Consider the following 72,089-nt stretch of genomic DNA (forward strand, 5'->3'; position numbering starts at 1 on the left):
ATCTCCATTACATTCAAACTTTTCCTCTCTGCTACATACTCCATGTGTCAGCCCCTATCACATTATTCTCTCTCTCTCTCTCTCTCTCTCTCTCTCTCTCTCTCTCTCTCTCTCTCTCTCTCTCTCACGCTACGTGCATCACTTCACTTCCACTACAATACTGATTTTTCTACTTCGTCTGGTGACCTTTGACCTTGACGTTGCGGACACCATGTGTGGCAGTAGCAATGACTGTCTGTTGACCGTTGCAAAAATTTACTGTCAGTTTGAGTTCCAAGATTGTACTGTTGTCTTCATCCGAGATGTAATGGCATTTGTGCTGACATTCTCTGATAATTTAACGCGTCAATGATAATATCATAATCATCGAGCTCACCTTTACTTATTCTTGCTTAACGCGTTCTTATTTTCTCATTTGATGTGTTACATTTTGAAGGACGGTAATAATGAATACCAACCTAATTCATATGACCTTTTTTTTTTCTTTTTTTTTAGTATTATGTTTGTACATTTTTCCCACAAGAACCTTCTGCGCTGCAACACAGATGGGTGCGTGATGTTACTATTTCAAGGACAACAGTGATTAGACATCAATTTACTTTATAAGTAAAGGATGTCATGAGGGACAACGCAACGATAATTATAAATAACTTTTTGATACTTAAGGTGTTGACTTACATTTATTTCATTAGTGTACTGTAACCACATTACGAGATAAGACAGTTATTATTGTACTTATATTTGACATTTTGAAACTTGTTAACAAATACGATATTTTGAAAGAACTGGCTGAAAAAAAAAAATGGTGAATCATATCTAACACTGCTGTTTTTTCATATTATTTCAACTTAACTACGCATGGATAATGCCTGATTAATTATGTATGGGAACACAGTGTGCTCAAAAATGTATGTGAGGGAAATCCTGGACAAGCTACTGGTTTGTGTTTTATGATGTAAAAGGGTTACAGTTATACAAAATATTATTACAAACTTACAAAACACTACTTTACATTAAAGAAAGATTAATATCATAAAGGGTAATAAAGCTTATTCTCTCTCTCTCTCTCTCTCTCTCTCTCTCTCTCTCTCTCTCTCTCTCTCTCTCTCTCTCTCTCTCTCTCTCGCATCCAATGGTTCTCTTCATTTCTATACCGCTTGTCCATCTTTCGTTCATTCACTTTATCTTCCCCTTTCTCTTCCTTTTCTTCCAACTTCTACCCCCATTTATCTACCTTTCTCTTCTTGCCTTCCCTGTGCTACTTTTAATGGATCTCCCTCCTCTCTTTCGCCTCTTCTACTCCCCCTCTTTCTCTCCTTATCTTTTTCGCTTCTCCTACCTGCTCCCTTCTTCCTCTTCCTTTTATCTCCCCTTCCATTCACGACCCGGCATCTCTTAAGCCTCTTCTTGTCTATCTTTTGCCCCTTCTCATTTTTCGCTTTCCTCTTTTAAATTCTCCTTCCCCTTCTCATGCTTGAGTCTTACTGGCGCTACAGTTGTCATAAAATGGACAGTAGATGATATGGTCATAGTCGAGTCTTACTGTCACTGCAGTTGTCATAAAAGTACAGTAGATAAGGTCATGGTTGGGTCTTACTGTCACAACAGTTGTCATAAAAAGTAGCATTGGGTGGGTCACGTCTCCAATAGAACAAGTGACATGGTTAGATACAATAACAAAAAGGCAGCTGCGAGATGGAGGCAAAAGAAAAGATAACAAGTAACACGAAGTAAGGCTGGAATGTTTACATATCTGGGAATTAAAAACAACAGGCTAACAAGTAACATGATGTAAAGAAGGAACATACAAATATCCAAGACTTAAACACAACAAGCTAACAAGTAACATGATGTAAAGAAGGAACATACAAATATCCAAGACTTAAACACAACAAGCTAACAAGTAACATGATGTAAAGAAGGAACATACAAATATCCAAGACTTAAACACAACAAGCTAACAAGTAACATGATGTAAAGAAGGAACATTCAAATATCCAAGACTTAAACACAACAAGCTAACAAGTAACATGATGTAAAGAAGGAACATACAAATATCCAAAACTTAAACACAACAAGCTAACAAGTAATATGATGTAAAGAAGGAACATACAAATATCCAAGACTTAAACACAACAAGCTAACAAGTAACATGATGTAAAGAAGGAACATACAAATATCCAAGACTTAAATACAACAAGCTAACAATTAACTTGATGTAAAGAAGGAACATACAAATATCCAAGACTTAAACACAACAGGCTGACAAGTAACATGATGTAAAGAAGGAACATACAAATATCCAAGACTTAAACACAATAGGCTGACAAGTAACATGATGTAAAGAAGGAACATACAAATATCCAAGACTTAAACACAATAGGCTGACAAGTAACATGATGTAAGGATGGAATATACAAATATCCAAGACTTAAACTCAACAGGCTGACAACTAACAGACCTGAGTGGAGAAGAGGCCTTTTGCCTGTAGTTCACTGGCAAAAGTTTATAATGTTAACTGTTATTTTCCTCTCCAACACCGTCACTTCAGACTACTTTCACAATATTCGATAGGGTTTCGTTCACTTTAAAGCATCTGAGAAGAGCTGGAAGTATTTCTAGGACACGACAGAAATAAACATAACTTCCAAACCATCGAATACACTGGATAGTGGTCTTGTATTCCAGGCCGGTGTGAATTTATTTTGGTGTCACAGAGTTGTAGCAGTAAAAACAAAACTGCTTCCTGACAATAAACAAATGGGAGTGAAGGGGAAAGGTGAGACAAGGACGGTGTTTAATACAATAAGGAACGAGTAGGAGAATGAATAAAAAAAAAAGTACATGATAAATACCGTATATTAAACAGTTTTACTGGTTATAAGATACAGAGTGTGATATAGATGGTGACTTTGGCCAGTTGTTAAGGTTTGGTGTGGGTATTTAGTGTGATATAGATGGTGACTTTGGCCAGTTGTTAAGGTTTGGTGTGGGTATTTAGTGTGATATAGATGGTGACTTTGGCCAGTTGTTAAGGTTTGGTGTGGGTATTTAGTGTGATATAGATGGTGACTTTGGCCAGTTGTTAAGGTTTGGTGTGGGTATTTAGTGTGATATAGATGGTGACTTTGGCCAGTTGTTAAGGTTTGGTGTGGGTATTTAGTGTGATATAGATGGTGACTTTGGCCAGTTGTTAAGGTTTGGTGTGGGTATTTATTGTGATATAGATGGTGACTTTGGCCAGTTGTTAAGGTTTGGTGTGGGTATTTAGTGTGATATAGATGGTGACTTTGGCCAGTTGTTAAGGTTTCGTGTGGGTATTTAGTGTGATATAGATGGTGACTTTGGCCAGTTGTTAAGGTTTGGTGTGGGTATTTAGTGTGATATAGATGGTGACTTTGGCCAGTTGTTAAGGTTTGGTGTGGGTATTTAGTGTGATATAGATGGTGACTTTGGCCAGTTGTTATGGTTTGGTGTGGGTATTTAGTGTGATATAGATGGTGACTTTGGCCAGTTGTTATGGTTTGGTGTGGGTATTTAGTGTGATGTAGATGGTGACTTTGGCCAGTTGTTAAGGTTTGGTGTGGGTATTTAGTGTGATATAGATGGTGACTTTGGCCAGTTGTTAAGGTTTGGTGTGGGTATTTAGTGTGATATAGATGGTGACTTTGGCCAGTTGTTATGGTTTGGTGTGGGTATTTAGTGTGATATAGATGGTGACTTTGGCCAGTTGTTAAGGTTTGGTGTGGGTATTTAGTGTGATATAGATGGTGACTTTGGCCAGTTGTTAAGGTTTGGTGTGGGTATTTAGTGTGATATAGATGGTGACTTTGGCCAGTTGTTAATGTTTGGTGTGGGTATTTAGTGTGATATAGATGGTGACTTTGGCCAGTTGTTAAGGTTTGGTGTGGGTATTTAGTGTGATATAGATGGTGACTTTGGCCAGTTGTTAAGGTTTGGTGTGGGTATTTAGTGTGATATAGATGGTGACTTTGGCCAGTTGTTAAGGTTTGGTGTGGGTATTTAGTGTGATATAGATGGTGACTTTGGCCAGTTGTTAAGGTTTGGTGTGGGTATTTAGTGTGATATAGATGGTGACTTTGGCCAGTTGTTAAGGTTTGGTGTGGGTATTTAGTGTGATATAGATGGTGACTTTGGCCAGTTGTTAAGGTTTGGTGTGGGTATTTAGTGTGATATAGATGGTGACTTTGGCCAGTTGTTAAGGTTTGGTGTGGGTATTTAGTGTGATATAGATGGTGACTTTGGCCAGTTGTTAAGGTTTGGTGTGGGTATTTAGTGTGATATAGATGGTGACTTTGGCCAGTTGTTAAGGTTTGGTGTGGGTATTTAGTGTGATATAGATGGTGACTTTGGCCAGTTGTTAAGGTTTGGTGTGGGTATTTAGTGTGATATAGATGGTGACTTTGGCCGGTTGTTAAGGTTTGGTGTGGGTATTTAGTGTGATATAGATGGTGACTTTGGCCAGTTGTTAAGGTTTGGTGTGGGTATTTAGTGTGATATAGATGGTGACTTTGGCCAGTTGTTAAGGTTTGGTGCGGGTATTTAGTGTGATATAGAGGGTGACTTTGGCCAGTTGTTAAGGTTTGGTGTGGGTATTTAGTGTGATATAGATGGTGACTTTGGCCAGTTGTTAAGGTTTGGTGTGGGTATTTAGTGTAATATAGATGGTGACTTTGGCCAGTTGTTAAGGTTTGGTGTGGGTATTTAGTGTGATATAGATGGTGACTTTGGCCAGTTGTTAAGGTTTGGTGTGGGTATTTAGTGTGATATAGATGGTGACTTTGGCCAGTTGTTAAGGTTTGGTGTGGGTATTTAGTGTGATATAGATGGTGACTTTGGCCAGTTGTTATGGTTTGGTGTGGGTATTTAGTGTGATATAGATGGTGGCTTTGGCCAGTTGTTAAGGTTTGGTGTGGGTATTTAGTGTGATATAGATGGTGACTTTGGCCAGTTGTTATGGTTTGGTGTGAGTATTTAATGTGAGTCGTCAAGGTGCCAGTGGTGGGGGAGTTTTGTGAGTGTTTGATGTTGCTTTACCTTACCCAAAAGTCAGTCCTTACGACCCCCATCATGGTGATGAGAGAGAGAGAGAGAGAGAGAGAGAGAGAGAGTAACGAAGGAAGCTTGTCAGAACGCATGTATTACTACCAGTAGTAGTTTTCCTCTCTGTTTCTAATGCCATCAAACGGATTTAATAAAGAACACTTTTCATTACAACAGATAAATGTAGACTGTTTTAACCCCTTCCCTCTGAGACGTTCCTCAAAGTAAAATAAAGTTGTTTAGACGTATCAAGAATATTAAAAGAAGTCAGTCGTCAGGTGGAAGGAGTTAGGCCTGATATCCGAGTTTGTCTTTGTACATCCAGGTATACATATTTTCGTTCACTCTTATTTACAAACGTCCAGAAATCCGACTGTATGAAAGATGACGAGTAATACTGGAAGATGAACGTGTTGGGCTGTTTGAAGGAAGGCTTACATGTTTTATATTGAGTTGGTCTTCCAGCATCATCTGCTTTATCTTACCTTTTACCTCGTACCCCCGTTTTCATTCTCACATCTCTCTCTCTCTCTCTCTCTCTCTCCCCACTGTGATAACTCACGGTAATCTCCCCGTCCCACCTCCGCCTTATATCCCATGATTAATTAATCCCCATGACTGACACAAGACACAGGAGTCAGACTAATGAGGGAAACATATTTATGGCAAAACTTTAACGCGGAGAAACAGTGTGAATATTGGAAGATGATAATATATAAAAAAAAATTATTTACCACGGAGTTTGTATATTAGATGGTTGTATAGTTGCACGACTCTGAGGTTGTCATTATCGTACACGGGTGTCATCAGTGCTTCCGATTTCGTATTATATTATATACGTATTATATTACTGTACACGAATATATTATACATGGATATTATTATACACGAATATATTGTACACATATTACAGGCGCATTATCTCTTAAACGAAACCGGACACACTGTTGACTGGCACGTTGCCAGGGCGCGATAATAACAACCTCAGAGTCGCGTACTGTGACTTTTTTTTTCAAGTATAGTACATCTCTCTGAATCCTAGGTTTTCTTCAGTCCTTTAAAGAGCAAACTCAGCACAAGACCTCTAGCCATTCCCGTCCCTCTTCTGCAACGACTTGTCCTCTTCCCTTTAACTACCATTCCTCAGATACCCTCATCTACTCCCTCCATCTCATTCTCGACTCTCCTCTTCCCTTCCATCCACCTCACCGTTACCCATCTTCCTGAACTCCTTCCCCCTTCTAGTCCATCACATACTACATTTCTTTATACATCCCCACTTACTGCCTCCATCTCTTCCCTTCCATCCACCTCACCATCAAACACCTTTCTTCCTTCCTATACTCCTTCTTCTTTCCCATCCACCACCTTCACCTTCCATATTGCCCTGCCTCTTCTCATTCCATTCACTCTCATAAACCCTCCTACATATTATACTCTACCATGTCTCCTCTCCACCTTCTTAGTCTATCCTTTCTTCCATTTAGCCCTAATAAACATTTCCTTTACTTATCACCTCGCCGCTCCACCCAGCTCTCATAAACCTTTCCCTTACTCCACACCTCCCTTCTCTATTGAGCTCTTATAAAACTTCCCTCTGCTTCCCACTTCGCTCTCCATTCAGCTCTCATAAACCTTTTCTTTACCCATCATCTCGCCTCTCCATTCATCATAAACCTTCCCTCTGCTCCCCATCTCACCTCTCCATCTCGTTCATAGTCTTCCTTGTCTTTCTTCGTCTACCTTGTCTTCCATGGGTCACGCAATCATGCACTCCTAAACGTACTCCATCACGTCATCAACTAAGTATCTCAACGTTGTCTTCTTTCTTTCATCAACAGCCACTAACCCTTCCCCTCATAATAACAATGGTGTATATACATGACATTTATCTGTAAAAAGATTACATATTGATTCAAAATGTAGGCTGGGAGACGACAAATGTACCAAACTAGAAGCTATGAATGAAAGAGAGGAAATTTATGTACTGTATTAAGGATGAATGAGAGAGAGAGAGAGAGAGAGAGAGAGAGAGAGAGAGAGAGAGAGAGAGCTAGAGAGGGACTTTTTCATACTTCTCTCTTCTCTCCCCTTCTCTTCCTTTCCTCCCATTCCACATTGCTTACCATAACTTTCCACTTCTTTATTTTTCTCTCCTTTCTCCTTGCCCTCCCTCCATCATCCCCTCTGCTTCTCCTCCTCCCTTCCCTCCCTCCCTCCTACCCCACCTTTACTCCCTCTGACGTTATTTTGCAACACATCCCAAGTTTTCGATAAACCTTTTTATTTTTGCATTTCATCAATCTGAAAAAAAAAAAAATCAACATCTTCCTTATCCTTTCTTGCTTGGATTATTAATCATAGTTTCCTTAAAGATTCTAAAATCTGACACTGGAAAGCAAAACACTTATAATCATTTGTTTATTATTACAGTATATCATGATTTTTATTTTTTCTTTTTTTTTGTGAAATCAACTTAATTACTATCTTTCTTATAAATTTGATTGTATCAGAGTTTAATGGTTTAATTTCTTAAAAGAAAATCCTGGTTCGTTATTGTGTTATCATTTTTTAAGCTATTTAAACACAAGGCAATAAACTTCTATAATCCTTGTAAACATTTTTTTTTTTCTCATGCATCGGTTACCGGTATTATTATTTACCATTCTTAGGATAAACTTGTTTATACTCATCGTGTTTAATCCTTCGTCTCTCTTTTATCAGTCGTTACTACAACATTTTGGAATGAAATCGTGTTGTCCAAGGGACAGAAAACATTCCACGAAAAACAGTTGTGTTTGACAGCTGAGTGTGGGTGGTTGCTGGAGGGTCCATGTGTGTGTGTGTGTGTGTGTGTGTGTGTGTGTGTGTGTGTGTGTGTGTGTGTGTGTGTGTGTGTGTGTGTGTGTGTGTGTCAACAGTCAGATATGAGTAACAAACAGATTTAGACAGGATTATTCAGGAGAAAAAGCATTTTTTTTTTTTTTATGGTGAGGTGGAGTGGGGGGAGGGGTGGGGGTCAGAGGTTGGTAGCGTGTCAGCTTGAAGTAAATCTTTCACTGCCTGTCGTCTGTCAGAGTGAACTTCATGGATACTGGATGGCAGGTCCTGCGCCAAAGAGAGAGAGAGAGAGAGAGAGAGAGAGAGAGAGAGAGAGAGAGAGAGAGAGATTACATCCATGCAACGTTTCTTAATTGCCGTCTCTTGTTAAAAAAAAAAAAAATAAAAAAAAGTCAGTTCAATGCCTTTCACATATATCATCCTAGTGAATTATAGCTGATAAAATGTGAGGTGGTGTGTGCGATAGAGCCATTTCCTGTCTCACAGTGGACCTTTGTCGTTACGTATGACTCCAGCCAACATCATTACTTTTATCATTACCAGGTCTGACATTTTATTAACTATACTCAACAGGTTATTGTGGTCTGTGTGTGTGTGTGTGTGTGTGTGTGTGTGTGTGTGTGTGTGTGTGTGTGTGTGTGTGTGTGTGTGTGTGTGTGTGTGTGCTTTTCCACTAAACCTTTTCATTTCAATTTCTTCTCTCACTTGTCTCCCTGCTTTTTTTTTTTTTTTTTTAGCTTACCTTCCTTCTCCCATCACTACCTTTTTCAGATTGTCGTTGATTTTCCTCTTCCTTCACCCCCACCCCCTTCATCTAGCTTCTTACTTTTCCTTGCTTCCTCCTTTTCGTCTTACTCATCAACTCTACTCCATTTACTGGCTCTCTTCAACCTTTGTCTCTTCGTCACACTGTTGCATCTTTATCCCTTTTCTATCGCCACTTCAATGGTCACTGCTTCTCTGAACTGTCTGCTTGCATCCCCCCACCACTAAGATGGGTGCATAGCACCCTTCTAGCAACAAACTCTCATCCCTATTCTGTCCAACTCTCTAATGCAAGAGTTAACCGTTACTCCCAAACCTTCTTTTATGCAATAGGTCAGCCCTGGAACTGTCTTCCTCTGTCTGTATTTCCTACTTCCTATGATCTCCAGTCTTTCAAACGGAGTGTGTCCAGGCATCTCGAAATGAAGGGATCTTGAATTTGGCTCTCTGGTTTCTTGTTTTTTATTTTTCTTTGCAGGAATGGTTTGTAGGCTCCTGGCCTTTGGTTCCATCTTCCTTGCATATAAATAAAAAAAAAGTTTCCTTCATCTTACTCCGCCTTCGCCTCTTCATCCACATCCAAGTCGAATCCATTCGTACTGTAACCCACAAACTACAACTGAGTCGGGTCGTTTTTTAGTGGTTGAAGACATTATGCTGATTGCCCACCGCATCTGTGGTTCTTCTTAATTTAACCCTCTTTAACACAGCACGAGTATTTATAATATGAAGAGAGAAATGGAGAATAGATGAAGTGGAACAGCAAAGGTTACAAGAAGTAAGGTACAGAGAATATGAAGACATTCTCAACGTCCGAGACGAAATCTGCTCAAACTGCATGTACAGTATACTCTTCCAGCCCTTCAATCCCTTTCACTATTGCCTGCCTTACTACCTTCCCTGCCTGGCTTCCTTTTTCACCATCGTGCCAACTGTTCTGTGAAAATGCACCAGCCAATTGGAATGCCAGAGTCAACCAGGCTCATTCACCATGTGAACACATGCTAGTAATGTGGCTACTGAATTTGGAAATATTTAGCTGTTGCAGTTCTAGTGTCTGAGAGAAAATGTTATCTCACAATTTCTCATAGCCAGTGGACGGTGTCTGGGTGGACTGAGCATATCTGTATGGCAAAATAGAAAGTAAACTTGACTGTGATACTGTTTCCCTAACTAATCACATTTTAAAGCGTATTGTTCACATTGTTGCATTAGGGAATGAACAACATTTTCATTTCTCTGAACGCTGTGTCAACCTCGTCAAGTCCCAGTGAGAGTGAAGGGTTGGTGTTTGATCAACAGGCTGGAGTCCTGCAGGATTATACGGCTTCACTGCTAAGCCTGTCCCGTGTTCTGTGATGCTGCCCAGTGCAATGCAGTATTTATATGTATCATTCTCCATTGCAGCGCACTGTCCATGTCCATCATACTCCAGTTCATGTATTTCATCATTTGTCAGAAATTTTACGGAGGATGTGATGTCTGTTAATTTTAGAACATAAAAGATGTGTTCGTCATTTTCCATTTTAGTCATATTATCAGGGCGTGGTTATGATAATCTTACAGTGGTATATGATTTATGGTAATGTGTTGGCTGTTTTGTCATTATTACCAGGGCGTGGTTATGATAATCTTACAGTGGTATATGATTTATGGTAATGTGTTGGTTGTTTTCCACCATTAGATACTTCCTTATGTACTTAAGAGGGACGCCTACACGTGGTGGCACTGACATAACCCGGCACATCAGCACTGCACTTATACTGACGTCTATAATATCCCTACCCATCACCACACACACACACACACACACACACACACACACACACACACACACACACACGTTAAAAATGATGCATGAGGAATGAAAAAGAAACAGATAAGGAAATTGACATGAAGAAATAGGAGATATTGGGCGAGATGAAAAGGGAGATACGGCAAGAGTTATTCGAATGGAAAAACAGATGAGAGAGAGAGAGAGAGAGAGAGAGAGAGAGAGAGAGAGAGAGAGAGAGAGAGAGAGAGAGAGAGAGAGAGAGAGAGAGAGAGAGAGAGAGAGAGAGAGAGAGAGAGAATATAAAAACATAAGTAGAGAGGATAACTGCAGTAGGCCGGTTGGCCTTAAAAGAGTAACTGAACTGCTAGAATGAGATAAGGATAGCAAAGAAGAAAGCTCTCCCCCGCCCTCCAAACCCTCAAGCAGAAGCCGGCAGGAAAAAATCAGAAAGAACACCAAACAGTATAGGAAACCTGGCTTGGACATTTTAGAGGAAAGTGTGAAAGGAGAAAATGAGACTATCATAGTGTAACCTGAAGAGGAAAGTGGTTATATGATATTTTTTTTTTTTCAGTATTTCATCCCACTGGACGTAAATCATAACGTATAACTCTAGCAAACACCATTACACATATTCTTACCAGGCCTGCTGTCCAAATTACACCAGACAAGGAGTTTCTCTCTCTCTCTCTCTCTCTCTCTCTCTCTCACACACACACACACACACACACACACACACACACACACACACACACACACACGACTTTTATAATATCCGCCACAAAATACATTGTTTTGTGTGCTGTGGCAACGTTGGCCATAAAGTTGTGATGGACTGCTCTCTCCTGTCACTATCATCATCTCGCCTCTTCCCTTCCCTTCACTCTGTTTTTATACTATTTTTTTCCGGTAGTTTTCTCCCTCTCGCTCTTCCTTTCTGTATTATCCATCAATAGCCAAACGCCTGAATCCCGTAAGTGTTGGCCACAAGCAAATCACCTCGATGTCTTCCTGTCCCCTGCCACTTCGCTGCCCTTCCCCAGGCTCACACTCCCCTTTCTCATATACCTTTCCACTCCATCCCTCCATCTCAGCCTCGGTCACTCCCTTCCTCTCCCCCCCCCCTCTACCTCACTCAAATACACTCTCCTCGTTAGTCTCTCGCTCTCCATCCTCTCCACATGCAAAAACCACCGTAGTGTATTTCATTTAACGTTTTGTATCACATCCATTTCCACACCATAAAGCTCTCTCCCCATTTGTCTGTCTCTTTATGTAACTCCACGTGCTCCTCTCAGATAATTCATTTGCACTGCTCTTACTCTTGACTTGTGTCCTTCCAACAAGATCCAAGCTTCGCTTCCATATGAGCTGGTATCATAAAACTGTCATGCAGCGTCGTTTTTACTTTCACTTCTCTATTTCTTATCATTGCTTTCAAAGAACTAGCAACCTTTCTAAACTGTTATATCCATTCAAGGACTTTATCCTTTATACTTCCATCCATACTCATCACACTACCCATGTACTTAAATGCGCTCAGTCCATTGAGTGATTTCATTTCTCTTAAAGACCACAGCTTTACTCTTCCCTACATTCACCTTTAGATTCCGTTTCTTACACATTCTTTCAAACTTATTCACCAAGCCTTGCATTTCCCCTTCGTCCTCACATAACAAAACATCATCTGCATACAACAGAACAGGAAGTTTCCAAATGCTGCCCTCTCTTATTAGGGCCGCTCCAACATCAACTGCCCTCCCTTATATTTCGTTTATAACAGCATCCATATCCAGAATGAAGAACTATGAAGACATGACACATCCTTGTTACAATCCAACATTTAGACAGCAAAATTCACCCAGTTCACGATCCACATGCACTGCAGCCATAGCGCCCTCATACATACCATTCACGGCATTCAGCAGCTTCCCTTGTACGTCGTATATTCTTAATTTTTTCCACATTCCTTGTCTGTCCAATCTGCCATATGCTTTTTCCAAATCCATGAAGACCGCATAGAACTTCTTTCTTTTCTCTAGAAACTTTCCCACTAAAAACCTTAAGATAATTACCTGATGTACACAATCACTTCCCTTCCTAAAACCTTCCTGTCCTTTTCCAACTGATTCCTCTGTTATTTCCCTAACTCTGTCAGTAAGTGTCTTAATATATACTTTTCATAATACACTATGAAGAAAAATGCCCCTATGATGACCACACCCTACTTTTTCCCCTTTTCCTTTGTACAGGAGAATAAGTATACCTGACTTCCAGTCGTCCGGGACTCTACCTTCCTCCCAGCCAATCTGCATATCTTCCATGTCCACTCCACTACTCTCTCTCTCTCTCTCTCTCTCTCTCTCTCTCTCCTGTGATGCAGCTTTACATCACACACTCCATCAATTCCTGGGGCTTTCCACATTTTGACTCTCTTCATTGCTTCCGTTACTTTTATCCTACTGATATCCTTTTCCCTTCTTATCTCTCTCTTTCTCCCAGCCATTCCCCAGCCACTTATACTCGCATTACTTTCATTCTCTACATATAACAGTTCCTTAAAATCTTCTCTCCATCTGCTCACTTTTTCTTCCTTTCTCCATTAGCAGTGTACCATTTTTATCTTCCACTTTTCAGCTACCTTCTTTATCACCTTGTCTAACTCTACCTCCATCCAAAATATTTCCTTACATTCCCTTCCCTTTACACTCAGATTCCTTCAAAATTCCTCATCGTCACTCCTCTTATTCTCTCTTCCTAATCTTTTCACATCTCATCTCTACATTTAACTCTCTACTCTGTCTCTCAACGTCCTCCATGCCTCTGCTTCCAGTCCACTCACTACAAGCTTTCTTCTTCTTCTCTTGCGCTTCTATCTCAGCCTTTCCCTTTTTACCCTTTTCTGTTCCTCCTCCTCCTCTCTCTCATCTTTCTTCTCTCTCTACTCTCTTTCTTCTCTCCAACCCCCTGTCTCTCTCTCTCCAGTTCAATTTCTCCTTTTGCCCCAGCCCCCGCGATCTTTGGCAATATTGCAGATGCCGGAAACAAGGCAAGACGACAGGGAGGAGGAAAAACGTTCAAAAATGAGAGGAGGAGGAGGAGGAGGAGGAATATGAAGATGTCGCCTACAAGGAGAAACAGGTGAAAGGGAAAATACTTTGAAAGTTAAAAGTTGACGGTAAGCGGAGTAAATTTGGAGAGAGAGAGAGAGAGAGAGAGAGAGAGAGAGAGAGAGAGAGAGAGAGAGAGAGAGAGAGGGGCATGGAGGGATGGAGGGAGTAGGAACAATGGAATACAAGATTAAGGCAAATTCTGAAACACGTGTTTCTTGTCTCAGCCTCGCAGCGGTTATTTCATGTGTACGAATATGACTTCCGGCGTCTTGCCAAGAATAAAGAGCTCTCTCTCTCTCTCTCTCTCTCTCTCTCTCTCTCTCACACACACACACACACACACACACACACACGTTTCCCCAGCACTGGTACTCTGGCTTGCTATTTCTCACTTTCGCCTGCGCTTTTCCTCGTAATTTCTGATGATCTTTCTCATATATATTTTTTTCTAATTAACAGAATTGGTGTATTATTTTCTTTAACATTGTAGTTGCTATATAACCGGATAACTCTCACTTACAATATACCGACATTTATTCTGATTCTTTTTTCATTAATTGAATTTCTTTTTCCATTCCTTCTGTCTCTATGGATGGCCTTGTTATTTTTTCTTTAAATGTTGGCATTTATTCTTTTTTATGGTTTTATTTTAATTTCTGCTTCTCTCTCCCCCACCTCTCTCTCTCTCTCTCTCTCTCTCTCTCTCTCTCTCTCTCCGTGTGTGTGTGTGTGTGTGTGTGTGTGTGTGTTTCATCCATTGTCTTTCTCTCCCCTTCGTACTCCTCATCGTCCTTTTCTTCCTTCTCTGTCCCTCTTTCCTCTCAATCTTTTCTCTCCCTGCCTCCCTTTCTCCCTCTATTCCAATCCCTCCAGCCGGTGAGAGAGAGAGAGCGAGAGAGAGAGAGAGAGAGAGAGAGAGAGAGAGAGAGAGAGAGAGAGAGAGAATCAGTAAATTCTTGATGATTCTGTGCAATACTGATGGACAGGTGATGTATCCATATCTGGACCTGCCAGTGGGCTCTCCTGACCCCAGCTCAATTGCAACAACATATAAAGACATCTTAATACTGAATGAATTAGTGGAAATTTGTTTCTGGCTGTGTCAGTATCAGCGCTGTTTCAAGAAAACCATCTGAATGGAACAATAATTATTAACACCACGTCCTTCATGGCACTGAATGGGGTCACTGATGCGTACCTAAGGTTCTTACAGAGTAAGCGAACCATAAATCCAACAGCTGTGTAAAGACTAAATAAGGTGCAATGGTGGTGGTGATGGTGGTGTGTTTTGTAAACGAGGGTGGTGGTGGTGGTGGTGGTGTGTCTTGTAAACAAGGGTAGTGGTGGTGTGTCTTGTAAACAAGGGTAGTGGTGGTGTGTCTTGTAAACAAGGGTGGTGGTGGTGGTGGTTGTGTTTTGTAAACGAGGGTGATGGTGGTGTGTTTTGTAAACGAAGTTGGTCATGATGGTGTGTTTTGTAAACGAGGACGGTGGTGGTAGTGTGTTTTGTAAACGAAGGTGGTGGTGGTGTGTTTTGTGAACGAGGGCGGTGGTGGTGGTATGTTTTGTAAACGTGGTTGTTAGTGGTGTGTTTTCTAAACGAGGTTGGTAGTGGTGTGTTTTCTAAACGAGGTTGGTAGTGGTGTGTTTTCTAAACGAGGGAGCTGCTAGTGGTATGTTTTGTAAACGAGGATGGTTGTGGTAGTGTTGGTGGTGTGTTATATAAATGGTGGTGGTGGTGGTGATGGTGAGGGTGCGTTATGTAAATGAGCGTGGTTGTGGTGATGATGTCTTTTGTATTAGTAGTAGTTGTTCCCTAGGCAGTCTGGCCGAACAGTCCCGAGTCCCTTAGGAAGACCATGGCCGAGACCGGGCTTTCCCACAGAGCTCTCAAAGAGTGTATGTTGTGTTGTTGCCGTAGGTGATTGTGTGTAATGCAGTCTTCCATAATGTGCTTAATAGTATGGGGTGTTGTGTTGCATCCTGGACGGGCATCAGCGACGGAGTCATCCAGCCTCTTCTGGTAGCTTAAGAGGGCTGGATGGTGCCCACATCTCAGCCTGGCCAGGTGGACCCTGTCCTCACGAGAGAGATAGGATTCAGAAGAGTGGATGTCAGGAGGCCGTGCATGCAGCTGTGTGTTGTCTCTGACTGAATGGAGCAGCGAGTGATCTGAGTGTGGATATGCTTCTGGAAGCTGGTCTGAGGTGGGCGAGGGGGGAGAGATGACAGTATTTGTGTATGGTATCGTGTGCTGGGTGTTGTTTTGATATTCCTTGGTGTGGGTGGATGTGCTGCCATGTATTATGGTGGATGTTGTAGGTTTGTGGAGGCTGCAGCAAGAAACTGGGTGCCTCTCACGTCTAGGTGATTCTTGACTTTGAGGACTTTGGTTTCTTGATGCAGGTGGTTTATGGGTGTAGTAGCTGTGCAGCCTGTAATTATTTTTAGGGCCTTGTTCTGTATGGTCTGTAGAGTGTTGTAGTGTGTTTTGGTGAGGTTAGGAGCCCAGGCAGGGCTTGCATAATTCATCAATGAATGTATGTATTGTCTGTATACTGTGGTGGTGGTTTCGTTGTTGTGTCCGAATGTTGTATGGACAGGTGACCTCAAGGCATTGAGTCTTGGTGTTATTTTATTTTTAATGTTTGCGATGTGTTGTTTAAATGACATTGATGTATTGTATGTTACACCAAGGATTTTGTGTGTGTGTGTGTGTGTGTGTGTGTGTGTGTGTGTGTGTGTGTGTGTGGTAGAGGAGTGTTATTTATGGTGAAATGTGGGATGTGACTGTGTTCTGCTGTCCAGTTTGTGAGAAGGGTCACTGTAGACTTGGCTGGGGCTATTTTGAGCCTGTTTGTGGTGAACCATTCGTGTAGTTGTTGAGGTAAGGTTGGATGATGTGTGCAGCTGTGTTTGCGTTTTGGTGTGTACGTGCAAGTGTTATATCATCTGCAGAGGAAGCTATGTATATCTGTGGTATGTGGGGTGTGGTTAAAGAGTGTAGGGGACAAAACAGATCCTTGTGGGACGCCGTTTGTGAAATTTCTGATGTTAGAAGACTGACCGGCAAATGGTACGTGTGCACATCTGCCTGCTAAGTAGTTTGCCAGCCATCTTTTTGTATCATTGTGCATGTTTGTGTTATTTTGTTTGTGAGGTTGTGGCAGGGGATGGTATCAAAATCTTTGTTGATGTCTAGTGTGATTAGGAGTGTTCTGTGTGGTGGCCTAGCTGAATTCATCCCATCGAAAATTCTCTGTGTAAGGTCTGTAAGAAGGGTGTTTGTGGAGTGTAGTGGCCTAAAGCCATGTTGTGATTGGGCTAGGGGAATGTGAAGTGTGACTAGTTGTAGTACAGGTCGTTCAGTGACTTTAGAGGGGGTGCAGAGGAGTGTGATGGGGCGGTGTGAGGAGTTTTTTTTTTTAATGTGAGGGAAAAGGAACCAAAAGCAACGAGCCCTCAAAACTGTTCCTTCCAAGAGAAAAACAAAATGCAAGAGAGAGCCAAATTCAAGATCCAATCATTTCGTGATGCCTGGACACACTGCGTTTGAAAGACTGGAGATCATAGGAAGCAGGAAATACAGACAGAGGGAGACAGTTCCAGAGTTGACCTGTTGCATAAATGAAGGACTGGGAGTAACGGTTAACTCTTGCATTAGAGAGTTGGACAGAAAAGGGATGAGAGTTTGCTGCTAGACGGGTGCTATGCGCCCGTCGTAGGGGTGGAGGAATGCATGCAGACAGTTCAGAGGAGCAGTGACCATTGAAGTAGCGATAGAAAAGAGATAAAGATGCAACAGTGCGGCGAAGAGACAGAGGTTGAAGGGAGTCAGTATGAGGAGGAGAGTTAATGAGGCGAAAAGCCTTGACTCCACCTTATTGAGAAGAGATGTATGTGAGGAGCCTCCCCACACATGAGAGTTGTACTCCACGCAGGGGTGGATAAAACCCCTGTATAGAGTCTACAATTGTGCAGGGGTAAAGAGGGAACGGAGTCGGTTTAGAACACCCAATCTCTTGGAAGCAGATTTCACAAGAGATTTAATATGATCTTTTCAAGATAAGTGCCGAGTAAATGAAACCCCAAGCATGTTCAAGGATGATGCAGGATTAAGCTGAATATTATTAAACATTAGTGGGTATACCTGTAGAAGATTTTATCGGGTTGATAGGTGCAAAAACTGAGTCTTTGATGCATGAAAAGCAACAAGATTATTTTTACCCCTGTCAGAGATACCAGCCAAGTCAGACATTAGGTGTGGCATAGCCACATCCCTTGTTTGTTGAAGTAACTGCTGAGATGGACGTTGGAGGAATCGAATGGAAAGGTGAAGGGTGGAGTCATTAGCATATGTGTGAATAGGGTTAGATGTACAGCTTAGAAGGTCATTGATGAATAAAAGGAAGAGAGTTGGTGACAGGACAAAGCCCTGAGGAACACTACTGTTAATAGATCTAGGAGAAGAACGATGGCTGTCTACAACAGCGGCTATAGAACGACCAGAAAGGAAGCTAGAGATGAAGGCACAGATAGAAGGACAGAAACCGTAAGAGGGCAGTTTGGAAATTAAAGATTTATGCCAGACTTGATCAAAAGCCTTTGAGACGTCAGGTGCAATGGCAAAGCTTTCGCCAAAGTCCCGAAAGGAGGATGACCAGGAGACTGAAAGGTAGGTGAGACGATCACCTGTGGAGCATCCCTGACAGAACCCATACTGACGATCAGAAAGAAGATTGTGGTAGGAAAGATGCTTTAAAATTTTTCTATTAAGAACAGACTCAACAACTTTTGAGATACAGGATGTTAAAGCAATTGGACGATAGTTAGAGGGTTGGGAATGGTCACCTTTCTTTAGGACTGGCTGAATGAGAGCAAACTTCCAGCAAGAAAGAAAGGTACAAGTCGATACACAAAGGTGAATTAGTTTGCCTAGGCAGGGTGTAAGCACAAAAGCACAGTTTTTGAGAAAAACAGGAGGGACTCCTTCAGGCCCATATGCCTTGTTAGTATTGAGGCCTGTGGTGGCAGAAAATACATCAACTGAAGAAGTTTTAATGGCAGCCATGAGGAAGTCAGAGGGAGGAAGTGATGAAGGAACAGCACCGGAATCGTCTAAGGTGGAATTGGAGGAGAAAGTCTGAGCGAAGGGATCTGCTTTATCAGTAGAAGAAATAGCTACAGAGCCATCAGAGTAGAAAAGAGGAGGGAAGGATGATGAGATAAAGTTGTTAGAAAGGTTTTTGGCAAGGTGCCAGAAGGAGCGGGAAGAATTCGAGTTAGAGAGTTGAGAGCATTTAGTATGGATGAAATTATTTTCAGCAGAGCAAAGAACAGACTTAGCATGATTCCGGGCAGAAACGTATAAAAGATGTGATTCAGGGATGGGTTGGCTCCGGTACCTTGTATAGGCTCTCTCCTTGTTGCGGACAGCATAGAACAAGCATGATTAAACCAAGGCTTTCGTGCATTAGTCAAAGGATATGAGAAAAGAATGTATGCTTCCATGCCCGAGAGAATAACCTCCGTAATGCGCAAGGCACACCCAGATGGCTCCCGGCCATGGAAGCAATAAACATTCCAGGGAAAATCAAAGAAGTACTCCCTGAGGGCCTCCCAATCCGCAGCTCCAAAGTGCCACAGATGACATTTCTTTGAAGGGTCCGCAGGGGTCTTTGTTGGGTTTAGGGACAGTGATGATAATGCCATGCTTCCAGATGTTGGGTATTATGTTGTATGTGTAGCTGTAGTTTAACATGTTCGTGAGTGCTTGTATGCCTAGTGGTCCAAGGTGTCTAAGGTGAATTTTGCTTATGTTGCCTGGTCCACAGGTAGATGAGTGCTTAAGGTTGTTAATGATGTGCTTCGTCTGGTTGTAAGTGAAAGGTGCATAGTCTGGGTCTGTGGGGAACTGTCTCTTGCATCAGATGATACGTCGGTCTTCGGGATAGGGGTTTATATGGCTTACTTGTGAAAAGTGATTTATAAGAGTGTTTGCTTGTTGTTTGTTTGAGGGTATGGTGTCTGTTGTTGTGATGGCAGCGTGTGATTGTGTGGTGTTGCTGTTGGAAAGTGTGATGCTGTTTAGTGTTTTGTAGAGTTTGTAATGTCTGTGGTGTTGGTGGTAGTGCAGCAGTATAATTATGAGGGCAATGGAAGGTGAACCAAGTGAAATACTCAATAAATCTGCATTTTAAGTTATTTTCAGCCATGTAAATTATTCTACGTGAGAAAATGAAGACTTCTCAAAAAATGCCATTACCTGCTTACTGCAAACATTCAGGCAGATTGGAATACAGTTGTATGAATTAATGGTGCATCTCCAGAACCACATTACTTCCTAACCCACCGCGTCCCAGCAGAATTTTCAGCACTGACCCCCCCCCCCCAATCCCAGCAGATTTTCGATTTTTTTTTTTTTTTTTTTTTTTTTTGCTAAAACCTCCACTTTTTATGAGAAACATCGAAAATTCAGAGGGAAAGTGCTCAGTTGAGTTTAGAAATACGGTAGAAGTAGGAGTACATTTACCTTGTTACTGTGTTCTCTCAGGCTAGGCTCAAGAGAAAACGTTTTCTATTGGAGGGGTAGCTATTCCAAACCATTCATAACTGGTTATTTATTTATTTGGTGCGAATTTATATGTAGTACAAGAGTATATTGGTATTCAGACAATAATATAGGTGAAATAAGCATTGTTCACTCACCAAAAACATCAACATATGGCACCTTCTTTTATGATGTTACTACCTCATCACTTCTGCTTGTTTCTTCCTCTGGCTTATTTCTTCCATTGTCCTCCACCTCAAGAATCACTTTCACCTTGAATTTCGTCATTGGTGAGACCATGGTGCGACATGTCTTTACTGGCCAGGTCACTGCTAACAGGTGAGTTGCCGAGAAAATGGCGTGCGAGGGGAGGGGGGGGGTCAGGTGGGGCCAGGCATTATCCCCACCTGGCGTTAGGTAGAGGATGGTCTCCCACATATATCTACCAAAAATCACGCGTGAAACTTGAAAAATGTGCAAATGACAGACCTCGCAATTGCACAATGTATGAAGACGAAGTCGGGTGTCACCATGACAACACGTGGTGACATATCCGTACGTTGTCGGGACGCCTCGGGTTAAAGGTGTTAGGACCCGACATAGGTAGAAGACTAGCTTAAGTATCAGGTGGCATTGCAGGATTGGAAAACCTCTAGTCTTCCTCTTGGGGATTTTAATCACTTCCATTTCTCAACTCTAGTGATCCAAAGCTTTCATATCCACCATAATTGCAATATATTACTAAATCCTGTTCCTCCTTCAAACCAGTTCCAGTTCAACTCAGCTATTATCCTTCATCCTCACTCTATGCCTCCAGACCACTAGTTCTCTGTGCTCTTTGTTCCTGTGAACGAATATTAAATTCTGCAGCTTCCATCCCTCTCACCCCTTGCCTCCCTCTCGTGTTCCTCCACTATTCCAGCTTTTATACTCATTACTTTATTGCTAATCACCCACAAAATCGTTCAATAGCTTCACAGTTGGCTTCCTTGATCCCACACTATTTTTGCCTCTTCTCACCTTTTCTCTCCCTCTCATTATTTTGTTTTTATTGCCTACCTTTACCAAGGTGGAGCGATAATGTTTTTGCCAGCGTCTGTGTGTGTGTGTGTGTTGTGTGTGTGTGTGTGTGTGTGTGTGTGTGTGTGTGTGTGTGTGTGTGTGTGTGTGTGTGTGTGTGTTTCAACTGTTTCTGTTTCTTAATAATTTTTCTCGTCACCTCTCTTCTTTCCTTTTTCTTGACTAATCTTGTCATTCCTGTTCCTTAACTAATATTACCTCCCGTGTTCTCACTGTGTTTGCTCTGCCACCATTCTGTGTGTCTTACTTTTTCAGTTCGCCTTCATTTCCCAGCCAGTGGTACAATGCTGGTTTCTGTTGTTTACTAAATTTCTCCACGTATCCAAACTATCTCAGTGTATTTCTCTTAATTTTCTTAGTCACATCCACATCCACCCCACAATGTTCTTTAACTTTTTCTTTCGTCAACCTGTCCCTCCATGTCACTCCACATGCTCCTCTCAGGTAACTCATTTTCACTGCTCTCACTCTTGACTTGTTCCCTTCTAGCAAGGTCCACCCCTCGCTTCCATACGTCAGGGTAGGGATCACAGTACTATCATGCAGTGACTTCTTAACTTCCATACTCACTTCCCTATTTCTCATCACCACTTTCAGTGAACCAACAACCTTCCTTCCCTGTTGTACCCTTTCGAGCACTTCATCCAAATCTTCCATCCTTACTCATCGCACTACCCAAGTACTTGAATGCACTCATATTCTCCAAATCCTCACCATCCAACCTCACTGTGTATTCTGTAACTTCATTCCTCTCAAACACCATAATTTTACTCTTCTTTACATTGACTTTCAGATTCCTCCTCTTACGCACTGTCCCAAATTCATTCACCAAACCTTGCAACTTCCTTTCATCTTCACTCAGCAATACTGTATCATCAGCAAACAGCAACACTGGAATCTTCCACAACTCACCCTCATTCATTAGAGCCACCCCCACATCCACTGCCCTACCTTGCACCTCCTTTTCAACTCCATCCATGAATACATTAAACAGCCATGGAGACATCACACATCCTTGTTTCAGTCCCACATTTAGATCAAAGAACTCACTCAGCTCACCATCCACTCGCACCATAGCCCTAGCTCCCTCGTACATACTCTTCACAGTACTCAACAATTTCCCATCCACTCCATATATTCTTAATACCTTCCACATACCTTGCCTATCCACTCTGTCATATGCATTCTTCAAGTCCATGAAGGCAGCATACACTTTCTTTCCTTTTTCTAGGTACTTCTTCACTAAAGGTCTTAGAACAAATAAATAATCTACACATCCTTTTCCCTTCCTAAATCCCACTTGTTCTTCTCCAACTAGCTCCTCTGTTACATCCCTAACCCTATCAATAACTGCTCTACCATATATTTTTCCCATCACACTAAGAAGGCAAATACCCCTCTGGTTACCACACACTTCTCTCTCCCTTTTTCCTTTGTATAAAGGAACTGTTATACCCGATTTCCAATCCTCTGGAACCCTTCCCTCTTCCCAAGCCAATCTACACAACTTCCACATCCACTCCACACCAATCTCACCCCCATACTTCAGCACACTCCATCAATTCCTGGGGCCTTTCCCATCTTGATCTTCATTGCTTCAACTCCTTCTGCCCTACTGATCTCTTCCTCCCTCGTCTCATCTCTTCTTCTCCCAGCCATTCCCCAACCATTCGTACTCGCACTGCTCTTACTCTCTACATTCAACAAATCCTCAAAGTGCTCGTTCCATCTCCTCATTTTCTCTCTCTTCTCCACCAACAATCTGTTATTCTTATCTTTCACCCTACTACTATTTCCCCTTTCACACTGCCTTACTTTCTTTATCTCCTTCCAAAACAATTTCTTACTTTTCCTCAATTTCACACTCAGATTCCTCCCAAACTCTTCATTCACTCTCTTCTTACTCTCCTTCACTAATCTCTTCACCTACCTTCTCCTGCTCACATATACCTCTATTCTCTCTCTCTCTCTCTCTCTCTATCTCTATCTTCTCCCCTACCTGTACTCGCTAGCCAGTCACTATATGTAGGTGAAGTGGAGGGAGGGAGAGGGAATGGGAGACTGAGGATGAGGTGGAGGGATGGAGTTGAGAGGTATATGAAGGAGTTGGGAGTGAGTTTGGGGGAGGGCAGTCAAATGGTGGGTGACAGAGCGACCTGGAGGAGTTTTGTCTGCGGCCACCCTTTGCGGGATTAGGGCGTCGGGCTATAGATACGAGGTAGATAGAGACTATTTATCCCACATTTATCATTTACCTTCTCTCTCTCTCTCTCTCTCTCTCTCTCTCTCTCTCTCTCTCTCTCTCTCTCTCTCTCTCTCTTTCTTCAAGATTTTAGTTTCCTCGGCTACTCGAAGCTTGTACTATGGAGATTTTTTTTTTTTCATTTTGCTCTTATATATTATCCTGGCATGTGTGTGTTTTTTTTAATTAACTCTGCATACTTTTCTTTCCTGATAATACTACAGTATATATTCTTATTATGTTTGTGTCCCTGAACAGACTTTGCCCATTCATAAAAAAGGTCTGCTAAGAGATTTCTCTTAGCAGACTTTTTTTATTATTTCCTTCAGTAATTTTAATCCAATAACTTCACTGTGCCAGATTTTCCTTGTTTGCTTTCCTATAATACAACACTATATGCTCTTATTATGTTTGTTTCCCTGAACAGACTTTGCCCATTCATTTCATTTAGTAACTTTTTTTTTATTACCTTCAGTAATTATGATCCATTATCTTTACACTGCCAGATATTCCTTGTTTGCTTAACGTATCAGTCACTTTCTCCATTTCTCATTCTTCACTCAAAATCACATTTTCACACCGCCTCAGCACGTTCCGCCTAGCTCTAAAATTTACTAAAGTTTTTGCAGCGCTGTCTGCCATTAAGATGACATATTAACATGTAGTGGACAACATCACTCATAGTCCAATTCGGCCAACTCTGCTTCAACGCTAACGATGTAATAGCAATCACATTTTCCATCCAGTCGGTATTCAGTTAATTTTGATTGAGATTTTATCGAATCATACTGCAGATGTGAGCAGTTTTATCCCACAGGCATTTTCAAGGCGTTATGAATGATTGTGGGTTTGTGATGGATGGTAGAATTTTCAATCAACGATAGGGAAGTAATTTTAGGTGCGGTCTTTTTCGCTTAGCTCTCTGTTGATCGCATCTCATATTTGAATATTTTTCTCTTTTAGGCTATGGGTCTTGCTCTCCCTATAGCCTATGCATGGGACTATGATGATGTGTCATAAACGTGATGATAATGTTACAATGATGGACGAATGATTATTGGAAATAATTGATAATGATGATACTTAAAGCACAGTCGTTTAGAAATTATGGTGAAAAAATTGTTAAACGTTTGACATCACCGGAAAGAAAAACATTCAGCAAGATTAATAACGTTTGTGGTCAGATTATATTGTGGCTTTTTCATCTTGATATGTTGTGCCTCCTTTGCGTCCTCCAGTTTACCACTTTAGTCCACCATCTCCTTTTCTTTGTTTACCATGGCGTCTCTTTATCCACCTTATCTTATCCTTGTTAGTCTCACACCCACTCATTATACCGCCTGCAAGAACATAATGCAGCACCAATAAAATATCACAGAATTATTGATAGCCTAGTGGACTCCTGGTTGATCTTGTTTACTTCAAAAGCATGATGAAACTTGGCCCTTTTTTATATATATATATATATATATATATATATATATATATATATATATATATATATATATATTTATATATATATATATATATATATTTTTTGGCGTCCTCAGTTATTACATGATAGACCTGTCTGTGTATCTTGCTAGATGGCGAAACTGACAGATGGACAGACGGAAAGACAAGCAAAGTTAACTGGAACTAGAAACACAGACTGACAGATGCCGGCCCAAGCAGGTACTCTAACGCCACCATAACCATAACCCGTCACCATTCTGACATACAAAAATGTGAAATGTAATTAATACTGACAAGGTTATACCAATAATATTAAACCTGAACCAAATTCATCCGCGTCTGATTCCCCCTTCTCAATTTTCCACCTCCCAGTCGTTGGCTGCAGGTGCTTTGATCTGTGTCAGTGAACCCAGTTAAACTGTGGGTAATCCACTGAGGCTACATTGCAGAAATCGACGATCTTTCAGTATTAGTTCACTAGCATCATTAGTATCATCAGCATCGGCCTGATTCAGTTTTCCACATTCATATTGGCAAGAGATCCAGAGAACATCTCTACCATCATACTAGAAACACGAGTCAGAAGTCAAAGAAAATGCAAGGTACAGTCTGATTAATGCTATTGTGTAAGAGGTACGAAGGTGCATGCAACACTAATGATCGTTGTTTGGGTGGCAACATCATTATGCCAACACAAAGAGCAAGAGTTTGCAGCTCATCACTTACCCGTTTACATCACGCCGGGAATACGTGGACGGTGATGATTACGGCAGTATTTTGCCCAGATTAGAGTAAATTATAGTACATTCAAGCAATACCTCTCAGGCTTGGTGAGCTTATAAACACAGAACTCTCATGCTAGCCCTTCCATCTTCATACTTTATACCAGCTCCTCCACCTCCATTCTAGTATTCCAAATGCATATTAGCTCTTTCATAATAGCGCTTACACTTTCATACCAGCTCTTTCACCTTCGTATTAGTCCTTCCACCTTCATACTAACCCTCCCACCTTCATGCCTGCTATCCCGCCTTCATACTAGCTCATCCACCTCCATACTAGCTCTTTCATTTCATACTGAGCTCATTCATACTAGACCTCCCTTCATCATACCAGCTTTTTCACCTTCATACTAGCTATTTCATATAAATTCTTCCAGTTTCATACTAGCCCTACCACCTTCATACTAGCTGGTCCGCTTTCATAGCCCTTCCACTTTCATACTAGCTCTTCCACCCTCATACCAGCTTTTCCACCTTCATACTACCTCCTCCACCTTGATACTGGACCTTCCACTATCATACTAGTTCTTCCACCTTCGTACCAGCTTTTCCACCTTCATACTAGCTTTTCAGCCTTTATACCAGCTCTTGCACTGTCATATTAGTACCGTCACCTTCATAATAGCAATTCCAGCTTTATGCTAGCTCTTCCACCTTCATTCTAGCTCTTCCAAATTCATACTAGCTTTACACCTCCATACTAGCTCTTCCACATTCATACTGGCTTCTACCTTCATGCTAGCTCTCCCACCTTCATACTGGCTTTTTTATGCTAGTTCTTCCACCATTGTACTAGCTCTTCCACCTTCGCTAGTTCTTCCACCTTCATACTAGCTCTTTCATACTAGCTTTTCCTCCTTCATATCACCTCTTCCACCTTCAGTTAAAGTCTTGATGCTGTCTCAACCGCGAGTATTTAATATGTTTACCCGGACACAAACGGGAGGTAAGGGTAAGGTGAGGTGGCGAGGCACCGGAAATTGCCACCTGGTTTGTCCTTTGTGACAGGTATTTTTGATTTGGTATTGTATAGAAGACGATTATAACAATCGAGAAGTCTGTTGAATAAGCCAGTTAAGAGAGAGAGAGAGAGAGAGAGAGAGAGAGAGAGAGAGAGAGAGAGAGAGAGAGAGAGTAGATAAAAATTAATTTGGATATAAAGTGTCTACAAATCAACAGAAGTTATGATTAAGAGTTACCTTAGGATTAAATTGCTTACACATTAACAGCAGTTTTGATAAATAATTTTGCAGCTTCATTACCTACTGTTTAACAGCTGCTTCCCAAACGAATAACACTTCCAACATTAGCCACTAGTACCATACTATGTTTTTTTCTGCTTTAACTTCATAATAATCTGTTGCCTGGCCAGTTTGACCTGCGTGTTTCGTCCTCATCTGGGTTAATTAATTTAGTATATGAGATTTATACTGGAGTGGAACAGGCTTGCCTGAGTGACAATAAGAGAGAGAGAGAGAGAGAGAGAGAGAGAGAGAGAGAGAGAGAAAGCTCCGATCATCTACCCTCACGCCAATTGACATATACCTGTAAAATCGATAAAATTCTCACCTCTGGTGTAGTTTTCACTGGTGGCCCAGTTATAGTGACAATGAATGCTCCCCTTTCTCTCTCTCTCTCTCTCTCTCTCTCTCTCTCTCTCTCTCTCAGCTAGACACACATGGTATAAGAGTGCACACACTATAGAAACTATACTTGCAAAGCAACTTACACATGCTGGGGTGAGCACTTGTATGCAGTCACGTTTGTTTATATGCTTGCCCCCCACACACACACACACACACACACACACCACAAAGCCAGTCAGGAGACAGGACGTGTGTGCTGGACAATCCCCAGGTCCTGTCCTCTCCACTTACAATTTTTAACCAACCCATACCCCACTGACCGGGCTAATGTGTGGCCCAGCCTGCACTATATGTGCAGGGAATCTTCGAACGAACCAACGAACAACACACACACACACACACACACACACACACACACACACACACACCTCTCTCTCTCTCTCTCTCTCTGCCACTACCAGTAAAACTTTACACTTTCACATGGTCAGGTAAGCACATGTATGTACTCACGTGTGTGTGTGTGTGTGTGTGTGTGTGTGTGTGTGTGTGTGTGGACAGGACAAACATATAAATGCTTGGCCTGGCACACACACACACACACACACACACACACACACACACACACACACACACACACACACACACACACACACACACACACACACACACACACACACACACACACACACACACACACACACACACACACACACACACACACACACACACACACACACACACACACACACACACACACACACACACACACACACACACACACACGCTCTGTAAACTTCAAAGAATTTGTTTATAATAGGAAAACAATTATGCCTTTGGCTGTTTTATCCAAACTTAGGTTCGAAAGTTTGAAATTAAAAGTAGGAGACTCGCCGGGTGCTGAGAGAGAGAGAGAGAGAGAGAGTACCATCATAAACCCAGTTGTTTTAAAGCCACAAGCAAAATATTCCATCCAACATCAGGGAGCGAGTATGAAAAGCAAAAAAAGGAAGAACGTGTGTGCGTGGTGGGTAGATAGCCATCCTTGGTGATCCTGACAAATTAGTTGGTATCCATTCCGTAGGTATTGATTATTTGGGGTTGCAATGGTTACTGTGAGGGTATCAGTAGGTGTTGTTTATGCTGGGTTTCCATGGTTACTGTGAAGATATCAGTAGGTATTGTTATGTGAGGTTGCCAAAGTTTCTGTGAGGGTATAAGTAGGTATTGTTAACCTGCTGCGTCCCGTTGACGTATATATATGTCCACACGTTTTGTCAGTCAGTCCGTTGATGTATATAAACGTGCATCAATGGCAAGGTCCCTAATTTGCACAATTTTGAATTTTTGCACGTGATTTTTGGTATGCTTACACGGGACACCTTCCTCTACAAGATGCCAGGCAGGGACAATGCCTTACCCCACATGACCTCCCCCCCCCTCTCCGCACGCCATTATCTCAGCAATTCACCTGTTACCAGTGACCTGGCCAGAAAAGACATGTCGTGCCATGGTACGAAATTAAGGGTCAGAGTGATTCCCTAATCGATGACAATGTGCAGGACAAACTTTGCGTAGCATTAGAGGAAGAAACAGTCAGAAATGATGATCAAGTAATGTCGTCAAAAAGATCAGGTATGTTGATGTGTTTGTTGAGTGAAACAATGCTTATATTGCTTATATTACTGTGTGAAAACCAATATACACTCATACTACATATATATTCATACCAAATAAATAAATAAATACCGTTTATGAGTAGTGTGGAATAGTTACCCTCCCACAGAACTCGTTTTCTTTGGAGCCAGCCTGATAGAAAACCCATTAAGGTAAGGGGTACTGATACCTGTATCGAGTATTTTAAATCTCAGGTGAGTGATTTCTCTATGATTTTTCGATGTTTCTCACCAAAAGTGGATATTTGAGCCAAAAATTTTTTTTTCCAAAATTGGTCGGGATTGGGGTGAGTCAGTGGTGGAAAATTGGTCAGGACGGGGCTGGTTATGTGGGGTACGCGTGGTTTTTGTAAAGGTTATTGGCAGGTATTGTTTCTGTGGGGTTGCCATGGTGATTGTGTCATCTATCATGGAGCTCAGAAGTACTTACTATCCTCCACCTCAGTCATATATGATAAACACTTTCATAATACACATAACTGTGTGTGTGTGTAATGATTTCACACACTCCAAGGTACTGAATACATTTACATATTCTGTACATGTTCCGTTTCCCATTCCTTAAATTTGCTCGAAGTCTGCTCTGCTAATTTGCAGAAATCATCACCTGTGTGTGTGTGTGTGTGTGTGTGTGTGTGTGTGTGTGTGAGTGCGCTCGCAATTACAATTTGTTTCCGAAATCATCCCACATTGTTTTCATTATTGAGTTTAAGGATTTCTTTTTCTCCTTATATATTCCTTATTCCTCTCTCCGCCAGTCTCAACAAAGGTGCGGGTATAATCCTTTTGTATATGCACAAGGCAGCACCAGAAGCCCGGCAGATGTGTGTGTATGTGCGTTTGTGACCATCTGTGTGTGTGTGTGTGTGTGTGTGTGTGTGTGTGTGTGTGTGTGTGTGTGTGTGTGTGTGTGCATGGCCACCTCTTGGGCATGACAGAGAGAGAGAGAGAGAGAGAGTACAAAGGAGTACAAAGGAAAACAAACAGCAACAGACTTTATGGTTCTTTCGAGGCTGTTTGTTACAAAGTAGACTATGACTACGAGATCTAACTACACACTGAAGGATAAGGATAGTAAAGCAAGGCTTCCCCCGCCTGCAAACCCTCCAGTTAAAACTGATAAGAAAAAGTGAGAAAAACCACCATGCAGCATGGAAAAACTGACATGGAAATTTCATAGGAAAGACTGAAAAGGAAAAGTTACATTCTGTAATACTTTATCTGTAAGCTACTAGTATGTATAACCTGAAAGAGAAAATAGTAAAGTGAATAATCAAATAAATAAATAATGCATGGCACCATGCACGGGTAAGTTGAGTTAAAGTGGGGTCTGCAAACACTGCGTGGAAATTGCACAGTGCACAGTGTGGATGTTCAGGGGTGGTGCGACAGCCTTGCCTGGCGCTATTAAGGTAGGCATCCGTCAATCAGGCCCCAGCTACGTTCATTCCACTAAGACTAGGAGTGTTCCCATGCGGGACAAGCACACAGTCACCTCCTGAAGCAGTGACCCCTGGTACATCAAAAAAATCCCGATGGTGGTCACTTGACTAACAGGGACCCCCAGTGATCCACAGCCCATCACAGGTTGAAAGTATGAGTAGTGACCGTTAACTCAGGGCTATCTGTGCATATCCTAGTTTGTGCGAGCTCAGTGTGACAGTGGTAATCTTATTTAAGACGTTGTCGTTTATATAAGCATTATTCTCTCTCTCTCTCTCTCATGCCCAACAGAGGTGGCCCCCGCCCACACACACTGAAGGCTGCAGTTAAATGAACAACAACAAAAAACTATTACGGTGATGCACTTATTAACTACAGTATGTACAGTATCTCTTATCCAAAAATAATTTATAAAACTGATGTGGTCACAGCAAATGATGAAACAAGACTTCATGTTTGCTATCTTTTTAAGTTGCGTGAATTTCTTTACTGCACTTCACAAATTCTCGCTATATTTCTCCGTTTTGGTGCTGGTGAGGTGAAGGTGAAAGTGAGAGGGGTGGGTGGTAGGGTAAGAATGAAAAAGAGAGATGGGTTGCGGAATGAGGACGAGTGATCTGGGATCAGGGGTGAGAGGAAAGGATGAGAGGTGAGGTGTGTCTGGGGAAGTAAGCAGGGTAAATGAAAGAGTACGGATGTGTGAGAGATAATGTTCGAGTTGGTGTGATAGACTGGGGATGAAGTGGTGTGAGGGCTGAGGTTAGGAATAAGAAAAGTGGGAGGAAGGATGGGGGTGAAGGAGAGAGGGAGTTGGGAAAAGCGACAATGGATGAGATAAAAGGGTGGGTAGGAGGCATGATGAAAGTGTGTGTGTGTGTGTGTGTGTGTGTGCTCTCTTGCTTTGCCTTGTGTGTTTTCGGTTTTTGGCGTGGCTTTTTGCAATTTTTTCTCGTTCGTTTCACGTTAAACTTTGTCAGTTTTTTAGTTGGTTATCCAAAAAACAGTCTTTGTATCAATATTTCATGTTTATTTAGTTTTTAGTTTTAGTGTTATTTAATTCTTTATATCTTCAATGATGTTACTGATTTTCTGTTACATTTCTTGCGGCGAATGTAAGTGAACTAGAGCAGTGTAAGTGTTAAGGAGAAACTTATGATTAACACTTCAGCTTCTTTGTGTTTCAGTTTTAAACTCTCTCTCTCTCTCTCTCTCTCTCTCTCTCTCTCTCTCTCTCTCTCTCTCTCTTCATCTGTCTATCTAATCATCTATCTATCTATCTACTGAATATCTTTCTGTCTTATAATTATGCCAGTTTACTGTAAATTCTTCTTCATTGCAGATCTTGTGACACAAGTCTTTGCATGAATTCTACGTAATTTATGGTTATTTACTCAGGATAATATTTCCTACGGTGTATTTTCAGTGACTATGAACAGTTTCCTGTAACTGTGATATGGAACAGCCTTACTATATGAAGTTTGTCACAATAGTATCTCTGTTAGGGCACAGTGGTTTAGTGAAGCCACAGTGGTACAGTAAAGTGGCACAGTAAAAGTTTGTTGTTCACAGGCTTAACAAATCATGTCCTGTAGCTGTGATATGGAACAGCCTTACTATATGAAGTCACAGTAGTAGGCCATCTCTGTTATGGCACACTTGATATAAAACAGTTTATACAGTTGTTATAGTGTACATTTGACTTGTGTCTACGTGTGTGTGTGTGTGTTGGGGGAGAGGGAGTCAGTCTCGTCCTGTCTCTTCGCTGGTGTTTTGCCGTCAAAAGTCTCTCTCTCTCTCTCTCTCTCTCTCACACACACACACACACACACACACACACACACACTCACAATGAAATGTAACAGAGTTTATTCGTTATATATTTTTTCTCATACGTACCCTGACCAAGGAAACCGTATTTTGATATTTTCTTTTAATTCTGTCTGCTTCTCTCATGTCTTTGTGCGCGTTTGTATGTTTTAAGGAAAATAGAGGAGGCGGGAAATTGTTGAATACCTGACTGGATGGTGGAATGTGAGGGAAAGGCTTTGTGTGCAGGAACGTGGGGGGAGAGAGAGAGAGAGAGAGAGAGAGAGAGAGAGAGAGAGAGAGAGAGAGAGAGAGAGAGAGAGAGAGGAGGTAATTTTCTTCGCAGTTAAAAGAAAACAAGATAAAAAGGAAAATAAGAAAATAAGCTTATATATTTGATCCAAATTTGATTCACTCATGAGAAATTGAGGTAGTGTGAGAGATAACTGCAATAACTCTGTGCACGTAAATCTTGACATATGACTCCAGCAGACACCATTACTTATATTCTTATCGAACCTGATGTCTTACTTCAGTCGTCAGGTTATTCTCTCTCTCTCTCTCTCTCTCTCTCTCTCTCTCTCTGTTTCATCAGTCACTGGTAAAGTCTAAAAGCACATACTGACACAAGCAATGTAATAGTCAAAAGTAATTTGCATACTGAGAGTGAAAAGAGTTGTTATGTTTGTGAAATGCTGAGGCAGACCACAGTTCCTTCTTGAAATGTTGGCATATTGTGTATGAGGGAGAGATGGCACAATGACAGGGTGGCCAAATTCGTTAGAGAGAGAGGAGGGGGCGGGGTTGAAGTACGTTTTAAGAGGTGTCGATGCTTATACTATAACCTGAAATAGATAACTATCTGGTATGTCAGTTTACCCCAGTATACTGAGAACAGGACAGGCAGAAGCACAAACGTTGTTGCAAATTGACCATAACAATTAGGGTTTACATAAATGACGTTAACATTTGACCCAAAATGCAGCGGAGGTGGATTTGGCGAACTGGTTAACACATGCATAACAGTGTATATATTGCAGTAGTTGTGTGTGTGTGTGTGTGTGTGTGTGTGTGTGTGTGTGTGTGTGTGTGTGTGTGTGTGTGTGTGTGTGTGTGGGTGGGTGGGTGGGTGAGTGGGTGGGTGGGTGTTACTAATGATGATAATTGTTATTAAAGTAATGAAGATAGTTGTATTAATGACAGTAGTGGATGTTGTTGTGATGATAGTGACAGTGAAAGTGTGGTGACTGACTGAATTAGGGTAGGCAATGTTGGTAGTGATTACCATAGCAAGCACTAGGATGGCTTCAGTAACAGTGGTGGTGGAGGTAGTAGTTATAATAGTAAATAAAAACAATTGTGAATATAGTGGTGTTTTTTATTTTGTAGTAATAGTAATCGTAACGATGGCGGTATAGTGAATGGTGTAAAGTAAAAATAGTATCAGCAACGACCACCACCACACCACGTATGGAAGCGACACCAACGAACGACCCAATTTAACTAAGCAAAAAGCCTGCCTAAACACTCACTCTCCAGGATGTATTATATAATTTTAAGCCAGTGCGGGGATGAAGAACTGCTCAGTTTAAACAGCTCTGACCATTTCATTTCTGCCTGTCATATCCACCTGTAACCTGGACATCTGTCCTCATCCACATCTTTAACCTTCTGACTGCAACCTCCACTACTAACCTCCTTTCACCAGGAGTTCATTCTGCCACTTGGCGTATCGTGTAATGTGTGTGTGTGTGTGTGTGTGTGTGTGTGTGTGTGTGTGTGTTAATCATATTCATGTCCTTACTGTTTGAATGTTTACTGTATATGTATAGTGACAATACAGTACGAGATTGTTTATATTTGTGAACTGAAACAACTACAATTCCATCACAAAATTCAACTTACACTTCCAGTATGCTAGTCCGTTCTCATTGCTTCTCTCTGTCCGTAATTCCATGACTAACTGGGTAAAAATGTTGAAATGTACGAGGGTAAAAATGTTTAACAAAGATAACATTACCAGGTCATTAGGCAAGGAATATTAGTCTGTGTTTTGGTTACTATTATGGGTGTTGTTGCCTCTGTATCAAATGCTGATGTACCCCTCACGCTGGTAGACATTATAAACCTGGATTTTTGTTGTAATTATTGTAGTAGTGGTAGTAGTAGTAGTAGTTGTTGTTGTTGTTGTTGTTGTTATAGTGGTGGTGGTGGCGGTGGTGGTGGCGGTAGCAGCAGCGGCAGCTTTATTTATTTATTTTTTTTTTTATGTAGTGGTTGTTGTTGTTCTTGTTCGTTACACATACAAAGACCTCTCTCTCTCTCTCTCTCTCTCTCTCTCTCTCTCTCTCCACCATGATATAATAATGCAAGTGAAGTAAAAATAAACCACCAAGCACAGTAAAAGTATCGACTCACAAATCACAGGCCTTCCTTCCATTCAGCATTTCCACCAATATATCTCAAAATATTTAACATTTATACGAAACACTGAAGGAACTGAGAACTAATGGTATACTGAAGTGTACAGTTTTGGTGGTAAGAAGTTATGATTAGAAAATAAGGTGATAATTTCCACTACTCTTGACACCTGCACAGCCTTTGTTAATCTTTTCAGTACCATGACACCTGCACAGCATTTGTTAACCCTTTCAGTACCATGACACCTGCACAGCCTTTGTTAACCCTGTCAGTACCATGACACCTGCACAGCCTTTGTTAACCCTTTCAATACCTTAACACCTGCACAGCCTTTGTTAACCCTTTCAATACCATGATACCTGCACAGTCTTTGTTAACCCTTTCAATACCATGATACCTGCACAGTCTTTGTTAACCCTTTCAGTACCTTAACACGGGCACAGACATTGCTAACCCTTTCAGTACCATGACTCTTTCATATTTGTGTTGCCTCCACACTTTGCTATTTACAGATCTGTCAAAGTGAACTGAAATGAAAACAGATTCCAGAGAAGAAAGACTATTCCAGCAAGTCCAGGGATGAATGTTAGAAGCATCAATGCCACAAAATAGTTTTTTTTTTTTTTTCTGCAGTTTATGTGTGATGTAGAAGGTCGCCTGTTAAGTGGAACAAATTACAGGTTCCTAATGCTCACCCAAGAGGCTCCTTGATATGGCAGTTAAAGCATTATGTTGCAGGTGGTGTCTCTGGAATGCATTTCAATTGTTTTATATTTGCCGTACTAAAAATATAATGTTTGTATTTGTCAGCCAAAATGTTAAGACAGAATTGTACACAGATGCCGTGCTGTGTCAGTGATGTAAAGCCAAGAGTATTCTGAGTCAGTATTCTGGGACAAAGCAAAATAATAATAATAATAATAATAATAATCTGTGTAAAAAGGGCCAATATCCACGTCGATCTTTTTATACGAGATTTTAGTCGGTAAATCCATTATTTAACTGAAGAGCCAAGTGAATTCCTTGATATAAAATTGGCGAATGTTATGCAAGTGTCAGCTGGCAGTACTAAAAGGACACATGGCAGTTGACCATTTGTTTTATTTTTCTATAAATCTGAACTTGCAGCGTAATTTTGAAGAAAGCATCAAAGAAGGACGCCTTATGTATACTTTTAACTAAAGTAAGGAACTTTGCTTGTTAGTATGGGTTGAATGTTCGCCAAATAAACCATGATCTGTTATATTCTCAAAATGCAAGATTTAGACTTTGGTCGTTCTTGCTCTCAGTTCAAGAAGTCTGGCAGGAGAATAAAAAAGCAGACGTACATTGTCCCTGAGAATTCCTGAGAACTTTCTGTGCATATCTGATACATTGATATGTGTTGTTCACTTTCTCGCTTATCTTACAGCAAAGTTTTCTGCTTTCTTCAAAACAATGAAATATTATGATCTTGGGATGAGCAGTAGGTAAGGCACAGTTTTACTGTATAAACAGATGATTTGTTGTGATGTGGAACAAACTCAAACACTTAAGCCCGTACTGGATGCAACAACCACGCCACAACACAAACCTCATGAACCAGTACATATACTGAATTAATTACTAATATCACTTCCTGATTTCCTTCCGGTATCTTCCACGCTGATGCTGTTTTGCTCTGTTCTTGTCATTATTGTGATGTCTTATTAATGTTGGTGGTGAAGATGTTGAGGAGAAAGAAAAGTGGTAATGGTGGTGGAGAGGGGAAACGGAGGTGATAGTGATAGCAGAGAGGGGAAAGGGAGTGATAGTGGTAGCTGAGAGGGGAAAGGGAGGTGATAATGGTAGCTGAGAGGGGAAAGGGAGGTGGTAGTGGTGGTGGAGAGGGAAAAGGGAGGTGGTAGTGGTGGTGGAGAGGGAAAAGGGAGGTGGTAGTGGTGGTGGAGAGGGGAAACGGAGGTGATAGTGGTGATGGAGAGGGGAGAGGGAGGTGATAGTGGTGGTGGAGAAGGAAAGGGAGGTGATAGTGGTGGTGGAGAGGGGAAAGGGGGGTGACAGTGGTGGTGGAGAGGGGAAAAGGCGATAGTGGTGATGGAGAGGGGAAAGGGAGGTGATAGTGGTGGTGGAGAAGGAAAGGGAGGTGATAGTAGTGCTGGAGAGGGGAAAGGGAGATGAAAATGGTGCTGGAGAGGGGAAAGGGAAGCGAAAGTGGTGCTGGAGAGGGGAAAGGGAGGCGACAGTGATGGTAAACAGGGGAAAGGGAGGTGACAGAGGTGGTGGAGAGGGGAAAAGGAGGTGACAGTGGTGGTGGAAAGGGAAAAGGGTGATAGTGGTGGTAGAGAGGGAAAAGGGTGATAGTGGTGGTGGAGAGGGAAAAGGGTGATAGTGGTGGTGGAGAGGGAAAAGGGTGATAGTGGTGGTGGAGAGGGAAAAGGGTGATAGTGGTGGTGGAGAGGGAAAAGGGTGATAGTGGTGGTGGAGAGGGAAAAGGGTGATAGTGGTGGTGGAGAGGGAAAAGGGTGATAGTGGTGGTGGAGAGGGAAAAGGGTGATAGTGGTGGTGGAGAGGGAAAAGGGAGGTGATAGTAGTGCTGGAGAGGGGAAAGGGAGGTGACAGTGGTGGTGGAGAGGGAAAAGGGAGGTGATAGTAGTGCTGGAGAGGGGAAAGGGAGATGAAAATGGTGCTGGAGAGGGGAAAGGGAGATGAAAATGGTGCTGGAGAGGGGAAAGGGAGGTGATAGTGGTGCTGGAGAGGGGAAAGAGAGGTGGTAGTGGTGGAGGAGAGAGGGAAGGTGATGGTGGTGATGGTGATGGAGGAGGAGAGGGGAACAGAATATTTTGGTAGTAGTCAAGGTGATGGTGATTTGTGATGGAAGTAGTGGTGGTGGTGATGGTGCTGGCGGTGGTAGTTTTGGTGATGGTGGGGTGAGGGGAAGGGGAGGTTTGAAAAGTGGTAAGGATGATCGTGATGTGTGATGGTAACTGCGGTGGTGATGGTGGTGGAAGTTTCGTGATTGTAAGGGAGAGGAGAACGGGAAGTTTAAGTAGTGATAAGGTAGTAGTGATGTGTCATGGTAGTTGTCGTGGTGATGGTGAAGGAATAATGATACTGGTATGCTGACGGCAGTGAAGTTGGAAGTTTAGGTTTGGTTTGGTTAATGTCTGACCAACATTACCATTTCCCTCACAATCATCATCATTACCCTCCTCGTATACCAGACTTTGTTTTTCCCGTCATTTAATTTCTATCTTTGACAATAATGCTTGACATTCTTCTTCATTTCTTCGTCATATTTCATGTTTTTCTTCCTTCTCCATCAGGTAACCTTATTCACTTTTTACTGCATTATTCTTCTTGTTTCTCTCTGCTTTAACATGTATCCTTTTTCCTTATTTTTTTAATGTCCTATGTGTAAGGGTGTATATGACTGATGCTACAGTGTGTGTGTGTGTGTGTGTGTGTGTGTGTGTGTGTGTGTGTGTGTGTGTGTGTGCTTATTTTTCTATGTATGCAGAACAGATAGCAAGGTAGACAAGCGAGGCGGAAGAGACAGGATGAAAGTAAAAATGCCAGTGTGCCTGTGCCCACAGGGAAAGGCAAACAGCGTGAGACACAAAAGTTGGGGAGAGCGACCTTGAAATGAGAAGGGCAGCCACTTCAGACCTGAGAGAGAGAGAGAGATTACTTGCACTAGTTGCCATCTTTCACAGTCATCCAGACCGTCAGATAACAGCTAAACTTTTTCAGTAAATCCCCCTTTCAACACAGCACTTTAGTCGGCACCCGTGAATACTGATTCATACACTCAAAGATTATTATGTCTGGCATATGTAAGAAGGTATTATCCTTCATCCATCCATATTATGTATCTCTGAAGTACCGTACTAAAGTGTCGTCCAGCCTAGTATTTTACTATATCCATTTGTCATTTTATTTTACATCTTTCTTTTTATCATAGTTATATCTTAACGTTTAAGATATTCCTTCACCCGTCTTCTTCCTGGCCTCACGTACCCAGCAATTTATTTCAGTCTCGCTATAACGAGTTCACACAGGCAGTAATATGCTCCACTAGTCTAGTCATTTATTATGCCTTCACAGTAATTTATGTCACCCAGAAATTCAGTTCAGAAGTATTACAATTCGTCTTGTTATCAGACAAATATTAATTACTAAACAGGTAGTGAGAGATACAGAAGGACTTATATATACTTGCTGCGAGAGGTAGATATATAGGTCAATTAGCCGATAGATGAACAGTTGCCTTGTCCAACCATAGGTTTTCAAAAATAGTTTTTACCTTTATAAGGAAAGTATCAGTTTTGCATATCAAAAACCTTCACTCCATCCCCTTCCTCTCACCGCCACCCTATATGTTACTCAACTTTCCATACTAACTACAGCTTCATTCCTTTCATCAAATCTTTTATCCATGCATTATTTGTCAACCTCTCTTTTTCCACCCTTCCTTTCTCTTCACCTCCATTACTCTTCATCTTTTCCCTTGACCCTCATTTCCACTTTCATCTTCTTCCGTTGTATTAACATTTCCCCCTCTTCATGTTTCTCCATTTCCTCTTTCTTCCTTCACATTCTCTCCAACATTCTTGTTTCTTATGTCTTGTTCCTCCTTCCTTTCTTAACCGGGTCTCCTTCTCATCCTCTCTATTTTTTCCCCAGTTTTCTATCGTTTAACCCACAACTCTCTTCATCTGTTCTCTCTCATTCTCTACCCTATTAAAATTTCTTCTGATCTTCTCTGCTCCCCTCTTCTATATGAAACTCCTCCCCCTCACCCCTCTTCTACTTCCCTTGTCTAGTCTTCTTGTCCATTCTTTTTATTATATATTCAGGTCCTATTTACCTTTGTCTGCTGATCTGCCTCTAAAAAATAAAAAGAAACTTATCACTAGCTGACACCCTCCGTAAATGTTTGTCTCTATCACGATCTTCTGCCCACATTATCAGTCCTTTCACCCATATGTACATTGTCTCTCCCACATTTCCTGTTATTCTTTCCTCTGCAGTTATTGTCTTCGTCTAAAGCTAACTTTACCTTCTACCTTTGCACTTCCGTAAAACCACTAACCGCCTTTATACGCTTCTCTGTGCTACTTTCTTAGTCTTACTCGTTCAGTCATTTTCATTTAATCTCAGGTTTTCTCACACAATCAGGATTTCTCTCTTTCGAGTGTTGTCACTTGTACGGAGAGAGAGAGAGAGAGAGAGAGAGAGAGAGAGAGAGAGAGAGAGAGAGAACAGCATCCATAAGTTTAAGTTAAATGAAAAAGAAACCTACATTACTCCAGAAACTTGTGACGCATACTGTAAAATAAGCAAAACTAACACTTATCTCAACCCACTCCCTACAACTTAGACAGAACAACATAAGGCCAAAGTCAAAGCACTACTTTAAATAAGAAATAAATAAATGGGTTCATCGAGGTTCATTGAATCAATCAGGTGGTGAGGAACCAGAATCCAGTTTGGGGTTCAGCGCCACCAGGCTCAACATAGCACTGCATCGATACATATTTACATTTGCATTCCGTAGCTCTTCCTAAGGCATACATTTCTTTCTTAGTAAATTAATTATAAGAATTTTTCTTTATTCTTTTTTAAAAGCTTGTGTTCTCATGCCCCATTTGCACACTAAAGGAGCGACACATTCCACCACTTGGAGTCCAAAGCCCACAATGTGTATGGTATTGTATTTCGGACGCACCTCACCCAGAACTTGTGTATATAAAAATTTATTTTCGCCAAAGGCTTTGATACGCATATACATGCATACATAATTATTCATCTAATATACATTAGCAGAAGCCGTGTGTCTGTGTGTGTATGAGTATTTTGGGCAGCCGAAACAACACATTTAAATCTCACCAAAAGTGGCACAAAAATCGCAAAAAAAATTCACTGATGTGAAAGAAAGTTGGTCCCATCACGATTGAAAAACTTTTACTATATTTAATGAGCAAAACAAATTTTGACCAAAAAACGCCGCTCCCGGCGCCCGGTCGGTTGCCGTGGCCGAGTGGTTAATATCTCGGACTTGCGTGCGGACAACCTGGGTTACATTCCTGAAGCTGCAAATAACACGATCAATTGGTTAGCTGCAAAAAATCCAAGTGACAACGTTAGACTAGAACAGTACATAAACGTGACTTGGATTACCTGAAATGATCGCAACGCGCGCGCGAAGCACAAGGAAGTGGGTGCGAAGCACAAGTAACTGAGCGCGCAGCACAAGAGCCCTCCGCAGGAGCAAGTGTGAGAGGGCCTGAAGGGCCCATGAGCTCTTGTACATATCTATATCTATGTCTCTATCTATACACATATCTGTCACTATCTATACATCTATATCTGTATCTATCTATGTATATCTATCTGTCTATCTATCTATCTATGTATCTGTCTATCTATCTATCTATCTATCTATATATATATATATATATATATATATATATATATATATATATATATATATATATATCCCATCCATCCATCCATCCATTATCCAATCCTACTTTGTCCCATGAGGAGCATAGGAGCGCAGGGCTAGGCAGTTAGTCCTGACATTTTAGATGAGAGTGGCCAGCATCACTCATCCTGAGTGGCATTACGTGAGCAATAAATCCCACCTACCCGTTGGATATAAACCTTCACCGGCTCAATCTAACTGGCACGATATAATTACCCATCAAACCACCTGACGGTAAAATTTGGTTATATGGTTACCACCCAGCGTAGTAAATTGTTTCCTGGTATACAGAAAACCAGTTGGCTTTTTACTCAGTGTGGTCACCCTCAGGCTGAAGGAAGAGGAAAGAATGAAGGAAAGAAAGGCAGAAGAGGAAGTGTAAAGTCACCGGTAGGCAGGAGGCGGAGGAAAGAATGAAGGAAAGAAAGACAGAAGAAGATGGAAGGAAAAAAAGATGGAGGAGAGGAAAGGGCAGACACCCGAAAGCAGCACTACATCGAATGAGTGGATGATGAGCACCCCCACCTACCATATATATATATATATATATATATATATATATATATATATATATATATATATATATATATATATATATATATATATATATATATATATATATATATATATATATATTGTCACTGGCGTAGTTACCCCAGTAGCGAATGGGTGAAACAGAGGATAAGGTGATAATGAAAGAGGAGAGAAGCGAGCCATTAATAACACAATATCTTTTTCTTATCAGTTTTGTTGCCTGTAAGGGTAACCCTAGTCCCCACGTTTATTTACCCAAGCGGTCACTTTTTGCCTTCTCATCTGATAACACACCAGATGCTTTTCTCACAAATTATGCAGAAAGTTCCTCCTGTCCTTGAACTGTGGGTGTGACATAATGTGGGAGGAGCAAAGTAGGGATGTTTGCCAATTAGAAGCCTAAATGGCGCTTTCGTCACGTTCTTGATGGCACGCAATTGGTTCTGTGTGGAGTGTATGAGGCCCTCATTGGTAGCAGGTGCCTCTATTGTTTCTAAATGGACAGAGATTATTTTTAAGACAGCCTAGTGGTTAATTAGCTGAGAAAGGCGGAGTAAGTCTCCTTTATAACCTCCAGGAAAATGTGAAGAGACAGATTTAGTCTCATTTTTGTACACACATCCCTGTACACATTTGTCTTATTTTGTACACACATCCCTGTACACATTTTGTCATTTGTACACATTTGTACACATTTACTGTCACGGTACACTTTTGTCACATTGTGTTGCACTTTTCCCCAACACTACTCAGTACGTGACTTTGATTACAAAACACACTGTGTACAATTTTCCATTTTTGGTTCACTACTCCATTTACACTAGTGTGTGATTTATATCTGGATTTAACCTTCGAAGTCTCCACGTTTCCTCGAGCTTTGTGAGTACTTAGCTTTCACTGAGTGTATTGTGGTTAAATAAGAAATAACTTGTTTTATATTTGTATCCTGAGGCCTATATGAATCCTCCCTTTTGTAAAATTAACCCTGGTTTCTTCTTTGGTTGTGTATGTTATAGTGTACAGTAAAGTTAAGTTAGTTTTCTTGCAAACTTTATCTTATCCCTTTTGGTGCTTAATTAAGGGCTGATAGTGCACCGTAATATACACCCCTATAACAGTTTGGCGACCTCTTGGCCAGGATAGCTCTGTGACATAATATTGGCAACCTTGGCCACGTACACAGATCTTACTCTTACCTACTTAACTATAATCAGTAATCATGGCCATAATGAGTGATAGTGATGTGAAAGCATTTTTGGATTCTAAGCCTTCCCCAACCAGAGTGAAAACACTCGCAAAACACGAGTTCATATTGCTTGCCCAGGCCTTATAGTTGAGATTTCTTGCCTCAGTCACTAAGTTACTTTATTTAATATTGGACACCATGTTTGAACAAAGTGAGTCCTCTATAGCTAGTTCTGAGCCATTTGATACTGCACAAGGTGTTGACCCTGAGCCTTTGGCATCGGAGATACCTGGCCCTAGTGATTTTTCTGCTCATGATACTGGTGACAAAGTGCAATTTGAGTTAGCCAGAATTAAGTTGAGGGAACTAGAGATGCAAGCAAAAATGAGAGAACAAGAATGGAATGCCAAAATGAGGGAAACAGAATTTCAGGCTCAAATGAGACAAAAGGAATAGAATTTCAGGCTCAAATGAGACAAAAGGAAATGGATCACGAATGCAGACTGAAGCACCCTAGTTTACCTAGAGCTAATAATTCATCTGCCAAGGAATCTTTTGATGTTGCTAGGAACATTAAGCTAGTACCTCCTTTTAATGAGCAAGATGTCACCAAGTATTTCCATATGTTTGAAAAGGTAGCAGGTCGTCTCTCGTGGCCAAAAAAACTTTTGGACAGTACTGCTGCAGAGTGTTTTGAAAGGAAAGGCTCAAGAGGCTTATATTTCTCTATCTCTTGATCAAAGTGCTAACTGTGATTGTTTAAAAGATGCCATTCTCAAAGCATATGAACTCGTGCCAGAGGAATATAGGCTTAAATTTAGATCCACTTTTAAACAGAGAGATCAGACTCATGTGGAATATGCTAAAGTACTCACAGACTTATTTGATCAATGGTTGCATTCTAAGAAAGTTAATGATTTCTGTAAACTTAAAGAATTAATGATCTTGGAGAACTTCACTGGTAAGATAGATAGGGATGTGGCTACGTACCTAGTGGAAAAAGATTTAGATACCCTAGCTGAGGCTACTGTTGTAGCAGATAACTATAGTATAATTCATAAGCATGAACGTAAGCCTCAATTATTTGTTAAGGGTAGGAGAGTGAACCAACCAATTTTTGTGAACCCTTCTGGGAAAGACAAGTTAATGTCAAGTGACACTAGTGGGAACACTGCAACCCCAGAGCATGTTAGTTCTATGAAAGTAAGTGAGGACAGTGTTGCCAGAAGGTCAACAAAAAATGTCAGGTATTGCCAGTATTGCCAGAAAACGGGGCACTTGGAGTATTGGTGCTGGAAAAAGCGAGGGAAAAGTCCCTCGGTAAAACCTGTTTCTTTAGTAAACTCTTGGGGATATTTTGACACCTATAGAGAGCCGCCATCCACAGATATTGTTAGCAGTAGTCAGACACAACCCCAGCAGGTGCATATTGTTGATAAGGCCAGAGTGGAACTGTCAGTGGTGGATAGACAGACTCCTGTAGAGCCAGTGTTAGACACTAGTAAGACTGGGGCAGTGCAGCCATCAGGTTCAGGTGAGAGTGGTAATAAGACTACATCAGAGTGTCCCCCCCCCCAGGTAGTACTCAGAGTGACTCCTTCCCAGGTCATTTATTTGCTAACTTTATTTCGAAGGGGTTAGTTTCAGTTGATGGAAAAGGTGGTAAGGAAGTCACTATACTTAGAGACACAGGAGCTTCACAGTCACTAATGTTGAAGGGGATTGTTGATGTAGCTGACCCTAATGAATGTGTCTTGCTACAGGGTATAGCTGAGTTTGTATCTGTTCTGCTATTTAAGGTGAAGCTGCAGTCAGAGTTAGTTACTGGTTCAGTGCATCTGGGTGTTGTTGACCAGCTTCGTGTACAAGGGGTCACTTTCCTTTTGGGTAATGACTGGCAGGAGGACAGGTGAGTGCTGTTCCCTGTGTGTCTAAAACTCCCCTGAGTGAGGATAGGACTAAAGAGTTGGAAAATACATGTCCTAAATTGTTTCCCGCATGTGCTGTAACTAGAGCTATGATGGCAAAAGCCAGCCATGAGAATGTTGACAGTAATGGCACTGGCAATGCCGATGATGATATTGGGCTTGGTGATACCTTTTTTGCCCAGTTAAATGACTCACAGGTTGATGATGCTTCTCAGACTGATGCAAGTGCAAATTTAGCTGATATGCAAAGATCTGATCCAGAGATTGCCACTTCAATTGACTCAGCAGTTAGGGAAGATGAATGTGAGTCTGAACTGACAGAGTGTTATTATTTAAGGCCAAATAACGTGTTAATGAGAAGATGGAGACCTCCTAGTGTTGCTCATGATAACGAGTGGGAGACTGTACATCAGGTGGTGGTTCCATGACCCTATAGGAAAAAAATTATGTCCATTGCTCATGACTCTTCTTTAGCAGGTCACTTAGGGGTGAGGAAGACTCTTGCCCACATCTGGCAGCATTTTTACTGGCCTGGAATTCGTCGAGATGTCTCGCAGTTCTGTAGGTCATGTCACACCTGTCAGGTAGTCGGTAAGAGCAATAAGCCCATCCATGCGGCTCCTTTGATTCCTCTACCTGTGTTTGAGGCCCCATTCACTAAAGTCCTTGTGGACATTGTTGGCCCTTTGCCTAAGACCTCTTCAGGCCACCAGTACATCCTCACAATGTTAGACATGGCCACTAGATATCCTGAAGCCATTCCCTTGAGAAATATTTCAGCTAAATTCGTTGTAAAGATGCTAACCTTCTTTACCCATTTTGGTCTCCTTAAGGAGGTGCAGCCGGATCAAGGCAGTAATTTTAATTCCAAACTGTTCAGACAAACCCTTAAGGAGTTAGGAATCTCACAGATCACTTCCTCAGCATATCATCCTCAGAGTCAAGGTGCATTAGAGAGGTATCACCAAACTTTGAAAAGTATGCTCAGAAAACTATGTGTTGATGAAAAGGAATGGGACAAGTGTTTACCTTTCCTACTTTTTGCAACCAGAGAGGCACCGAGCGAGTCCTTGGTCTACTCCCCATTTCAGTTAATCTTTGGCCATGAAGTAAGAGGTCCCCTTAAACTCCTCAGAGAACAATGGGTCAAGGATGATGACCAAATTAACTTGCTAGACTGGGTCAAAATTTAAAGAAAGACTGGCCTATAGTATGGAAGTAGCCAGGGCACACTTGGAGTCCTCTCAGGAGAAGATGAAGAGGTGATATGACCACTCTAAGAAAGTTAGGCACAGAGTGTTTCACCCAGGAGATCAAGTTCTTGTCTTGCTTCCCATTCATAGTCATCCTCTGCAGGCAAGTTTTGCAGGCCCTTATCTAGTGGAAAAGAGGGTAGGTGTAGTAAATTATGTCATTTTAACCCCAGACCGGAAGAGGGAACGAAGATTGTGCCATATAAATATACTGAAGGAGTACCACAGGCGAAACATGGACTCCCCTAGTGCTGCATGCGTGGTGTCGGCTGTCAAGTTGGCAAAGGATGAGGGCTGCCCTTTGACTTTGAACCAGGTGACCAATTGGGGAGAAAACCAGGAAGCTTGGAGTACACTGACTGATAAACTCTCCCACTTGACTGCAGAGCGGTGTGCTGAGCTTGTTGCCCTTCTCAGGAAGTTCCCTGATGTCTTCCGGGACACCCCAGGATGGATGGAAGTGGCACAGCACAATGTGGACATTGGAGATGCCAGCCCTGTAAAGCAGTCCCCCTACTGGGCTAGTCCTCAGAAGCAGACCATCATTCGAGAGGAGCTGAACTACATGTTGCAGCAGGGGTTGAGTCCTGTCAAAGTGAGTGGTGCTCCCCGGTCATAGTGGTTCCAAAACCCGATGGGTCACATCACATTTGTATTGATTATCGTAAAGTCAACTCCCTTACCGAGACTGATACTTACCCACTTCCTAGAGTAGATGATTTGTGTGGACGCGATAGGCAGTGCTAAGTTTATCACAAAATTTGATTTAATGAAGGGATATTGGCAAGTCCCACTCACAGAAAGGGCCTAAGAAATTTCCTGTTTTGTGGCTGGTGGCAGGACTTATCAATGAAAGGTCATGCCCTATGGTATGAAGAATGCTCCTGCCACCTTCCAAAGGCTGATGAATGATCTCACCAAGGATGTTGAGAGCTGTGTAACTTATATTGACGATGTTGTTATTTTAGCAACACCTGGGGACAACACTTGAGCCAACTAGATGCCTTGCTTCAGAGACTGTCTTCTGCTAATTTAGTGCTTAATTTAGCTAAATGTGAATTTGTGAGGGCTCGAGTGCAGTACCTAGGTTATGTGGTCGGTTTAGGCCAAGTGAGTCCACCTGATGTTAAAGTTCAGGCCATAGTCAATTCCCTCCAACCCAAAAATAAGAGAGTTGCCACGATTCTTGGGTATGGTAGGGTACTACAGACGTTTTGTCCTGAACTTCTCTGATCTTGTAGCTCCCCTCACTGATTTGTTAAAAAAAAAGAGTCAAGTATGAGTGGAAGCCAGAATGTAAGGAAACCTATTCTAAAGTCAAAGCCATCCTGTCAAGTCACCCAGTGCTTCAAGCTCCCAATTTTGATAAACCCTTTAAATTAGCTGTTGATGCCAGTGGCCTAGGGGCCAGTGCAGTTTTGCTTCAGGATAATGATGAAGGCTTTGAGATGCCTGTGTGCTATTTTAGCAAAAAGTTCAGTAAGGCCCAGAGAAATTATTCAACTATTGATAAAGAACTCCTTGCACTCATACTTGCCCTTCAACACTTCTCTTTATATGTTGGTCCAGGGTCAGGTGATGTTGCAGTGTACACTGATCACCACCCTCTGAAATTTTTGTCCCGATTTAAGGACAAAAATCTTAGACTGACCCGTTGGGCCCGATTTTTGCAAGCATACTCCCTTGATGTAAGACATGTAAAAGGTGTTAGTAATGTTTTAGCAGATTACCTGTCCAGAACTTGATTGTACAGTATCCAGAAATTTCCCCTTGCGAAATTTCTTCTCTCAGGAAGGGAGGTGTCACTGGCGTAGTTACCCCAGTAGCGAATGGGTGAAATAGAGGATAAGGTGATAATGAAAGGGGAGAGAAGCGAGCCATTAATAACACAAAATCTTTTTCTTATCAGTTTTGCTGCCTGTAAGGGTAACCCTAGTCCCCACGTTTATTTACCCAAGCGGTCACTTTTTCCCTTCTCAACTGATAAGACCCCAGATATTTTTCTCACAAATTACCCAGAAAGTTTCTCCTGTCCTTGAACTGTGGGTGTGACATAATGTGGGAGGAGCAAAGTAGGGATGTTTGCCAATTAGAAGCCTATATGGCGCTTTCGTCACGTTCTTGATGGCACGCAATTGGTTCTGTGTGGAGTGTATGAGGCCCTCATTGGCAGCAGGTGCCTCTATTGTTTCTGTATGGACAAAGCTTATTTTTAAGACAGCCTAGTGGTTAATTAGCTGAGAAAGGCGGAGTAAGTCTCCTTTATAACCTCCAGGAAAATGTGAAGAGACAGATTTAGTCTCATTTTTGTACACACATCCCTGTACACATTTGTCCTATTTTGTACACACATCCCTGTACACATTTGGTCATTTGTACATATTTGTACACATTTACTGTCACGGTACACTTTTGTCACATTGTGTTGCACTTTTCCCCAACACTACTCAGTACGTGACTTTGATAACAAAACACACTGTGTACAATTTTCCATTTTTGGTTCACTACTCCATTTACACTAGTGTGTGATTTATATCTGGATTTAACCTTCGAAGTCTCCACGTTTCCTCGAGCTTTGTGAGTACTTAGCTTTCACTGAGTGTATTCTGGTTAAGTAAGAAATAACTTGTTTTATATTTTTTATCCTGAGGCCTATATGAATCCTCCCTTTTGTAAAACGAACCCTGGTTTCTTCTTTGGTTGTGTATGTTATAGTGTACAGTAAAGTTAAGTTAGTTTTCTTGTAAGCTTTACCTTATCCCTTTTGGTGATTAATTAAGTGTTAAGAGTGCACCGTAATATACACCCCTATAACAATATATATATATATATATATATATATATATATATATATATATATATATATATATATATATATATATATATATACTCTTAGGTATGTATGTTGCCTTGGGATTTTTGAGGCGCGACTGAAAAGCGTTGAGAAGGGAGGAAAGGAGAGAACGAGTCTCGAAAGGAGGGTGGGAAGGGAGGGAGAGGTGAGGGGGAGGAAAGTATGTCATGGTTGTGAATCTCTCTTACCCTCACCCTCCTCTACGTCCCCTCAAGAAACAAAAAGAAAGACCAAAAGAAAAGCAATATCATAAAGTAAGGTTTTTGGCGTTATCAGTTCTCGGTGAGAACTGTACTGGAAACATTTCTCTGCACGTTCCCTCTTTTCTCTTATTTTTGTTCTTCCAGCTCAATGGTAGTGGATATGAGGAAAGAAAAAAGAGAATCAGGTGTGAAATATGACTTCCGGCGGCGTCCTTGTATTTGGCTCACGTTGGGTCCAGTATGAGTGGGTGGCATTTGTGGAGAGAGAGAGGAGTGAAGTTATGGTGACAAGAGAGGCATAGAAGGAGGGAGGAGTGCTTCAAGAGAGCGAGATACGGCAAGAATAGCAAGCTCTAATTAGAGAGAGAGAGAGAGAGAGAGAGAGAGACATGGGGGGAGAAGGGGGTCATGCAACTGCTACATGGCTTTCGTTTGGCATTTACGTTGCAATGGCACTAATAAATAAAGAAGTGTGTATGTGTGTGTGTGTGTGTGTGTGTGTGTGTGTGTGTGTGTGTGGAATGATGTGGGGTGGAAACCTTTCAGCTTTCAGTCTGAGAAAGTGGAGCCATGAGTGGGAACAGTGATATATCATATACTATATATATATATATAATAAATACCATAACACGTATTTGCCAGCTCAGCCTCGCATCGGTAATTTCTTTTCAGACTGGCGGCATCCTGCAACAATTAAGGAGCAGTTCATCATAACAAAGTCAAGACTTTGTTAGGTCGAAATCATAAGCATCTAAGATAGCATTTGCTATGTGTTGCACTTGCTAGTTTTCGAAATTGAAGAAAAAAAAAACCAGCAGAGAAATGACGTAACAAAAAATCTGAAATCAATACGATATTATTTTTCTAATGTTTTCGGTGAAAAGTCAATCAATTAATGTCAGGTTTTAGGAATTATTTATTTACTGCTTTGTTTCACAGTGGAGGAGGACATGTTGTCTCACCGCACCATCCTGTAAACAAACACCACCACTGCCACCAGCAGCATGGAGACCTCCAACAGTACGACAGTGAAACACACAAGTGGTCATCACCACTACAGAGTTGCATTTCTCCAGTTGCAAGGTAACGCAACATTAAAATACCTTTCATTTCCGGCGTGAGAGCCTTGTTTTTGCCGTTGGTCTTACTAGGGTCCTCTGCACCAAATCTGTCACAAAAATCATGCCTGCACGGTCCAAGTGGTATCTCTTTACTGGTTCTGCATCATTTAGCTCATTAAGCACATCTTTCCTGTCACGAGAATGTCTTGGTTGACAGTGGTGAATTTAATGTTGTTGTGGTACGGCGGCCATGTTTACTGTTATGATCGAGAAATAAGCCGCGTCCTAAGCTCTATACCAACTCGAGAGGTGTCTTAAGCTATGACTCAGTTTAGGTCAAACATAAGGACTTATGACTCTATCTATCTATCTATCTATCTATTCCCAGACGCCTCAATCCCGTTTGGGGTGGCCACAAACAAATCGCCTCCAAGTCGCCCTGTCCCCCGCCATTTCACTGCCCTGCTCCCAACTCACACCCCCCTCTCTCATATACCTCTCCACCCCATCCCTCCATCTCATCCTCGGCCTCCCCCTCCCTCTTCCCCCCTCCACCTCGCTCACATACACTCTCTTCGTCAGTCTTTCACCCTCCATCCTCTCCACATGGCCAAACCACCTCAGTGTGTTCCTCATAACACTTCCTATCACATCCACATCAACACCACAACGCTCCTTTATATCCTCATTCGTCAGCCTGTCTCTCCACGTGACTCCACAGGCTCCTCTTAAATAACTCATTTCCACTGCTCTCACTCTTGACTTGTGTCCTTCCAACAATGTCCAAGCTTCACTTCCATACGTTAGAGTTGGTATCACAATACTGTCATGTAGTAACTTTTTCACTTCCATGCTCACTTCCCTGTTTCTTATCACTGCTTTCAAAGAACCAGCAACCTTTCTTCCCAGCTGTACCCTTTCAAGCACTTCACCCTCCAAACCTCTATCCTTACTCATCACACTACCCAAGTACTTAAACGTACTCACATTTTCCAATTCCTCACCATCCAACCTCGCTGTACATTCACTGACTTCACCTCTCTCAAAGACCATCACTTTACTCTTCCCTACATTCACCTTTAGATTCCGTTTCTTACACACTCTCTCAAACTCCTCCACCAAGCCTTGCAGCTCCCCTTCGTCTTCACTCAACAACACAGTATCATCTGCAAACAACAGTACAGGGAGTTTCCAAACACTATCCTCTCTCACCAGGGCCACTCCAACATCCACTACCCTACCTTGTACCTCTTTTATTACCCCATCCATGTACAGATTGAACAACCATGGAGACATGACATATCCCTGTTTCAAACCAACTTTTAAAGAGAAAAATTCACTTAGTTCACCATCCACACACACTGCAGCCTTCGCACCATCGTACATACTCTTCACAGCATTCAACAACTTCCCATCTACTCCATATATTCTTAACACTTTCCACAATCCTTGTCTATCTACCCTGTCATATGCTTTCTCCAAATCCATGAAAGCCACGTACAACTTCTTTCCCTTCTCTAGAAACTTTTCCACTAAAGATCTAAGAATGAATATCTGATCTACACAACCTCTTCCCTTCCTAAAGCCTCCCTGTTCTTCTCCAACTAATTCCTCTGTTCTTTCTCTAACTCTGCCTATAAGTATCATATCATATACTTTTCCTATTATACTAAGAAGACAAATGCCCCTATGATTACCAAACACTTCTTTTTCCCCTTTTCCTTTGTACAAGGGAATAATTATACCTGACTTCCAATCCTCCGGGACTCTACCCACCTCCCAGGCCAATCTGCATATCTTCCACATCCCTTCTACTACTATCTCTCCCCCATGCTTCAGCATTTCACCATACACTCCATCAATTCCTGGGGCTTTCCCCGATTTAACTTTCTTCATTGCTTCCACAACTTCTATCCTACTGATTTCTTCCTGTCTTCTCACCTCCCTCCTTCTCCCAGCCATTCCCCAGCCACTTATACTTGCATTACTTCCATCCTCTACGTTCAACAATTCCATAAAGTGTTCTCTCCATCTGCTCACTTTTTCTCCCTTCTCCACTAGTAATGTACCATTTTTATCTTTCACTCCCCTGCTAACTTCACTTCCACCCTGTCTTACTCTTTTCACCTCTCTCCAGAACATTTTCTTACAGTCCCTCCACTTTACACTCAAATTCCTTCCAAATCCCTCATCCACTCTCTTCTTACTCTCTCTTACTAATCTTTTCACATCTCTCTTTCTTTCTACATATAACTCTCTCTTCCGCCTCTCAACTTCTTCCACGCCCCTATTTCTCATCCATCCATTGTATGCTTTCTTCTTTTGTGCCACAGCCTGTTTCACCTCTTCAGTCCACCACGCTGTTCCTTGCACCCCCCTCCGTCTTCTCTTCCTTCCACACACCTCATCACATGCTGCACATATATCTTCTGTAAATATTTTACACACACCTTCCACATCTCCCATTTGCTCCAATTCATATTTGCCCAATCGTTCCTCCACTTCTCTCTTATACTCTGCCTTTTTCTCATCCTCTTGTAACCTATCCACTCTCCTTGCAATTACTCCTTCCTCTCGTCTTTCCCTTCTTCTACTTCTCCATCTTACTTGCTCCTATGAATTTAGGACAGACTTTAGCCTTATGACGCAGTCCTATTGTTTTATAAGTACGGGCCCTGGCCTCTTTGTGAAGTTGTCCATGGCAACACATATATACAGTACCAGTTTCCTCTTTCAGTGAGTGACAGAGGTCCAGCAATGTCCACCATGACTCTTTCCATTAGTGGACCCATTTCGTACAGCTAGAGAGGGGCACAACCACGTTTCTTGGGTCCCTTCTTAGCACAACACACATCACAGGCCCGACACCATTCTTCAATGTCCTGACTCATGCCAGTCCAGTAGAATCTCTGTCACAGCTGACTTTGAGTTTTCTTCGCTTCCAGGTGCCCACAAGTGATCTGGTTATGGGACTCATCCAAGATCTCGGACCTCATTTTCTTCGGAACCACCAGTTCCCAATACTGGCTGAGGCCATCGGGTGTTTCCCACTGACACTTCAGTAGTCCGTGGTTCAAACAAAGAAGGTCCCACTGACTCCAGAAGCTCTTGGTCGCAGGACTGAACCTCGAAACCTCTTCCCAAGATGGTCACACTGTACTCTGCTGCAGCCATTTTAGCACTGGTTGTAAATCTGCATCCTCTTCAGGTCTTCTTCATCTGACACTGGCCCTGTCATTACAGTACAGCAGCATTTCTTTCTAAGATTCCCATTCCTACTACACTGCTTGCCGTCGGTTCTTCCGTCTTTTCGTACACTGTTAATCAAGGTTCTCTTTCATTTCCTTAGTGGTGGGTCTTCTTGGGAAAAACTGGCTGGTTGTTGCCTCTGGTCACCATCCTTTAATACTTTACCATAGTCATTCCCATTTGGACAGTCATAGCTAAAGTGTCCCACCTCACCACATGTCCAACACCCTTTTGTTGCAATCCCAGGTTTTCATGCACTGTTCAGTTCTTTCTCTTTCATCCATTTGTAACAATCCACCTTCTTGTGTCCTGACTTCTTGCAGAACGAGCTACTTCCTCTGATCTGTTCTCTCACCCACTTGTTGCAATCCACTTTCCTATGTCCTGGCTTCTCACAATGCCAGCAACTTCCTTTGATTTTCACCCGTTCCCACTTCCACTTGTAGCAGTCCTCTTTCCTATATCCTGGTTTTTCACAATACCAGCAACTTTCTTTAAATTTTTCTGCTTCACATACCTGCCCCTTTCTAGCCTTGACTCCCACATTACGACCTGCCTGAAAAGTAGGCGTACTGGACCTGATGTAGGACTCAAACTCTAGAGCCCTGGCTAGTGCTTCTTGCATGCATCTGGCTTGTGCTTGCTTCACCTTGACTTAAACTCTGCATTATCAGGATCATCGATGAACTGGTCCTTCAGGAGAATAGCCAACAGGTTAGGTGCTGCTCCAGGGTACGCCTTGGTTGCAATACTCTCCAGGTCATGAGCAAGCTACTGTAGGGATTCACCTCGAGCCCATACACGGGCCTGGAATCTTGCTCTGTAAACCTCAGTCTCGTACATGGTCCTATATCTGCGTTCCGGTACTTCTGCTAGGGACTGATAACTGTTCCTCTCCTCTACCAACATCTGGCCCAGAATTTCTATTGCAGCTTCCTTGAGGCTAGTAGCAAGCTGCACTGTCCTCTGCCTATCATCCCAATCATTCTGATCAGCATGTAACTCAAGCTGCTCACAGTAAGCTTCCCAAGATACTCATCATCAAATTCCTGAGGTTTCGTTTTAATTGGACCCCCATTATACCCATGCACTTCAATGGTTTGGGGCCTAAAAACTGGAGCATCATAATTAAGTCCAGAACTCAAACTCCTGCATTCTGATTATTCAGCCCTGTAATGCTACCTTTAGATGCTGGGATTCAAGATCCACCATACTGTTTTTTTTTTTTTTTTTTTTCATATGCTCCCTGCACACTAACCTGAGGCTCAGCAGTGCAATATTTCTCTACAGTTTCAATTCTCTCACTAATTATCTTCAAATGTTCAACGTATAGAGGATTTCTGTTAGTAATGAGGTTACGTACGGCAATCCCTCCTGCTTGAAAAGTCTCTCTTAAGCTGAATAAAATTATCTGAGTCAGACTGAATAAAACAAGAAAATGTCATCATGGTGAAAGGGTTTAAAACACTCTTGCTATGAGTGAGACAGAAAATATTATTAAAAATAAATGTAGTGCAAAATACCCCCATGTAAGTGGAACAACACACACCTCACAGTACCGTACCGACCACCTGTGATCTTGCAGTGATTCATACACATGATGCACACACACTTTCTTGTTTTGTAATAGCCACTACCTGGGTTCAAATCCGGAGCGGGCTAAAATTAGAAAACACCTGCTGTAACTCAGTGCTGGATCCAGGTAGTCCCCTACAATTACTGCTGACTTTTATCATGTTTGCATGCTATCTATCTATCTATTGCCAGACGCCTATATCCCGCAAGGGGTGGCCACAAGCAAATTGGCTCAATGCCGCCCTGCCCCCTGCCATTTCACTGCCCTTCCCCAAGCTCAAACCCCCTCTTTCACATATACCTCTCCATTCCATCCCTCCATCTCATCCTCGGCCTTCCCCTCCCTCCTCCACCTCACTCACACACATAATCCATGTTAGTCTCTCACGTTCCACATGGCCAAATCACCTCAGTGCATTTCTCCTTTCATTGACGTCCACATCCTCACCATAACACTTCATCACTTCCTCATTTGTCAGTCTGTCTGTCCATGTAACTGCACATCCTCATAACTCATTTCAAATGTTCTCACTCTTGACTTGTGTCCTTCCAACAAGGTTTAAGCTTCATTTCCATATGTTAGAAGTGGAATCACAATACTGTCATTGTGACACCAACTGTAACGTATGTTTGCATACACTGGATGGAATATAAAACAAGTGGTGCCAGGTACAATAAACCTTGCCCGACAGCCATAGGCGTACGGGGCTGTTGAGTTTGGGGGAACTGAGAATTCGCCTTGCCCGAAAATTTTCCAAACTATACCATCCATGTGACTACGTTATTGACGAAACCATATAACATCGAAACTCGTTCTACAGTCCGAGTCAGCTGTAGTGTACTAGCAAAAAATGCACGGGATTACACACAGCCAACAGAACTGCGCCGCTACTCGCAACAAGAAGCACACAGAAATAGAAAAATATGGCAATACTGACAGCAAAACATTGTTTTCAACCGAGATCTACATCTTTTATTGTCATATTGGGACATAGCACACACAGTTGCGTTAGAAAATATTGAGGTAGCAGTGCTTAATTTCACAAATTCGCTGGGTGTTGAAAATCCTGTAATACAAGACAGAATTGTTCAGGAAAGGTAGCAAAAATACATTGAATGGTTTGTAGCAAGTCTGTGCTCTAACCTCTGAGCACTGGAATCTCTTGAAGAAATACGGCTTTCTTCCTTGCTTAGAAGCAAGTATTTCCACTATGTGGTCCAGATTCTTGCCAACAGACAAATTTGCATAATGTCACTCAGTATTCGGTATGGCTACACTGTTCAGACGTGCCTGACCCATTGTGCTCCTCAGGTATGTTTTCAAATGTCGGAGCACACTGAAACTGCATTCTTCTGAACAAGTCATAGCATGAATGGCTACCAGGATGCCTGCGGTCCTGTTATACACTGGCAGCACGCTAAGTAAATCATTTTTGTACAGTCTCCACAATACTGGCTGCAGTTGGCTGTGCATCTGAGTCTGACTGGCGTGTATGATCGTGCTTGACAGTGTTGGTGAATATTGCTTTTTCTGCTTTGAGCAGTCCTAATCAACACCACAGTACGATGCAAGACGTTCGTAGTGCTCATCGAAGTCATTCGTAGAATCAGGTGTGAGAATGCCATGGCCGAGTGCAGAGAGCACAGCTTGATCATTTCCATCGAATCATGATTCAGTCTCCTTAACAACCTTATCTAGACTGGCATAGTAGGTTGATACACGATGGAAGTCTTTACTGTTTGATCCAGTGGCTCTTCATTTGCTGATTCTCCAACGAGGGCCTGAAATCGACGGGACACCTTTCTGCGTGGAACTCTCACTTCCTTGAAGGAGAACTGCATGTTTAGGATGATTAACTTCAAAGCATCACACAACTTTTCTGCGCTTTCCAAGTAGCTTCGAAATTCTCCTCAGTTTTTGCATCAAGCAGAATCTCTTTGGTTGCTATAGCTGACCTAGCTGTTATGACATCCATAGTCTTCCTCCGAAGATATCTGTTGAGGTTGTTTGTGCTGTACAGGATAATTTCCAGCACAACCAATCATATCAGGAAATCAAAATCGCATATGGCATTCAATAACGCGCCACTGTTCGAATAAGTCCTGGGATCTGCATCCTTTGTCAAGGTAAATAATGCCTTATTAATATGAGGTAGCTGCTCCACCACAGTTTTTACTGCCTCACATCGGCAACACCATTGTGTGACACTTAGGGACTTCAGTGTCCACAGGATGCGCTCTTCATCGACTGTGATGCTTTAAAAAAATTCTATCCATCTCTTGTACTTATATCCCCTTAACCAGTATACCTGTATTTTCATGTTTATTTTGTGCATGGTATATGCATTTCTATTGTATTAAAAATGCATTGCTCAAGCTGCATACTGTGTTCAAGCAAAATTTCATTTCAAGTATGGGTCATGACCACTTGCCCGAATTTCTTTCTTCTTTTTATTGTTGTTAAATACTGACGCGTTTCTGCCATTTAGTGTCAGTTGTTATGGGGGTGTATATTACGGTGCACTCTTAGCCCTTAATTAATCACCAAAAGGGATAAGGTAAAGCTGACAAGAAAACTAACTTTACTGTACACTATAACATACACAACCAAAGAAGAAACCAGGGTTCGTTTTACAAAAGAAGGATTCATATAGGCCTCAGAATACAAATATAAAACCAGTTATTTCTTACCTAACCAGAACACTCAGTGGAGGCTAAGTATTCACAAAGCTCAAGGAAACGTGGAGACTTCAGTGAAATAATCCAGATATAAATCACACTAGTGTAAATGCAGGAGTGAACCAAAAATGGGAAATGGTGCACAAACAGTGTGTTTCGTAATCAAAGTCACGTATTGAGTAATTTTGGGGAAATGTGCAACATAGTGTGACAGAAGTGTACTGTGATAGTAAATGTGAACAAATGTGTACAAATGGCAAAACGTGTACAAGCATGCGTGTCCAAAAAATAAGACAAAATATGTGTACAAAAAGAGATAAAATGTGTACAGGGATGTGTGTACAAAATGAGACAAAATGTGTCTCTTCACACTTTCCTTGAGCTAATTAAACAGACACTCACCAAGTACAGAGGCACCTCCTACCAAGGGGAGCCAATGGAGAAGTTACACAAATTATACAAAACCACTGACGTGACAGAAGGCAAAGCAAACGTTATTTAGGCTTCTATTGGCATATACTCTGTTTTACCACCTCCCACACAATAAGTTACATCCACAGTTCAAGGACAAGAGGAATTTTCTGCGTAATTTGTGAGAAAAACATCTGGTGTGTTATCAGTCCAGTGACGCTAAGTAAACGCAGCTGGGGACGAGGGTTACCTTTACAGCCCGCAAAACTGATAAGGAAAAGAATTTATCTTTTCAACGGCTCGTCTGTCTCCTTATGTTATCACTCACTTTCTATTTCACCCATTCGCTACTGGGGTTAACTACACAAGCAACACCTCCCTTCCTGAGAGAAGAAATTTCCCATGGGGAAATTTCTGGATACTGTACAATTTAAGTTCTGGACTGGTAATCTGCTAAAACATTACTAACACCTTTTACATGTCTCACATCAAGAGAGTATTCCTGCAAAAATAGGGCCCAACGGGTCAATCTAAGATTCCTATCCTTAAATCAGGACAAACATTTCAGAGGGTGGTGATCAGTGTAGACTACATCACCTGACCCTGGACCAACATACACAGAGAAGTGAAGAAGGGCAAGTATAAGTGCAAGGAGTTCTTTTTCAATAGGTGAATAATTTCTCTGGGCCTTACTGATTTTTTTGCTAAAATAGCACACAGGCATCTCAAAGCCTTGATCACTATCTTGAAGCAAAACTGCACCAGCCCCTAGGCCACTGGCATCAACAGCTAATTTCAGGGGTTTATCAAACTTGGGAGCTTGAAGCAGTGGGTGACTTGACAGGATGGTTTTGACTTTAGAATAGGCTTCCTCACGTTCTGACTTCCGCTCATACTTGACTTCTTTTCTTAACCCGCGGCGTCCCGGGGACGTACTTCCACGTCCTCACGTTTTGTCACAGCTAATCCAGGGGATGTACTTCAACGTCCTGCAATTGCAAGGTTCATAATTTCCACAATTTTCAATTTTCGCGAGTCATTTTTGGTACGTATACACGTGACACCTACCTCAACAAGATGCCAGGCAGAGACAATGCCTTACCCAGCATGACCTCCTCCCCCTCCTGCATGCCATTGTCTCAGCAATTCACCTGTTATCAGTGACCTGGCCAGTATAGCCATGTCATGCCACGGTACGAAATTCAGGGCCAGAGTGATTCCCCAATCAATGACAATGTGGAGGACAAACTTTACATAGCATTAGAGGAAGAAACAGTTAGAAATGATGATCAGGTAATGTGGCAAAAAAAGTTCAGGTATTAGTGAGTGAAACAATGCTTATAATGCCTATATTACTGCTTGAAAACCAATATACTCTTGTACTACATATAAATTCGTAACAGTAAATAAATAAATACCGTTTATGAGTGGTGTGAAATAGTTATCCTCCCATAGAACTCGTTTTCTTTGGTGCCAGCCTGATAGAAAACCCAGTAAGGTAAGGAGGCTCTCCTACCTGTAATGAGTATTTTAAACCTCAGGTGAGCGATTTCTCTATGAATTTTCGATGTTTCTCACCAAAAGCGAAAGTTTTAGCAAAAAAAAAAAAAGGGTCGAAAAATGGTCGGGATTGGGGGGTACCAGTGGTCAAAAAGTGGTCGGGACGGGGCGGGTTAACTAATCAGTGAGAGGAGCTACAAGATCAGAGATGTTCAGGACAAAACGTCTGTAGTACCCTACCATACCCAAGAATCGTTGCAACTCTCTCTTATTTTTGGGTTGGGGGTAATTGACAATGGCCTGAACTTTAACATCAGGGTGACTCACTTGGCCTTAACTGACCACATAACCTAGGTACTGCACTCGAGCCCTCACTCTCACATTTAATTAAATTAAGCACTAAATTAGCAGAGGACAGTCCCTGCAGCAAGGCATCTTGTTGGCTCAAGTGTTGTTCCCAGGTGTCACTAAAAATAACATCATCAATATAAGTAACACAACCATCCAAGTCCTTGGTGAGATCATTCATCAGCCTTTGGAAGGTGGCAGGAGCATTCTTCATACCATAGGGCATGACCTTACATTTATAAGTCGTGCCACCAACCACAAAATAGGAAATTTCTTGGGCCCTTTCTGTGAGTGGGACTTGCCAATATCCCTTCATCAAATCTAATTTTGTGATAAACTTAGCACTGCCTATCGCATCCACACAATCATCTACTCTAGGAAGTGGGTAAGTATCAGATTTGGTATGGGAGTTGACTTTACGATAATCGATACAAAAACGATGTGACCCATTGGGTTTTGGAACCACTAAGACCGGGGAGTACCACTCACTTTGACAGGACTCGATTAACCTCTGCTGCAACATGTAGTTCAGTTCCTCTTGAAAGGTGGTCCGCTACTAAGGACTAACCCAGTAGGGGGATTGCTTTATAGGGCTGGCATCTCCAACGTCTACGTCATGCTGTGCCACTTCCGTCCATCCTGGGGTGTCTCGGAAGACATGAGGGAACTTCCTGAGAAGGGCAGCAAGCTCGACACACCACTCTGCAGTCGATTGGGAGAGTTTACCAGTCAGTGTACTCCAAGCTTCCTGGTTTTCTCTCCATCTGGTTATCTAGTCCAAAGTCAAAGAGCAGCCCTCGTCCTCCGCCAGCTCGACAGCCGACACCATGCATGCAGCACTAGGGGGGTCTGCAAACTCGACAGCCAGCACCACGTCTCGCCTGTGGTACTCGTTCAACATATTAACATGGCACAATCTTCGTTCCTTTCTCCGGCCTAGGGTTAAAATGACATAATTTACTTCACCTACCCTTTCTTCCACTACAAAAGGGCCTGCAAAACTTGCCTGCAGAGGATGACCATGAATGGGAAGCATGACAAGAACTTCATTGCCTGGGTGAAACACTCTGTTCCTTACTTTCTTAGAGTGGTCATACCACCTCTTCATCTTCTCCTGAGGGGACTCCAAGTGTGCCCTGGCTACTTCTCTACTATATGCCAGTCTTTCTTTAAATTTTGACACATAGTCTAGCAAGTTAATTTGGTCATCATTCTTGACCCATTGTTCTTTGAGGAGTTTAAGAGGACCTCTTACTTCATGGCCAAAGATTAACTGAATTGGGGAGTAGCCCAAGGACTCGCTCAGTGCCTCTCTGGTTGCAAAAAGTAGGAAAGGCAAAAACTTGTCCCATTCCTTTTCATCAACACATAGCTTTTTCAGCATACTATTTAAAGTTTGGTGATACCTTTCTAATGCACCCTGACTCTGAGGATGATGTGCTGAGGAAATGATCTGGGAGATTCCTAACTCCTTAAGGGTTTGTCTAAACAGTTTAGATTTAAAATTACTGCCTTGATCAGATTGAACTTCCTTGGGGAGACCAAAACGGGTCAAGAAGGTCAGCATCGAATTTAGCAGAAATATTTCTCAGGGGAATGGCTTCAGGATATCTAGTGGCCATGTCTAACATTGTGCAGATGTACTGGTGGCCTGAAGAGGTTTTAGGCAAAGGGCCAACAATGTCCACAAGGACTCTAGTGAATGGGGCCTCAAACACAGGTAGAGGAATCAAAGGAGCCGCATGCATGGGCTTATTGCTTTTACCTACTAGCTGACAGGTGTGACCTGACCTACAGAACCGGGAGACATCTCGACAGATTCAAGACCAGTAAAAATGCTGCCAGATGTGGAAGAGAGTCTTCCTCACCCCTAAGTGACCTGCTAAAGAAGAGTCATGAGCAATGGACATAATTTTTTGCCTATAGGGTCTTGGAACCACCACCTGATGTACAGTCTCCCACTCGTTATCATGAGCAACACTAGGAGGTCTCCATCTTCTCATTAACACGTTATTTGGCCTTAAATAATAACACTCTGTCAGTTCAGACTCACATTCATCTTCCCTAACTGCTGAGTCAATTAAAGTGGCAATCTCTGGATCAGATCTTCGCATATCAGCTAAATTTGCACTTGCATCAGTCTCGGGAGAATCATCAACCTGTGAGTCATTTAACTGGGCAAAAAAGGTATCACCAAGCCCAATATCATCATTGGCATTGCCAGTAGCATTACTGTCAACATTCTTATGGCTGGCTTTGGCTGTCAGAGCTAAAGTTACAGCACATGCAGGAAACAATATTTAGCATCCAACTCTTTAGTCCTGTCCTCACTCAGGGGAGTTTCTGACACGCAGGGAACAGCACTCACCTGTCCTCCCACCAAGTCATTATCCAAAAGGAAAGTGACCTCTTGTGCAGGAAGCTGGTCAACAACACCCACATACACTGAACCAGTAACTAACTCTGACTGGAGCTTCACCTCACCTAGGGGAACAGATACAAACTCAGCTATACCCTGCAACAAGACACATTCATTATGGTCAACTACATCAACAATCCCCTTCAACATTAGTGACTGTGAGGCTCCCGTGTCTGTAAGTATAGTGACTTGCTTACCATCTTTTACTTCAACTGAAACTAACCCCGTAGAAATAAAGTTAGCAAATAAATGACCTGGGGAGGAGTCACTTTGTGTACTGCATGGGGGAGGATATTCTGATGGAGTTTTATTACCATTCTTACCTGAACCTGATGGCTGCACTGCTCCAGTCTTACTAGTGCCTAACAATGGCTCTGCAGGAGTCTGCCTATCCACCACTGACGGGTCCACTCTGGCCTTATCAACAATATGCACCTGCTAGGGTTGTGTGTGACTACCACTAACAATATCTGTGGGTGGCTGCTCTCTGTTGGTGTCAAAAGATCCCCAAGAGTTTACCAAAGAAACAGGTTTTACTGAGGGACTTTTCCTTCGTTTTTTTCAGCGTCAATCCTCCAAGTGCCCCATTTTCTGGCAATACTGGCAAAACCTGACACTTTCTCTTAACCCTCTGGCAACACTGTCCTCACTTACATTCCTAGAACTAACATGCTCTGGGGTTGCAGTGTTCCCACTAGTGTCACTTAACATTAACTTGCCTTTACCAGAAGAAGGGTTCACATAAACTGGTTGGATCACTCTCCTACCCTTAACAAATAACTAAGGCTTACGTTCATGGTTATGAATTACACTATAGTTATCTGCTACAACAGCAGCCTCAGCTAGGGTATCTAAATCTTTTTCCACTAGGTATGTAGCCACATCCCTATCTATCTTACCACTGAAGTTCTCCAAGATCAGTAATTCTTTAAGTTTACAGAAATCATTAACATTCTTAGAATGCAACCATTGATCAAATAAGTCTGTGAGTACTCTAGCATATTCCACATGAGTCTGATCTTTCTGTTTAAAGGTGGATCTAAGTTTGAGCCTATATGCCTCTGGCACGAGTTCATATGCTTTGAGAATGGCATCTTTTAACCCGTCACGTCCCGAGGTTTTCCGCACCTCCGACATCCCCCAATCCTGAGGTATTTTCAAAAAAAATTTTTTGGCTTAAACCTCCGCTTTTGGTGAGAAACATCGAAAATTCATAGAGAAATTGCTCACCTGAGGTTTAAAATACTCAATCCAGGTAGAAGTTCCTCCTTACCTGACTGGGTTTTCTAACATGCTGGCACCAAAGAAAACGAGTTCTATGGGAGGGTAACTATTTCACACAACTCATAAATGGTATTTATTTATTTACTTGGTACGAATTTATATATAGTATGAGAGTATATTGGTTTTCAAGCAGTAATAAAGGCATTATAAGCACTGTTTCACTCACTAACTAATCACCATACCTGACATTTTTTTGCCACATTACCTGATCATTATTTCTGACTGTTTCTTCTTCTAATGCTATGTAAATTTTGTCCTCCACATTGTCATCGATTAGGGAATCACTCTGGCCCTGAATATCTCTACTGGCCAGGTTACTGGTAACAGGTGAATTGCCGAGACAATGGCGTGAGGGGGGGAGGGGGGAGGTTATGCGGTGTAAGGCATTGTCCCTGCTTGGCATCTTGTAGAGGAATAGAGGAAGGTGTCCCGTGTATGCGTACGATAAATCGCACGAGAGAATTGAAAATTGTGCAAATTAGGGACCTTGCAATTGCACGACATACCCGGTACGTCAACGGGACTGGCAAATGCAAATTGTTGCAACGTACCCATACGTCGATGGGATGGGGCGGGTTAAACAATCATAGTTAGCACTTTGATCAACAGACAAAAAAATATAAGCCTCTTGAGCCTTTCCTTTCAAAACACTCTGCATCAGTATTGTCCAAGAGTCTTTCGGCCACGAGAGACCACCTGCCACCTTTTCAAGCATATGAAAGTACTTAGTGACGTCTTGCTCATTAAAGGGAGGTACTAGCTTAATGTTCCTAGCAACATCAAAAGATTCCTTGGCAGATGAACTACTAGCTCTAGGTAAACTATCAGGGTGCTTCAGTCTAAATTCGTGATCCATTTCCTTTTGTCTCATTTGAGCCTGTAATTCTATTTCCCTCATTTTGGCATTCCATTCTTGTTCTCTCATTTTTGCTTGCACTTCTAGTTCCCTCAGCTTAATTCTGGCTAACTCAAGTTGCACTTTATCACCAGTATCATGAGCAGAAAAATCACTAGGGCCAGGTATCTCCGATGCCAAAGGTTCAGGGTCAACACCTTATGCAGTATCAAATGGCTCAGAACTAGCTATGGAGGGCTTACTTTGCTCAAACATGGTGTCTAATATTAAATCAAGTAACTTAGTGATTGAGGCAGGAAATCTCAACTATAAGGCCTGGGCAAGCAATATGAGCTTGTGTTTTGTGTCTTCACTCTGGTTGGGGAAGGCTTAGAATCCAAAAATGCTTTCACATCACTATCATTCATTAGGGCCATGAATACTGATTATAGTTAAGTAGGTAAGAGTAAGCACTGTGTATATGGCCAAGGTTGCCAATATTATGTCACAGAGCTATCCAGGCAAGGTCACCAAAATGTTAAGGGGGTGTATATTACGGTGCACTATCAGCCCTTAATTAATCATCAAAAGGGATAAGGTAAAGCTTACAAGAAAACTAACTTAACTTTACTGTACACTATAACATATACAACTAATAAAGAAACCAGGGTTCATTTTACAAAAGAAGGGTTCAAATAGGCCTCAGAAGACAAATATAAAACCAGTTATTTCTTACCTAATCAGAACACAGTGGAGGCTAAGTACTCACAAAGCTCGAGGAAACATGGAGACTTCAGTGAAATAATCCAGATATAAATCACACACTAGTGTAAATGGAGAAGTTAGCCAAAAATGGGAATGGTGCACAAACAGTGTGTTTTGTAATCAAATTCACGCATTGAGTAATGTTGGGGAAAAGTGCAACACAATGTGACAAAAGTGTACCGTTACAGTAAATGTGATCAAATGTGTACAAATGACAAAATGTGTACACACAGCAAAAAAACTATCATTACAGGGGGGTCCGATGTGTTTCATACTGAACAACCTGGCTGTCTCGCTAGGGTTGGTAAGCCTGACAGTGGGTGAGTTGCCAAATAGGACGAGGTAGAAATATGCATGGGAGAAGCAATGGATATAGCTTATAATAAATATGCAACAAACACACGCAGGGATACCAATGGAGGAGGCTGTTATCAAAAAACTTCATTCGTGTGCCATTTTATAACGTGCAGGTGTAACGATAGTTTTTTTGTTGTGTGTACAAGAATGTGTGTCCAAAGAATGAGACAAAATGTGTGTACAAAAAGAGACAAAATGTGTACAGGGATGTGTGTACAAAATGAGACAAAATGTGTCTTTTCACACTTTCCTTGAACTTATTAAACAGACTTACTCTGCCTCTCTCAGCTAATTAACCACTAGGCTGTCTTATGGAATATCCACAGCCATTCACCAAGTACAGAGGCACCTGCTACCAAGGGGAACCAATGGAGAAGTTACACAAATTATACTGACGTGCCATTAAGAAGGCAGAGCAAACGTTATTTAGGCTTCTATTGGCATATACTCTGTTTTACCTCCTCCCACACTACAAGTTACACCCACAGTTCAAGGACAAGAGGGATTTTCTGGGTAATATGTGAGAAAAACATCTGGTGTGTTATCAGTCCAGTGACCGCTAGGTAAACGCAGCTGGGGACGAGGGTTACCTTTACAGCCTGCAAAACTGATAAGGAAAAGAATTTATCTTCTCGATGTCTCGCCTGTCTCCTTACGTTATCACTCATTTTCTTTTTCACCTATTCGCTACTGGGGTTAAATACGCCAGTAACACAGTGTACAATTAAAGCCTAAAGTAATGACACAAACGTTTTCAAGTTAACGCCCTCTGAAAATCTGTAATCTTGCATATGACCTTTGAAAGTCACACAAGGTCAAAGAAACTTCGTATATCTTGGTAACAGTAAATATCTCTGTTTTCAACGAGTTTCGAGTTACAGCCTCCTGAATGTCCATGACCTTGAGTTTGACCTATCAAGGTCACTTATGGTCAAAGGTCAAGGTACCAATTAAAAACCCATATGGGATTTCCTATAGTCTGATAATAGTAAATATCTCTTTATCTTCAACCAGTTTCGAGTTGTAGCCCCCTGATTATCCGTTAACTTGAGTCTGACCTTTAAAGGTCAAGGGTCTTGGTGCCAAATGAAAGCCCATATTACGAGTTCCTGTATGTTCTTAACAGAAAATGTCTCTATCTTCAACTGTTTTCAAGTTCTAGTCCTTTGAAAATCCGTGACCTTGATTTTGCCCTTGCAGGGTCACTCGATTACCTCCAAAATTTAATCATTATCTTTGGGGACCAGTGCTCACGTATCCTGAAAGCTTCATGTAATTTCATTCTGCTGTAATGTTGCTAACAACAAACAAACAAACTCAGCCAAAAACAGTATCTCGTCGGACTCCGTCCAGGCAAGGTAAATATCTTTGTAGCTCTGGAAATAGTTTCGCTAGGGAGAGGCAAAAACATGTTCTTGTGTTGACGCTAAAATCACACACCTTCCTGACTTGGTACATAATTCATTGTGCCTCATAATATCTGGACTGAGGTACTGTAATAATTCAGCATCCCTCCCGGCATCGACCTTTGTGTTGCACACCCAGGTCTGCTGCCATTAATTAGTCATCAGCATCAATTAGCCACGCTTCCAAGTTATCATCAACTCTCCCGGAAGAGTCTGGACTGTGATGCAGTAATTCATGGCATCAGACTACAATTTCTGCCCCAGCAAAAGTCTCTTCCATTTTCATACTCTAAGTTTTCTTCATTTTCCATTTTTTCTACATGTTTTAGTACGCAGTGTTTGCTTTCATTCGTTGCTGAAATGTAGGTGGAATGAAAATCTTTCCTAACAGAATAATGCCGAGAATAGACGGCTAAAAGATAAAGAGGTGGGTTATGCTGTTAGGAAACAAAGTAAGTTACTGGTAGAAATTAAGTGATATGAAGACAAATAAGGTATTGAAGTTCGTATTATATGCAAAAGAGACACGGAAGGCTGTCATAGTATGAATAACTGTATTAGGCTAGTTGATGACATGGACCAGTTTGTAGAGAACTGCATTTTATACATAGAAATAAAACATATTTAGATTTCTCATAATGAATTTAATATGTGCAATAGTCGAAGTAAAATCGGTGTTGATTGAATCACCATTACAGTAGTTTGTATTTAAACTGCATTTTTGTTGACTTACCAATCGCTTCATGATCATCATCATCACCCCATGTGATGTAATTACTCACAGGCAGTTAGTTAACCAAGAAAAGAGAGTTCTCCGTAGTTATAAAGGTTGATTATTACTTTGACTAAAATACAATACTTCCACTTTATCACATTACAGGTAAATTTATAGAGAATTCCAGTAAACAAAAATGAAGGTAAAGCAGTAATATCATGCCATCCTATCAGTCAGCTCTAATCATACCCCTGGCTGAGTCAGGCCCCCGGAGTTGAACCTCTATCTGTCTCCCTTCCAGTCCCACCTGAATTATGCCCCCACCTGCCTCCCTCTCAATCCCTCCTTGATTATACCCCCACCTGCCTCCCTTCCAATACCACCTGCTATCCCCACCTCCCTCCCTCCCAATCCCACCTGGATTGTACACCCACCTGCCTCTGTCCCAATCCTGCATGGATTATATATATATCCACACCTGCCTCCCTCCCAGTATCACCTGAGTTGTGTCCCCACCCTCCTTCCTCCCAATCCCACCTCTATTATACCACCCTGCCTCCCTTCCAATCCTACCTGGATTACTCTCCTACCCAATTCTACCGGTGTTCAGTTACTTACTAAGAGGATGTCAGGAACAGCATATGTGCACACACACACACACACACACACACACACACACACACACACACACACACACACACACACACACACACACACACACACACACACACACACACACACACACACACACACACACACACACACACACGTAAACCACATAATCCTTCTCCCTTTCATAATTATCAAGTCTCCACATGTACTGCTGTCAGGAATGATAATCATGTAATACATTATCTCTGCACCAGTTTCAGTCGTCCATATTCATGTCACATTCTGTACCCATCCATCTATCATACATATGCATTCATTATTTATCCCTTCACTCACAGTGCTATCATAGATTTATCTATCATCACGTCAGATTCTGGATTCACCCTTCTTCCCATCATTTATATCCATATTATTCAACCATCGTCCTGTCACATTGTTCAGACTGATCAACCATCCATTCGTCTGTGTCCCATCCACTTCGATTGCATAAATTCATTGGCTATTCATCCATCTTGCTCAGAAACTAAATTAACTTTTTCTATCCAACCCATGAACAATGCATTCTATGATCAGCCTATTAAACACAAAAGTTGTAAGTATTTACACACCTCCCAAATTATCACATCACACCAGAGCCGTCCTTACACCACCATTACCATCCTTACCTAATCAGCACCACCCTTACCATACCAGTACCACCCTTCCCACACCAGTATCACCCTAGCCACACCAGTATCATCTTTGCCACACCAGTACCACTCTTGCCACACCAGTATCGCACTTGATACTACACCAGCACCACCCTTGCCACATCAGTACCACCCTTGGCACACCAGTACCACCCATACCATACCAGTACCATCGTTGCCGCGCCAGCACTACACCAGTACAACCACAACTGCCGGGTATAAAATCCGATACCATTCCCACCCTGGCTTGTTCGAATTCGCTTGGTGGTAGTGGTGATGAGAGTGGGCTTACTGACTGATTCTCTGTCTCTGTCTCTGTCTGTCTGTCTGTCTGTCTCTGTCTGTCTCTCTCTCTCTCTCTCTCTCTCTCTCTCTCTCTCTCTCTCTCTCTCTCTCTGTGTAAATTGTTGTATGCTGTCTATTGGCACCGTTCGTTTTCCATTCCAAAGTTTACTACCTACACTTTGCTTCCCCGACCCTCCTTCTCACTTCCCTCACGCCCTGACACATCTCTCCCCACCCTCTCGTACCCTCTTCCCTCCTTTTTCCCTTTCAGTATCTCTCTCCTCTCCCTGTCACTGAATCATTTCTTTTCATCCCTTACTATACTCGGTTCCACGGAGTCTGACACACTGATTTTGCCAGCCGAGGACAGGTGGATCTGGTAACACTGCGCGACGTACTCGGGAGGTGATTGGTGGATTTCCGTTGTGTTTGAACGTGCTCCAAAGTGACTTTGTATTTCAACCAAGGCCCTCATTGATTTGTAAGATACCGGATTATTCAGATACCAGTTAAAGCAATGATATCTTTAATGATAAATACATGCCTTTTGAATTACTAGAGATAAACCTGAACGACAGTGATAACAAAAAGTAAGTAAAGTCGCGACTGGACGCATGCGGACAAGTCAGCGAATGATTTAAATTCATTTCATGATGTTTGATTTCGTTTATACTGCACGCTGTTTTATTATAGCAGTATATTTCAACTATTATTTTCTCATGGAGTTCGCTTTTATCTTACTTTCCTTTCTTCCACCATTAACAAAAATTCGGTTCATTCTACAGTATAATGATGTAATCCATTACTTTCCCGGCTCTTTGTCGAGGGAACAGAGATACATGCTTGACGATGCATTGTGACCAGAGATAGGGTGTCCGTCTGTATGTCTGTCTCTTATGATGCGAAAATGTTTGGGAAAATCAAACACCAAACTTATTCATGTAAGAAATAATTCTACTGAATCTGACTATGAATACAAACAAATGCAGATTTTTAAAGCTACTGTTACCTATGAAGGTAATGAAAATATGTATGTACACTATATGTATTGAGAATAGAATAGTATGTATTGGCCCCAGTGAGGTGTGTGTGTGTGTGTGTGTGTGTGTGTGTGTGTGTGTGTGTGCTCACACAAATCATAATTACTCGTATTAGAAGCTAAGCAAAGCATATCTAGGGTAAGGTTGTATATTAGTAGATGAGGTAATGAAAGCATGGTGAATACTGTAGACTGTGACACTGTGTAGTAGTGATGAGAAAAACATTCGTGCCTTCACAGGACCTCGGGTCCACCTTGCTATGACCATCTGCATTCCCGCCACAGTCGCTGACTTGTCCGCATGCGTCCGGTCGCGACTTTACTTTTTGTTATCATTGTCGTTCAGGTTTATCTCTAGTAATTTAAAGGGCACATATTTATCATTAAAGATATCATTGCTTTAACTGGTATCTGTATAATCCGGTATCTTACAAATCAATGAGGGCCTTGGTTGAAATACGAAGTCACTTTGGAGCACGTTCAAACACAACGGAAATCCACCAATCACCGCCCGAGTACGTCGCGCAGTGTTACCAGATCCACCTGTCCTCGGCTGGCAAAATCAGTGTGTCAGACTCCGTGGAACCGAGTATACTTCCTCCGTCCTCCAGTGCATCTTCAGTTCCTTACCCTTCCATCCCTACCTTTATCCATACCTCTTCCTCACCGATCCTCTCTCTCTTCCCTCCTTGCCCCACCCTCCTCTCTGCTTCTCCCCGCCCCTCTCATCTTTCTCTTTCCTCTGACCCATCCCTGTCACTTGTATCGTAACTTCTCATCACCCTCCCCTCCCATTCTGGTCTCTCATGTCTTCATTTCCCGTTGCCTTCCCCCGACACCCGTACTTCACTCCTCTCCCTGTTCCCTCCTCCATTCTTCCTCCTTTCTTCTCTTGAGGATTTCTCCTCCCTTCTCCCCTTTTTCTTGCATTATTCCTTCACTGCCTACATCCTAATACCTTCCCTTTTTCCGCTGTTTCTGTTTTTTTCTTTTTCTCTTTCTTGACTTTTCTCTCCCTTCTTCTCTACTCCATGCTCCCTCTCTCCCTTTCACCGCCCTCTTTCCCCTCTTCTCTCCTTGGTCCACACTGCCCCCATCCCCTCTTACGATACTAGCACTCCAGAGTTGCTCCATATGATACCTCTCCACTTAGTTTGTGTGTGGATTTATAGCCTAATACCATACTTGTTCCGACCAGTATCTATTAGTTAATGTTTGATTTGTCTGTCCATCTGATTGTCTGTTAAAGAGTTAGTAGTGGATACAATCGGTACAAGTGAACAACACCTGTTTCGTGCCATTGCGTCAATTACGTGGTTCACTGGAAGCGCACGTGATGCATTTCGTGTGCCACTGTAACATTATAAATCCGCCCAATTCCATAACGGCGCTGGTGGATGAAAGGACATCTTTTGTTGGGGATGACGCATAGATGTTATTGTTTTCTTGAACATGAGTGATTAAACATTTCATATCTAATCACTGACCTAACCAACCACGCCACCAGACTAGTGTGTTGTTATGTTCACATGTCTTGCTGGGTGGATCGCCTTGAGTCATAAAAGATAACAATGCTATCACCCACCAGTAAAATTATACTTATTTTTTTTATTATTCTCTTTAATTTTGTGTTAAATTGATCAAAATATTGTGTACTCTAAAAACCCTAATATATCTCACGATTTTGTGATATTTTTCACTGCGTTCTTCAAAAAATGGGCTCCATAGATTAGAGGACAACCACTTAGAGGGCTGTAATATTCCTGAATCTCTGGAGTTACGTTTCTGCATCAACTAACCGCTTTTGATATTACATAAAAATATACTGGTGTTGTCGG

This window comes from Coenobita brevimanus, chromosome 17 (assembly GCF_032717465.1).
Source record: "Coenobita brevimanus isolate Jiangsu-jjx chromosome 17, ASM3271746v2, whole genome shotgun sequence".
NCBI classification, from domain to species: domain Eukaryota; kingdom Metazoa; phylum Arthropoda; class Malacostraca; order Decapoda; family Coenobitidae; genus Coenobita; species Coenobita brevimanus.